This window comes from Doryrhamphus excisus, linkage group LG13 (genome assembly GCF_037039965.1).
Source record: "Doryrhamphus excisus strain RoL-2023G ecotype Guam linkage group LG13, RoL_Dexc_Guam_v1.1, whole genome shotgun sequence".
Lineage (NCBI taxonomy): Eukaryota > Metazoa > Chordata > Actinopteri > Syngnathiformes > Syngnathidae > Doryrhamphus > Doryrhamphus excisus.
The window spans coordinates 13,467,598-13,532,142 of record NC_136369.1 but is presented as its reverse complement, the minus strand read 5'-3'; the positions used below and the strand labels follow the sequence as shown (position 1 = coordinate 13,532,142).

Sequence of the window (64,545 nt, the reverse complement as noted above, 5' to 3'; positions counted from 1 at the left end):
AGTTATTTTGATGACAAATCCAACACCTGGGCACTGGACTCCCAGCAGTTTGCTAAACAGGCAAAGACGGGAGGGTTGGTAGACGGCATCTTGTTCCACCTTGCAACGTGACGGGCATCAGCACCATTCAGCCTGACCTTCTGACAGGCGAGCTGAATATCTGGATTGTGGACTAACTCTCAAGAGGCCACAATATGCATATCGGACACCGTGCATGCTGTTGTGTGCTGTGGAGGCAGCATGAAGGAGAGGGATGCTGCACGGTTGGACAGACTGGACCTGCAGAGGGCTGCATATGTGGCGAGCACAGAGCTGAACTCCGTGTCTGTGAATTTTATATTTCATCATTTGCCTCAATTTCCTCAGGGAAATGTATGCATAAACATATTTCAAATGGTTCTGTTGAGTTCATTTCATGATGTTTCTGTGGTGTTCCGGACTACACCGTGTCAATTGAATTCCATTAAAATCACTGATCTGTTATCACGCAGCTGCCACACCAATCGGATCCCATTTTTAGATGCGCACTGCGAAATGCAGCATCTGCGGAATAGAACGGTTATTAAAGAGCGTGACACGTGACATAAAGTTCATGGCCCAGAAAAGCAAAATACTGAACCAGCAAAATGTGGTCTGAGGTTTTTGATCAGAAGTGTGGTTTGACTTGTAGGAGGTAAGTAGTATGACCAACTAGAGGCCACATATCTTTGAATGCTCTTGAGCAGGGGTGTCAAACTCAATTTACCTGGGGGCCACTGGAGCTAGGGTCTGGGCAAGGCTGGGCCGCATCAGTTTTTCAAAAAAAACAAAAAAACGCATTTATTAAAAACAGAAAAATATACAAACTTTTTCAGTGCTTTGGTTCCGATTTTCTACAATAAAAGCTCTGATAAAACATTCCACTGTTCTCAAATATCTTAATTTTTATTTTTCTGCACAAAATAAGATGAAAAATAAATAAACAAATCAAGAATAAAGAAAATCAATCAATCAGTAATAAATAAATCTAATAATAATAATAAAACGGCAAATAATAAAAACTTAAGAAACCACATATAGTTGGTGGGTAGACAAATTATGTTTTTTAGATTAAAATGAACAAAGCATTATTAGAGCCCTGTAGACATGACAAAACACGACTATAGTCACATATATACTTTTTTTATTTACAACATATTACGCAACTGCAGGGTCTTGAGACACATGCTAACTCGCAAACTGGAGAGCTAGCGACCTAAACGGTAGCCTTCAAGTTATTTTCTTTAAACTTAAATAGCCAAAAACTTACCACTTCCACACGGATAGGGAGGATAACTATTAACAGTTATTTAATCTTTAACATGAACATTAATCAAACGTAATAATTTTTTCTGGGTACATGATACCATACAGCATCCATATCAAACTTGCGCGGGCCGCACTAACATTAAACTTTCATATCAAGGCGGGGGCCTCAAACTAGTGTCCTGCGGGCCACCTATGGCCTGCGGGCCGTGTATTTGAAACCCCTGCTCTTGGGCCAGGATAGTCATTGTTATGCTGATTATCAGCTTTAAAGATGAAGACTTTACCAACCAAGTAGCTGTACGCAGTAATTGGTCTTTTAAATCGACAAGCATTATATTATATCCCCCCAAAGGGCAAGTTATAGAAAAGAAACCAGAGTAGTCAGTGTACAGCTTGTGTAGCAGTATTGATTCACCATCCACTGAAATTAAGTAAACATAAAATAAGGGCGTTGATGATGCTCTGCTTCACAATATCACAATACAGGTTGGAATTCATGTTTCCTTCAATGAACCGCAGATGCTCAGTGGCAAGACACTAGTTGTATAAACTACAATTGTCTTGCTACTCACTTGTGTTGCCGTTTAATATTTACCCCTGCTACTTTATTACCAGGATGAAATTCACCTGATTTGCTTTCGTTCCTGGCTTTATCCCCAGGGAGATTGCTGATTGGTCTCAGGTTCCGCTATTCAACATCTATCTTCTATCTCATTCAGAAATGCATGAGTGCATGTATATGCTCCCCTGAGAGGTTTCTGTTTTTTTCATGCGGAATCAGTGTAGACTTTCTAGGTTTTCCTGCACTACCTACATTTTTTTCTCAATTTTTTTTTTTTTGGCACAAATCATAATATTTTGATGTTTCTCAGATGCAGAGTAGGGAAAAAAAGCATCCTGGCTCCATCTGTTCTGTTTTAGAGAAAATACAGTGTTACAGAACCCAATGAGGCTGTGCATATGCATTTATATATTTGATATATAATTATTATACTACTATTGTAGATTTAGCTTGTAGTTGTTTCCGCAAACACAATGAAACAATATATACTATTTCTCAGATGAAAGGTATCTTCAAATGGTGTGATGTTTTTTTAATAACAAAAATAACAAAATAACACATTATTGATCAAAGTGAGTAAAATTGAAGAAAAAAACACTAAAATTTGTGAAACAGTATTGTACTGTATGTTTTTCACTGGACAACAGCGATATTGTTAAATTACCATCATTATTATTATGGTAAAAATTACCATTTGCCATATTTACTTGTAAGGGCGCCTTTATCAGTGTAAATACTTAGTATGTAAGGGTGGAGCAATAAATGTGTAACTCACCCTCAGAAGTTTCAGCTACTGAGTGATTCTATTCTTCCCAATCAATAATGCAGCGCCGTGAGAAATGGAACTAATTGTTTCCTAATTGAGTTTCCGCACCGTCGCTTTTGAGAGATACACCTGCCTGAAACGTGGCAAAAAATAGTACAGACTGTAAGATTTATCGCTCCATAATGGTAAGGAATCAATGAGGTATTGTGTATTGAGGCACTTTTATAAGGTATGAGCATTGCCGTGATTAAGACCGATCTTTAGTTTGCACTTGTTGCGTAGCTGTAAGATCATGTGTAAGGTTAATTCATTTCGTGAGATATTTTCTACTCCATTCTTTGCAGTCTCGGGGATCTTTTTTTTTGGCCAACTATTTTATTATATTGTTCCGGTATACCAAATGATGTGGGTTTTAGTGAAGAATGTCTTACTTTGGATCCACATAGTAAGAATAAAAATGTGGACAGGTGTCTTAAATGTTCATTTTCTACAAGCACCACACAGTGAAGTCAACTGCAACTCTTGCACGGTCACTGACCAAGATTACTTTTCCGACACTAACCGTGAGAGAGAGTGAGTTGTGGGCGGCATCGTCCATGAATCACAGTGTTACTTTCCATTTACAGTACATGTCAGCCCCCACCTTAGATTAATGGTGTACTAGCAATACAATCCCTAGGCTACCAATCACAGCCTTCTGACTGTGTGGGTGTCACAAATGCTCAGCTCAGTTGAGCATGTCAGCCCGTGGGAATAATCAACTCTCAATCAATTCTCTTTCTGTCTTTGCCTCCATACTTCCATGTGTACATACAACACTGCTACTTCAAGTGCATGTTGCAACCACTAATGTTTGTCCCTGAGGAATAAAGTAGTATTAGGGAATGGAAAACACATCACCTCATTTAAACCGCAAGCACGCACTTGAGTCTCTGAGAGAATTGTTCATTAGCTCTGTTTGTTTCTTATGCAATGACAACAATTAAAAAAAAAATCCAGTTACATGCAAATAACACTTTCTGTTTGTAAACAAGGTCATTAACCCAACAGCTGAATCATTTCCTGTGTAGTAAATGGTTGCCAGTACTAGCAGGATGGGTTTATTTCTGCAAAGTATGACTTCAACCTTCAGAAGGATATAAAAACACCAGCGTCCAAGGTTTGAAACTGGCTGAAACGATATTACCTTAGGTCTGCAACACTATAATAGTTGTTTGGAGATCGAATACTATCCTATTAAAATGGCTTGATGAGGCTATCAATTGATGGTGGTTCCATTTTTACAAGGCTGTGTGTCAAAAATAATGAGGCCGCTAAACCCAACCTGTAAATGTACGTATGTCTCCGTGTTCTTTTACACACATTTATCTCCATTTATTCATTTTGCACTGCTCATCCTGTTTAGTGTCGTGTGTGCTGGAGCCTAACCCAGCCAACTTTGGGTTTTCTGTACATGGAGAAAGCCCATGCAATAAATAAAAAACGCTATAAGTTAATGGGGCTGTTTTTTAACCAACCAGAATTCAGATTCACCTCACAGGGCCAGCTAGCAGGCGTATGGTGACGTCAGTATATTCCCAACCCCTGATTGGTTGATGTCGGAAAGCCTATATGTAAAACTCCAGCACTTACAAGTGGCAGTGTTGTTTTCGTCAACGATGACAAAATTATTTTGTTGACGAATCTTTTTTCATGATGAAAACGAGACGTTGACGAGCTAACACGGTTCTTTGATGACTAAAACGTGATGAGTTGTGAGTTATGAGTTGAGTGAGGTTTTGTTGATGAGACAAGACTGGGCAAAAATGTTAGTGGGTGTTCTAACAGATGTTTAAAATACATAACATTTCCGCCTATTGTGTGTCAAAAACTAAAACTTAGCATGCTTAGCTTAGCATGTGGCGCACTTCCTACTCAACATGCCAGGTGACAGTTAGCAGCGGGAGCACTCGCCTATAATGTTCCCTGGGATAGGCTCTAGCTCATCCATCACTATAATGAGGACATAATGGACTGCTTGACTCACCCTACTGCTAATTCTACAGGTACCAGCCCTGATTAGCTCGATGAGCAGATCAAAGTTGGGTAATTATCTCTTAGCTAGCTGGTAAAAGGTCAATTTTTATCAGTTATTCCACTGCGTTCTCCAACCAAATAGAGCTAATTATCCCCGTCTGATCCAATTATCTCCTTCGCTTTCTGTCTCTCTCATGCATTCTTTGAATTTGGCAATGACCTTTGTGGTGTGTGTGTGTAACAAAAAACAGTGTGATGCTCTGAGGAAAGTGAGTTAGACAGCGGAGCGAACAAAGTGTGTGGTGTTAAAATGTTGCAACAACACCTGAGCTACTGCCTGAGGACCTCATCGCTCACGGGGAGACAAATACATCATGGACTTTCACACTCTGTTAGACACAGTTTATAACCCTCACAACACTTTTTAGCCTGAATTTCAGCTTTAGTCCTTTATTTCAATGATTGATTCAGTGAAATGAATGGGCTGCTGTTATCCTTTTTTTTTATTGAGAACTAATTTCAATACAATTACCATTAAGTCTCCACCAAACATAATGTCCAAATCATTTTGTCAAAAATCAGCATATTTTTGGTTTAATGTAAATTGAAGGCAAAATAATATCAAAGCTGTTTAAAATGTTTGCCTCCCTTATGGAGTAGGAAAAGGCTCATCATTATTATATTAGGATTTTTGGTGCCATCTTCTGATCAATTAGGGCAACTACAAGTCACCTTCTACTGAATAGGTTCTAGCAGGGGTGTCCAAAGTGCGGCCTGGGGTCTACTTTTTGCCCACAGCTATTTGTGTATTGGCCCGTGGCACATTATTAAGTGGAGTAATAGGTAGGATGAATAAGCTGATGAATACATTGGCGAACAGGCCACATAAACATGGTGACCATTATGAAGGATAATGATGGTGTCTTTGAACATGTGAAATGATCTGCTCCTATGAAAGCAACAGTGATAACAGCGCAAGCACAGTAGTTCTCTCATTACTGAGACTTCCTTTTCCCAAAAGGCTTGTTTTTCACCCTCTCAGTGTGCATGACAACCACAGCAAAAAAGTAAGTAAATGTTCTGATTTTTTATGTACGTATTTCATGTGTTCTTTGTGCTGCGTTAGTGACTTAGGAGTTCATTTAGGTATAATTAGGTATAACACTCGAGTGTCGTTTTTGTATCGAAATTACCTGTATAAAAATAATATTCAAATAGTCACAGTGCCAGTCATATCCGCTTTGTACAATATATTTTAATGAAATTTAAAAACATTTCATTGTAAATATAATTTCCGGTCGTTGTTGTGACGTCATTTCCGTTTATCAAAACTCTGGCGCGCTAAGGCAAACTGTAAGCAGCAGATAGCTATGACTCGAGGCTAGCGGTTGTTCGGAAACAACACGTCGATTGTTGTTTGTTTTGTTGTATCGTTGTCACATCATCGCTAACCGTACAAAGATAACGTTAGCGATGCTGGATAATTTAGCGTTTGTATAATCGTGCCTTCCTTATTGCATACATAGCCGGAATCAGCTACTTTTTGCACAAGTCACCATGAAGAGAACCAAGCTGAAGATACCGAAGGTGGGTTCACATCTGTGATTACTACTGCAGTTATGCGACATTTAACACCTCTTCTGCCTTACTGTAGTCGCCTTTTCGTAAAGAAAGGAGACATTGTACTATTCATCGATACTTGCTAAGAGGTGCTAGTATTCATATGGATGTGGAAGTGTCAAATAACTTGGTCTTTTCTTTCTTAGGTGGCAACGGGTGGGCAGATGCACATATCTACTTTCTTTAATTCTCCAATGAAGGTGCATTATATTGCATTTATACTGAAACAACGGACATTACTAATACTTTTGCTAACACTAAGAGTCTTTATTCAGCATGTACTTTTCCCGGAGTTATATAAATAAGATTGCATTTTTTGTTGTATAATATGGTAACTTTTAGGTTGTTTTTAATCAATATTGTCTTTTTTTAATGATTGATTTGTTTGCTTTTAGACTTTGCCCCCTAAGTCACCACTGACCAGCTCGGTGGTCTGTAAAACTGACACGCATGCCAAAGATGATGATGTCTGCACTACCGGATCTTACTCTCCTTTAAAGAGGACCATCCTCCGGGATCTTGAGAACCTTCTTCCCTCCTCACCAGACCTCCTAATGGTTCCTGAGACTCCGAGAAGTCAGATTACGCCTTCATCCCCCAGAAGAGACCACAAAGACCTGAGTCATGAACCCAGGAGAGAAGGATCAACAATGGGGAAACCTGTTCAGGAGTCCCCCATCTGTCAAAGTCCTCACTACAAAGGACAGAGCGTCACTGTCACAACCGAAAGGGATTCATTGAAAAGACTCTTGAGCCCTTCAGAGGACCTCCATGATGCTAAGAGACAAAGAACCAGACCCGAGAAAGACGGCGACAAAAATGAGTCTGTTTTTACTTCCATAACAGAGCAGAAGGGGACAGAAGGCAGCATTGTAACAGCCCATGTACACATGCCAGGCGATGACGCTATTAATTCTGCAGCACAACAGCAGGTCGTTGACAAAATACTCGAATCAGCGGTGGAAGAACCTCAAAAAACAGCCGGGGATGAGCATCAAATGAAAAAAACATCAGATGAGAAGCAAAGTGGAGGTAATGTTATGGAGCTAATATTCTTGTCATTAATACAAACAGTTGGTTGTTTAATGGCCCTAACTTAGATCGTGGTGATGTCATTCTCTAAAATAAGGTGAAACAGGGACCATGTCAGAATTTCCTTTGGAAGACGTGTTGGATGACAGTTGGTTCACAGAGCAGATGGGGCTGAGTGAAAGTCTTCTGTCTAAGGAAAAACCCCGGTAAGAAACACACACAAGATACTGCGAATGGGTGTCTACTGTACATTGTGTTATTAGTATTTCAAACTCCTTGTTTGTTTTTGGTTGATGATGTTTGCTCTCTCTGCAGTAAGTTACCAGATCATGTGATTCTCTGCGGAGGTCCCAACAACCGCTACTGGGTTTTAAATGTGGAGGAGAATCCTGGTCAAAAACTCCTGACCATAACACATTTCAGATCACTGCATCCCATTGAGACGTGTCTTCTGAAAGATGGATGGTAGCCCCTCGGTTAATTTTCATGTCTCATACATGATGGTGAATGTTGTAACCTCTGTTTTTATCCCAGGGAGATGACGCCCATCAGTTGCGGCGATGTGGTCCATCTGGAGGGCCACTGTGATGCTGGATGCTGGCTGGTGGACAGAGAACAAGGCCTGCTAGTTTTACATCCTGATAGTCTTGTTTCAGGCACCAGCATCTCCAGCTCTATACGTTGTATGAGGAGGGCAGTGTTGGGGGAGATGTTTAAGGTACAATGTTGAAATGCTTCCCTTTCACTGCAAATATAATCGATTGTCTTCATTTGGTGCAAGAACGCAAATAGACATGTTAGAAGCATTATTTTCGTCGTGTCTGATGCTGAAGATAAGCCATCACTGCTTTTTGATTGTTTTGTTTTCAACTATTTTATATCTTCATGCATCACACCATGTACACTCACACAATTGGAGCAAATCATAGATACTCCGTAGACATAGATACTTTATTTATCTCCAAGACACATGCCGGAAACATAAACCATTACTCGCTCTCATTTCCAAAATATTGCACAAACATACCGAGAGGTTGAAACCCAGTAATATAGTATCTTTACTATAAGTATCTTATTGTATTAAATGTGAATGAGGTCACAATATGCCAGAATATAAATGAGGAGGACCAATTGATGTTCTCTCCCGTTTACTGTGGTACAGAGTTTTGACGGCGGCTCCAAGCAGATGCTGAACGGCACTATCGTCCACCAAGTGTTCCAGACAGCAGCCACAGCTAAAGACTTCTCTCTGGACACTTTATCCAAAATGGCTGACAAGGCTCTGCATAGTGCCCAACATCTTGGGGACATGTAAGTGTTGTACACCCACCCCCCCCATCCCACCCCCGGCAGCAATGTTGGTTGTGTATTTCAGGTGTGTGTGTGTGTGTGTATGTGTGTATGTAGGTACAGTTTGGGTGTCACTCAAGACGAGATGAAGCAAGAGCTACATGATTATCTGCCCTCACTGGAGCATTGGGCAAAGGAATACCTCAACACACCAACGCCAAAGGCCATCACCCTTAAAATGTGTGAACATGCAACTGACAAACATTCACATCTATTTAAAAGTCATTATTCAGATATTTAATAAATCTCTTTATTTTTAATTGTCAGACCAAATAACAGTGGGGCTGCAGGCAGGTTGCAGGATTCTGCCACCGCTACCATTACAGAGCTGGTAGACATCGAAGAGAATGTGTGGTCACCGCGATTCGGTTTGAAAGGAAAGATTGATCTGACGGCACAGGTTCGAATCCAAAGAGCAAGGAACGTCAGCTCCAAATCCTCTGAAATGAAGACTATTCCCTTGGAGCTGAAAACTGGAAAGGAGTCCAACTCCATAGAACATCGCAGTCAGGTTGGTAGGAAGCCATTTTCTCAATTGTTTCATTGAGATTCAAAATGGGGTCATCATGTGTTGTCTTTTTCCAGGTGATTCTATACACCCTGATGACCTTGCATAGATACAGTCCTCCAGCTGGATTTTTGCTTTACCTGAAGACAGCAAACCTACATCCTGTTGTGGCCAGCCACATGGACCACAGAGGTCTGTAACACTCCACCAAGCTTCCCATGTTGAATAAAATGTCAAAATGCGAGCTTGTAGGTCACATAATTGCAACCTTTTTGTTCGCATTAGAGTTGCTGAAGCTGAGGAACACCATGGTTCATTATGTCCAAAACCGCGTGCAGAAAGGAGTGGAGAGAAGTCGCCTTACCAGACTTCCAGACATGGTGACAGACAAAAAGACATGCCACTATTGCCCCCAAAGGCGAAACTGCGCACTATATGAAAGGTAACCTCTTTTCTTGTAGTTGCACAATTTTGACTGAATTGGTCAGACTCATTAACTCCCTCCATCCTTTCTCACCAGAGTGTTGGAAGGTGCCTCCACAGACGTCAGTGATGACTTTCTGGAGCAGGAGACAAGTCACTTAACCGCCACGCATTTCAATTATTTTGCCCACTGGTTGCTGCTCTGTAATCTTGAGGCCGTCAGCATGGAGGCCAAAAATGGCCGGAAGCGGTTGTGGCTCCAGACTCCCGAGGAGAGGTAACTGATCTTATGTTAATGACAATGGCGATCAGGCTTGCTTCATTCATGCTCTGCAACAATAGCAGTCTGTTGCTGACATTCTGTTTGTCTTTTGTCAGTTTTATGTCGCCGGACCTGCTAAAAGTTTTCTTTATCCAACGTGTAATCATACAGATCCATGGAGTTCATAAAAACAATGATAGCAGTAGGTTGCTCACAACCATAACTGTTAATGCTCATGTTTTTGACTTGGCACTAATTGGCTTCACTCTATCACAATTTTTTCAAAATAAAGTAATAAATTATTGCTGTTCTATTAGCCAAAAATAAGGAATATATAAGGAAGAAATCCTATGTGGTGGAAATTAACACAATAAATAATGGATTTGAATCAAGTTATTACAAAGGGAGAAAACGCCACCATCTGATGGATCAGCCATATTTAAAAGTGGATTGAAGCGGATTAAATCAGTGTTCTGCTTCTAGCGAGAAGAATGGGACTTGTGTCGGGAACCTTCAGCTGAGTGGCCATGTGAGTGTCCAGTCAGAGGGAGTTTTCCTTCATCGTTTCCAGCAAGCTAACAAGACGTGCAGTACAAGCAGCTGCGGCCTATCCAGTGGGGATCGCGTTGTCCTCAGCGACCAGGGTGGTCGTTTTATTGCTCTAGCAACAGGCTACTTGTGTGACGTCGGCACGACATTGATCACTTGCACCCTGGACAGGTGAGATCTCAAACAGTGTGTGTCACCTGATTTCCTGTGTGGTCTCCAGTCTATGACAGTTGAATGTCTGTTGCAGAGACGTGTCTAAGCTCAGCAATGAGGTGTTTCGTCTTGATGCAGATGATGGCGTCGTGGGCCTCAGCACTCACCTCACCAATCTCTCTAGACTGATGGAGAGCAGCCAATACAGGTTGCTGTTACACTGTGCAACATTGGCATCAATATTAACAAATTCTACTTTTTAACCTTTTGATTTTTTTTTCATGTAGTAATCGTTTGAGGGAGTTGGTTGTGGATCATCGTATTCCGGAGTTTATTTCCAATCTCAGTTCAGTTCTGCCCAGAGAGGCAAAGGACACTGTGGCAAACATACTTAAAGGTGTTTTTTGAAGTTTTTACCCTGTTGGGGTATGTGTACCCCACTTTGGCAACCTAGGTCATACAGCATGCTTCAGCAACATTCTAATATTTTACACCATGCAAGAAGTATTGATTGATAAATACAAGTAACACATTCGTATGCATGTGTTTGCAGGTCTCAACAAGCCCCAAAAGCAGGCCATGAAGAAAGTGTTGTTATCAAAAGACTACACACTGATAGTTGGCATGCCGGGCACAGGCAAAACCACCACCATCTGCACCCTGGTACACTGATGAACCTCATTCATATTCATGACGCACCCTGCCACGGTTCCTTCATTGTCTATGACTACCTTCCTCGCAGGTTCGCATTCTTCATGCATGTGGTTTCAGTGTGTTACTGACCAGCTACACACACTCCGCAGTGGACAACATCCTGTTGAAGCTCAAACGCTTCAAAGTTGGCTTCCTGCGTCTTGGGCAAGGGCAAAAGGTTTGTTTTGCAAGAGAACATTTTTGATACAACTATTGGTACTCCTAAGGTCATGAAGATGTACCTAATAAAACGGAACGCTTTGTGTGGTTCTCTGTAGGTCCACCCAGACATCCTGCCGTACACAGAGGAAAGTATCCGTAAGAAGGGCGTTCATACACTGTCAGATCTTGAGCAGCTTTACAGCCAAGAAGTGAGGAGGCACCACTGCCATTTTGAATTGAATTTGCTTAGCTTCTTTTGTCTTAATATCTTTTGTTTTCCCAACAAGCTGGTCGTGGGGACCACCTGCATGGGCATCAGACATCCCATTTTCTCACGACGGAGATTTGATATCTGCATCGTGGACGAAGCATCTCAAATCAGCCAGCCCATCTGTCTGGGCCCTCTCTTCTACGCCAACAGATTCGTCCTGGTAGGAGACCACCAACAGCTGCCCCCTATTGTGCAAAACCAGGAAGCGAGGTACCATTTCAGAAATAGTGGGTCTCGAGCCGGCCATCTTCCACTCTTTTAGTGCGTCTACTGTATGCTCTTATGACTACTTTTGACAGATCGCTAGGGATGGATGAGAGTCTGTTTAAGCGACTAGAATGTCACAGTGAAGCTGTGGTCCATCTCAATGTCCAGTATCGCATGAACAGGTACACATACGAGCTGCAAACCAAAGTTTTTACCTTCTTTTAATCCAGCAATTCTATACCAGACTTCTTTATAATTATATGAAAATGTATTGAATTAAATTAAATAATAATTAAATTAAATAATTATTATTTAATTATTATTTAATTATTATTTAATAATAATTAAATTAAATAATAATTAAATAATTATGTAATATAATTATTTAATTAAATTATTATTCAATAATAATTATTTAATATTTAATAATTTGTTCATAATTTATTAATATTTAAAAATTTATTAATGAATTTAAATGCTATAAATGTGTGCGTTTGCAGGCAGATCATGTCTCTCAGCAACTGTCTGATGTATGACGGACGCTTGGAGTGCGGCTCTGAGAGAACGGCTTCGGCCCTCCTCTCTCTGCCCACCCTACCGTCTGTTCAGTCGGCACTCGATTCCCTCTCCGGGACACAGCCCCAGCAGGATCTGGCGTGGATCCAAGCCACGCTTTTACCTAGCAACCCTGTTTGCTTCCTGGATTGCTCAATGGTAAACTGAAACTCTGCTTATATAGCTTTTATCTTGAATCAATTTTCTTGCTGGTGTTTATGGTTTGAAATAAGTGTTTTAACAAGACAGCTGTTAGATGCAAGTTTTCATGTTTCTTGTACATTAAATTTAGGGCGCCTGTATTATGTTATTTGGATCACATTCAAATTTAGCGTTTGTAACGGTACTTAAACTCTTGAGCCAAAAGTCTTACTTCCATTTAGATTAATTGACAGTTAATAATTATTTTCTCGCCTTTTAGGTGCCAGCTTTGGAGTCGGTGGAGCAAGGAGGTATAAGCAATCGCACCGAAGCCATCGTCATCCATCTTCTGCTGTCTCTCTTGTTAAAGGTACGCCTCTTTAACACGTACTATAAGAAAATAGCAATGTGTTTCTTTCCCAAAATTTACATTTCCCGATTTTTAGGCAGGCTGTAAGCCCAGCGATGTAGGCGTCATCGCCCCCTACAGGCAACAACTGAAGACCATATCATCAGTGCTTCAGTCGTCTGCTTTCAGCAGCGTGGAGGTGAACACGGTGGACAGATACCAAGGGCGGGACAAGAGCGTCATCGTGCTCTCGTTTGTCAGGAGCACTACAGAAGAAGAAAATGTAAATTGCTGTGGTTGTCTCCCTTGCATGGTGGGCAAATAGACAGTAAGTTGACCCGTGTCTTTGAATCGCAGCTAGGAGAGCTGTTGAAGGACTGGCGCCGCCTGAATGTCGCCATCACCAGGGCCAAACATAAACTGCTGATGGTGGGCTCTGCCTCCACGCTCAGACGATACGCCCCCGTGGAGAAACTACTCAATCATCTGGAGAAGGAGAAGATGATATCCTTTGTGCTGACATCTTAGATTTTGTCTTGAACAATTTAGATTTTCTTTTCACCTCTTAAACCCTGGGCTTGACAGGCTTGCTAGAAAAAGAAATATCCAACATAGATAACACATCTGCATCTACAAGGTGTACATCAGGGGTTTGGCCCATAAATTCTACAATGAATGTATATTATATGTATTATTTATGTAATAATAGATCCTACTCTACCTTAACGTTGATGTCACATTATTCAGCTACCTCCATCCGGCCACAAAGCCTTACCCATGATGCTCCTGTGATAGAAGCAGTCCAGATGTCGTCGCAGTACCTCACACCCTCAATGCTATATTTCTTCACAGTACCCCAATTACATATTTTTGTATTTGCTTAATCAGTCAGACACTGATTTAGCTGTTATATTTATGATCTCTGAAACACAGTGTTTTTTTTTAAGCTAACTAAATTAAATCCATGGTAATGTGATGATTTTTATGTTAAAAACAACCTAATTCAGAGTGAAGGAGAGCCTTATTGGTAGTTGACATTGTTGTGTTTTATTCAATGGATCATCTGCTAAAAGTCATAATTGAATACATTTGAGGGAGCGTACATGCTAGGGTAGCCACAAAATGCTTTGCTGTGAAGATTAATGTAAAACTCTGCCTCCTATTGTGACAATGTGAGTCTTGGATATATATATGAAATAACAATTACGTAAAATATCCAATCTAATGGTGAGAAACTAAGCTGACTCTCATTTCTTGGATCAAATGTGATTCCTCAAACTTATTTATTAACGCCTGTTTTTTCATTTTAAGTGTTGCATTTTTATTTTTGTATGTGTGACCTTTGCAGCTAATAAAACTTGTGATGAATATGTGAACTTCTCTCTTTTTTCAGTGGTGACTACAGTGTGATTGTTCCCCGCAGCACAGTGAAGCTCTTTCCCGCTATGTTGAGCCTTCCGTCATCTCTCACCTCCAGCTCCAGCTCTCCACCTCGACTGGAGCACTGGAACGCTGCACACATGAGGATGGAGAGAAAGACTAAATATCAGCATGGTGAGGTAACAGTGACCTTTTAAGTTACTGACCTCGCATTTTCCTCTTTCCTAGTTCCTTTGACCAGTAGCTACCTAGAACAGTGTGTGCAGAACCTGTAAGACAAAATGTCCATAAATAAGTCGGTTACATTGAATAAGTTAAGTGTTTTTGAGGCTACCACAACATTTTTGTTGTAAGAATCCTCACCACAGACAGGATCCTCTGGTATTCCGTTCCATGGGGAATAATATCTGGAGTAGAAGTCGTATGCTGGCTGACCGTCTGGAGATCCTTGAGCCAAACATAGAGTACAAGCATTTAAAAGAGTGCAGTGCACGGCAATTCAACACCACACCACAGCAATTTAAAAAAACATACTGTTGAAAAACTGACTGTATTGGATCTGCACAATTAACATTAGCAAGCTGCCCAGTCAGGTTTAGGTATGTAGACTTACCTTTCAGGGTGACTATGAGACCTTTGACTCTCCCGCTGGTGTCGCTGCTTAGAAGGGCTGCAGGGTTGACTGTCAGACTTGTGAGCACTGACCTAGAGACACAAAAATCGAATTAAAAAAACAACGTGCAGTTTTTTTTACAAGAATAAAGTCAAAATACTGGGAAAAAATGTCAGAATTTAAACTTTTAAATGTCATTTTATTACTGTAATATATGAAATCTATATATGTTTTTGTCATAGTATGACAAAAAATGATGTTCTAATTTTTGGCAAATTAGATTGAGGAAAAGCTATGACAATAAAGTCAAAATTATGAGAAGAAAATGTACAAGATGAAAGTTGAAGCATATTGTAATAAGAAAATTTTTACACACAATTTTATAGCAATATTCCCACATTCCAAAAACATGAATGTGAGTGTGAGTGGTTGTTTGTCTATATGTGCCCTGTGAGATTGGCTGGCGACCAGTCCAGGGTGTACCCCGCCTTTCTCCCGAAGACAGCTGGGATAGGCTCCAGCACCCCCGCGACCCTCGTGAGGATAAGCAGTAGGAAATGAATGAATGCCCCTGTTCAAGTTGGTAGAATTTTTGCTAGAAGTTGAAAATGAATTGAACTATGGCCCATTTTTTACAGGACCGCGTTATAGTTAGTTAAGGTTACAAAAAAATGCATCCCATCTTTCATGAACTGAACTCAAAGATGTAAAATATTTTTATATGTACACAAAAGACCTATTGCTTTCAAATGTTCACATATCGGTCTCAATCTGTGTGAATGAGCATGAAGTCAGTTCACTTGAGTTGATTGTGTTTTGCTTAGTGTTAGCAGTGTGGAGTGGTGGCCGACAGAGGCCACCATTCGTATTATTAAATAATAATACGAGCATTCGTGAATATGTCTATTTGATTGTAACCTGTCACAAGTATCAGCCAGTCGAAGTAGCAGTTTCTTAGTGGTAGAACTCAGATAAACATCCTTGACTGGGTGGTCTCCTACTGCAACCTGTAGGTCACACATCACATGAACACATCATGAAAGAACACACACCGAGAGGCGGGAAATCGCCAGTCATTGCGTGTGTTCCACTCACCTTGATCAGGTGTCGAAAATCATCTGGATCCTAAGTGAAGAAAATAAGCATTTTTAGCAGCATTAGTCTGAGTATCTATGAAAAATACTGCTGTTGCATCATTTAAGTTGGTTCTTAATGTGACTGGGGAATCTCTCATTGAATGTTCTGAACTTCTCTTTCCATACCTCCATACCAGTGTCGTAGCGCGAGGTCCAGTAGCAGACGTTACGTTATCCATAGTGTAGACTTTATCATAAGGGATAATAAACCGGAAAGATACCTGTTTAGTGGGTGGGTTGAGAGGAAAATCCATCACCAAGTCCTCCCCCTGCTGGACAACAGACAGATCTCCACTCTTGGTCTCAAACACCACAGCAGAATTCACATTTTCTCAACAGAAGAACAAAAACAAAAAAAATCAGGTTTAGCATGTCAAGTTTAATGAACAATGTTTCAAAAGTCACTTACTTTTATGGTGGAAGAGCACAGCAGCAGAGGCCAAGGTCGCGTGACCACACAGGTTGACCTCATTGGTGGGTGTGAACCAACGAAGGCGGAACCTCGACCCTGGCCAAAATGTATCATTTAGAAATATAAACATTAAACTATTACATGTTTTTATTCAATAAATTCCACTCTATCATGCAGATTATATGAATTACTCATGAGACATCATTTGTTTGCATGTATCCAGGCTGTATAATATGCTAGTTTACTGCTGCTTTTTTATACATTCATATTCATGTTATGTCCTTGACTTTGCATTTACATGTCACTTCATAACTTTTGTGAATGTTTGAAACTGAGGATGCGCTGATCAGAGTTGTATGCCACCGATACCGATACTGATCGTCCGATACCGATCACATGGTTTCACTCTACATTACATCTATTTATTTATGATGAGTGCTATTGGCTGGGGACCCCACTGGACAATTTTAAGGGCCCTTGGCACATAGGTAATTATGTTGTTGTTTTTTTGCCTTTATTTGTATGAAACGATTTCTGTACTATTTGACTCTGACCTTTTGTTGAGCTACTCAAAAAATAATTTGTTGCCTACGGCGAGCACATGTCAGTCGATACATATTAATCGGTGCCCGATGGACTGGACCATCCCTATTTGAAACCTTTTGTGAAATCCTCAGAATTGATTGCAGTGACGAAGACGGTTTCTGACAAGTTCATCTCAGCCGCTATCGTCTGATACAATTCATCACTCAGCTCCTGGTACAAAGCACAGGAATGTCAATTGTTGCACAACATGCAAATTTGAATGATAGATTTGGGCTGGGCAGTGTAACCATGTTTCATTTTAGGATTGTTACTCACATGTTTTAAAAGACAAACAGCAGCCGGGTTCCCCTTGAATGGCAAACTGGTGAAGGCGTCAACTATAAAGACTGGAATCTCCATGGTAAATATGGTCAACTGACTTCAAATGGAACTCTCTATGCTTCTTTCAGTGTTGCTTTTTGGACTTTAACACAGGCTGTTTGGTTTCACTACTGAAGTCCAAGTCAGGGATACCACATGGCCCTTGCTATTAATAATTAGCTTCAAGCTTCTTTTCCTTGAATGTTCAATTGCAGGTTAGGCAGACACATAATGATAAGACATTGTTCATAAACTATGTCTCATGTGGAAATAAATTCACATACACGTGTAAAATGTGATAGGCTCACATATTCTGCATGAATACATGGGGATATACAGTTTTCTTACTTTATAATGCAAATATTGACAGGTATGGACAAAGGTAGTTAACATATATGTCTAAAATATTAGTCATTGTGTTCATTATGATTATAAACATAATCAACAAATTAAATGCAAAAGCACTGAAGGAAGGATTTTTATTTTATTCGTTTTTTTTAATAGACAGTATATAATTGTGGTCCTGTATGTGTTTGTAAAAAAATTGAAGTACACCCTGATATCAGGCACGTCGTAATCGCATGCTCGATATCTTAATCTCGCGAGAGCAGTGTGCGGGATTACAGGCCGTGTCATCTGAGGCTCGAGACACCGGTGGAGAAGAGGCGAATGTGAGATAATTTCGTTAAATTTAAACTACTTGGCGGTCTAGTGTTTATATTTACATTTACTGACACATTATGGTGTACAGTGGCGAGGCCTTACTGTGAGTAAACGTAGCTAGCTCGCGTTATACATTTGACCGAAGACGAGGTAGCCAAGGCTAACTGCTAATGCTATCAAGCTATCGTGAGCATGTCGGAGGAAGGTTAGCATACTATGCGAACCTCGCCCAGGCTGTCTATAATGTTTATTTTGTGTGTTAATCAAAGACGAATTAACACTTGTCAAAGTGACGTCTTGTTTGGGCTATTAGGGCTTTCTTTAAAACGTCAACCATATGACATAGTGAATTAACTGCTGTAAAGTTTGCGAGTTATTTCCTTCAGGATTGTTATTGCCAAGGTTTCCATTGGACTTGTTCGTGTTGCTGTTTAATTGTTAGTAGAGAGCATATGCTAGTCTAACAGTTATTCACTTTTGCTTAAAGTTCGTAATAATTTAAATGACTCGTTGGCAAAGCCTGGCATATACAACATTAGTTAATATTGGCACTCCAACTTGGTAGCAACTGAACCTTTAGCTTTTGGTATTAGACGACTCAATAAGTGACTACTGTTAACGTTTGCTTAACTTCTTACGAAGAGTTTTAGTAAGATTAAAGTCCTATAACTTGCTACTGCTGTAGTTCCAGTGTGTCAGTGAGGATGTCTAGCGAAGAGGGTTATGTGGTCAGGATCAGAGGACTTCCATGGTCTTGCACCCAGGAGGAGGTGGCTGGTTTCTTCTCTGGTGAGAACAAGCATATGCATCTTCACATCCAGGGGCTGAAAAGTACATCACATTTGGCTATTCATCATTTTATAAAATGTATCACAAACTGTACATAATAGTTGGGGCTTTTTTCAAGTGTCTCAATGTTGTTTTTTAAATGTTGTTAGCACATAACATGTTGGGTTTTTTCCTAAATGTAACAACTACTACATTTTCTCTGCAGACTGTGACATCATGGGGAAAATCAATGGAGTATGTTTCACTTACTCCAAAGAAGGCCGCCCCAGCGGAGAGGCATTTATTGAGCTAAAAACATCAGATGATTTTAAGAATGCTCTTTCTAAAGATCGTAAATACATGGGACATCGATATATTGAGGGTAAGAAACTATTTTAAACATTAGATAATTGTTCATAGTCGACTACAAAACAGCACTCTTTTTTTTTTTTTTTAAACAATGTTTGAACCATGATGCAGCAATGGCTGCATGTACAAGCAGAACAATACTAGCTTTTATAAGCCATAATGCATGCTAGGTATCTTTTTGTTGGTGTAGTGTATGAATGGGCTTCCCAGCATGCTTTGCAGGTTATAAATGCTGGTATTGTGTGGATGGGTGTTAGTGTGTACATGTTTATTTCGAAACCTGCATAGTCCATGCGGCTAGTTTTACAGTTTGTGTTCTTGTCTCATATGTACTGTTGTTGAATCAAAGTGTGACAATAGTCTGTTGTGTGTTTGTAAATCAGTATTCAAGTCAAACCGTAGCGAGATGGACTGGGTGCTGAAGCGTAGCGGCCCTGCTGACTATGACAGCTCCAGTGGCTGCATGCTGAGACTCCGAGGCCTGCCCTTCGGCTGTAGCAAGGAAGAAATAGTTCAGTTCTTTTCAGGTATGCACTGTGTGTTTATATATGGGTGTGCACTCTGTTAATTTTTTAAAAACCATACACTAAACCTGCCCCTATATTATACAGGTCATGCCACACATGATTTAATGAAAAAACTCTTTTCAGCCCAACATGCCTGTATGTCTACAATGCAAAACCTCCATACGTGAGATTCATATGTGATACAAGGTCACAGTACCAGTCACGCCCTATAAGTAAGACATTAGTCATACCCTGTCCTAGGGAGGATGCATGCGTTAATGTCTCATCTGTTTTTGTATGTTGACTATTTATAACCTTGTTATATGTTAGTACGTTAATGCAAATGATTTAACATGTTTTTTTGTATGAACTACACAATGTTTGTGAAACAGTAGAATAGGCTGGGCTGTTTGGATCAGTGGAAACAAATGATGCACATCACTGACCTGGGGTCAGCTCCATTGCCATCCAAAAGAAATGTAGCATTATTAACTGTTGAGAGAAGAATGGCTAGATCTTTTGAGTTGGATACAAAATTTCACACCAGAAAAGACACCCCCGGTCTAGTGCGCGGGATCACTAGACTAGGGGTCTCAAACTTGCGCCATCAAGGGCCGAGGCACTGCAGGTTTCTTTCCAGCCAGTCACTAAAGCAGGTGATTGTAATGATCAACACCTCTTTCAATTTGAGGGGAGAAGCTCAACAGTTAAATGACCTGCTGGAGAAACCGGTTGGAAAGAATAAGATGGACTCAATTGTGGCGATAATGTTGTGGCCAGTGTATCCCAATTGGTCACATGAAGCAAGAATTACCTGATTCCAGGCCAGTGCTTGTGTCATCCTCTATATCCTCTGTCCTCTATTATTCCATGAAGTAGTCATGTCAGATACTTAGTTTGAATGTGGTTCTAATAAAGACACTGTAATGGAGCTCCTATGTCATGTCCTCCACCTGAACGCTCCAGTGGGTGTTGTCTGCCTACCGACTTATGTATTTATGTGTGCTTGGGTTGAAGGGTTGAGAATCGTGCCAAATGGGATTACTCTGCCAGTGGACTACCAGGGGAGGAGCACAGGGGAAGCCTTCGTGCAGTTTGCCTCAAAGGAGATAGCAGAAAAGGCTCGGGGGAAACACAAGGAAAGAATAGGGCACAGGTGGGACAGACGGCAAGGGGGACGGGCTCCTTCTATTCTAGTCTATACTGGGGGATGTGTTATGTTGGAGCACAGTAATGAGTTTGATTGATCAGCATGGGAGGGTCTGCTAGAATTACAAATTCTATGTGTTTTCATTCAAGTTTTCTTTGCATTTATTGGTAAAACCTGTAACAATTTATTGTTTTAGAACAAACTAGTCATACATTTGGGGTACTTTATGGGGGTGGAGGGGAAGATTAACAGGGCATAGTCAAGGCAGTTGGGTGAGTTTGAGGTAGAAAAAGTTTACGCATCCCCAATTGTGCAGGTATATTTGTCTTTTTGTGTTTATCTCTTCTTCTGTGTATTTATGTTGTCCACGATGAGCCATTTCTTTCTCTAAACCCTCTTGCCTGCACCCCAACCCCTCACCTTGCAGGTACATAGAGATATTTAAGAGTAGCCGTGTTGAGATCCGATCCTACTACGAAGAGCCCCGGCGGGGCATGGGGGCCCAGAGACCCGGTCCCTATGACAGACCCATTATGGATGGCTCCAGGGGTGGATATTTTAGCTCCGGACTCAGTCGTGGTGGCTCCCTGATGGACAACATGAGGGGGGGAGGCGGCTACGGAGGAGGTAAGGACGTTGTCTTGGAATGTGATGAACAGTACGGCATAGTCATTTTATTCACACGGTACGACCTCCTGCAGGATGCTGGTTGACGTCCTCATTCATTCACATTTCTGAAAATCTTTCCTCCATAAGAAGTAATGGACATAGAAATAATGTGTTGTCCATGTTGCTAATTAGAGGCCAGCAATATCCTCCATTACAGCATTTCAGCACTCTTTCTTCTTAGTTAGAAATATATTCAAAACATTTATTCCCCCCTGACGCATGACCCCTTGTCGTGTGTGTCCAGGTTATGGCCATAGCTTTGATGGCTACAACGGACTAAACAGCTACGGCTTTGGAAACTGTATGTTTGACGAGCGAATGAAAGAAGAGCGAGGATCAAGAGGTAATATCTCTCCTGACAAGTGTTTAGTCTTTTAGTACATGGGCTTGACCTCCTATGGACTAAAGCACCAGTATTGTTCGTATATCGATATAGATGGGATAGGATGCGCTCTCATGTTTCCACATGGCGCTTCCCAAGTGCAAGCAAGTTTTGGTAGCTCTGTATCTTTCAGTGTTTAATAGTGCTTTAATTATGACTTAGTTTTTGGTGCCGTACCGACCCCTTAAGCAAGTGTGCAGCTATAGGCTTGGAGCTTGCCACTTGCTGCTTGATCCATTGTTTACACTGGAGAGCATAGCGGGAGCACTAGAAGCGCTAACCCCTACAGAGAGACTACCGTGAGTGCAGTATGATTGCACTGAAGATTGAATTATATTGAACTTTTTTAGACTTCTTTCAAAAAGTAAATACACCCTTTTACTTGGTGGATATTTTTCTATATGATTTTTTTTTATGATATGATTTTTATTTTTTATTTGACTTATGTCTAAACTAAGTTTGTGGACAAAAATATTGGTGTAAATATATTGTTATCGCAAACTAAATCTATCGGGATATGAGTTTTGGTCCATATCCATATCGCCCAGCCCTATATTATACAAATGCGTCATATTGAACGAAGGTAGATTCATGTTAAAAATCACACAATAAGGGTACATTGCTAACTGCATTGCTAAGTGCATTAAGTGTGTGTTTGCTTCTGGGATGGGAGGCCACAGTTACAGTCGTCAGGTGGATGGAGGCTCAGCTTTCCATGGTGGCCATTTTGTCCATATGAGGGGTTTGCCTTTCCGGGCCAATGAGGGAGACGTTGCTAAAGTAAGACCCCAATGACCAATGACACACGTTCTTGTCCTGCCAGATGCCAAATGCTCCGAACTCTGCTGACACACTTTGGTTTCCTTTGCAGTTCTTCTCGCCTTTGAACCCAATGAGGGTCCACATTGACGTCGCTCCAAACGGCAAGTTGACAGGAGAGGCAGATGTGGAGTTTCGCTCCCATGAGGATGCAGTGGCCGCCATGTCCAAAGACAAGAACCACATGCGTATGTAGTGTCATGTTCTTATGGAGAAGATCCCTGTTTTCTCTGTTGAGTCATTATTATTGACTATTTTGTCTACAGAGCACCGCTATATCGAGTTATTCCTCAACTCAACAGCCAGCGGAGCCGACATGAGTAAGTTATTAATAACCGTCCATCTTGTTTATCTTCTGTCTGTTAATAATTGAGATTTCTCTTGGCATGTCTTAGGTCGTGGTAGTTACTATGGTAACTCGGGCTCACGAAGCAGCGGGCTGCGAGGCTCATACTGATGATGTCATCACCCCCGTTCCTTTTGCCCCCATCCCCAACAGGGCAGCCCACCAATATATTTTCCCCAACAAGGAGAGCTGATCTGACTTCTTTTCACCTCCAATACTGAAACAGTTGCACTTTTTTTTGTAAGATTTGTACCTTGTTAGTGACAAGACTGAATGAGCTGATATGTTTATGGTATGGTTTTTATAGGAATCTTCTGTTTTTCCAAATGTGGGAGATGGGAAGTAAACCCCACGCAAACCAAAAGAGATTAATTTAATGCTGTCAGGACCAGTCACTGTCACCTTGGATCACAGCTCCTGCTGTATAATCCTTATGTTTCATTTCTTTAACAAGACGTGTGAGCCTTTGTTAGGCTGCCCTGTTCCTGCTTTTATTTGCTCCTCAGATTTAACATTGAGCTGTTCTTTTTTTTTTAATTAATCTTTTTCCAGTTGTTGGAGGACTCTTAATTTGAGTATCGTGTTCTGATCTCCTAGAGTTAAAGTCTATACTTCAACTGCAAAATATCCCTTGCAGCTGTTGTACATTTTGCGTAATAAATTTTATATTTAATGATCCTAACGTTATGTTTCTTGTGTAGAATTTCAATTATCAGAGGCCACTTTTGTGTTTTTAACTCAATTTAATCAAAACTGTCAAGGCAGTGTAATTAACAAAAATGAACATCCACTTTAACAAAACACAGCCCAGATCCCATTGAGAGCTGGGACTAACCAAGAGAGACTTTATAAAATAAAATGAGGCCTGGGTGTCGTTCAGAATCATTTGATTAGAATAGCTGTGACCAGACTTTGGACACAAAATAAGTTGCTAAAAAAACAAAACTATATGGCAACAATACAATGTCATTAACTTTCAACTTCCAGTATGTCAATGTAGTGCTAATGTTATTTTAAAACTGGCAAAAAATAAATACTTACAAAAATAGCAGAGATGTTTGCAACACATGGTGGTCTTACTGGTCCTTGAAGCAGCATTCAGGTCTCAAAGATACCGTAGCTGATAGGCTGTCATTCATATTTTTAAATACATGACTCCTTTTGGCACCATGAGATGAGCACACAAGCCCAAGTGGCACCAAGACTGTTCATTGAAGGAATAAGTTGCTTTGACAGCAGCAAACCGTAAACTTTCTGAAATTTTAGTTGCTTACTTTAGTTTCAGTGCATGTGTTAATTCAGATGACAATATGTTGACACTCAACTTCTGTCAAGCACAGGCACAATGTGGCACGCTTGTGATCTGACAGTTCTACAGAACTAATATGGGACAAGTCCATCAGCTCCATCAACTGTGAAAGCACAATACTTTCACATTCAGCAACATCAAACAATGTGACATCAATTAAAAGGATCAAGCCAGACTACCAGAATGATTCCATTCAATATTGTGGATTTTCTCATGCACTCTTATTCCATGTCAATACAAGCCCAATGTGTAAAAAGCAATGTGCAGTATTTCCTCATACATACAGTATACAGGGAGGCCTGTAATTGTACAAATGCATTTTTATATTAATATTAAATCATATATTGATTTTATTTTTAATACTGAAATATATGTATTATTGTCAATTAATTGATACAAGTCATTTGTGTCCCATGTGACGATGTCAAGTACTGTTCCAAATGCACTCATAATACATATTCCAAAAGTGTGCCTTGTGGGGAAGAGTCATTAAGGAGTTGGTCCGCTTCAAGTGGGATTGGAGGAGCATCTCTGGAGAAGCAGGGCATGACAGGTGTCGCACACTCGTACCGGTTTCGGAGATGCGGGCAGGGGAAGTTCGTTGTCTGAGCAGCTATTGCAGAAGATCTCACCGCAGTTCCTGCAGTGGTGCTGGACATGCAACATTCAAAAACTAAGTGAAGCTCCACCAGTGACCATTGGGGACCAATGGGGAACAATGGGGCTCTTCTCACCTTGCGTCTGGAGATGGAAAACTCCTTCTCACACAGCTTGCAGCGGCTGGCTTCCTTGTCCTTCAACCACACCTGACCTCCCTGCAACAGCATCATAGCTTCTGTATTCAGCACACTTCAACATTGACATCATGAATGAGGGCCGTTTACTTGAAGTGCTTTGTTTGCTTCTTTGATGTCCTCGATCTTCATTTTGGATCTGTTTAACGGAATGACATAATAAAGCCATCTTACTGGAGCTTTAGCTCTCAACATATCAAACGTACTCGCTAAGTTTAGAGCCCAGTTCCTCAAGGGCTTGTTCTTGGTCCTCACAGATGCTCTTCAACTGGAAGTTCTCATCCTGGAGGCGGTGGAACTCCTAAAAAGCATAAAAAAAACACACACACGGGTCACATTCATTGTCTATATGTGCCCTGTGATTGGCTGGCGACCAGTCCAGGGTGTACCCTGCCAACTGGGATAGGCTCCAGCACCCTCTATGTTTAAAGTTCATGCAGACGTTTGTTACCATCTTGAGGCCGTTTATCTGCAGTGCTTGTGTCCTGAGCTGAGACACCGTCTCTTTCTCTCGATGCAGATCGTTTTGCAGCGTTTGCCTCCACTCCCGCTCGATCTTCAGGTCGGTCTCCAGCTGCAGGCTGTGAGGACAAAGGTCGCCAGCACACACGATCATAAGCACAAAGCAATTTCAGCATTTCAAGGTTGTTTCTGTTTGGCTTACAGTTGCTTCTCTCTGTGGTCGATCTGCCGCTGCAGGCTGTCGGCCTTGTTGGCAAAGTCCATCTTGAAGCGCCTGGTTCCTTCCTCGGCAGAGGTGCGGTGGCTCTCGGCCTCCTGTAATCTGCGCCATTATAACCAGGGACAAACTCAGGACCATGGAGAGAAAATAACTGGTGCAGGAGTGAGGAGGAGGAGGAGTAGGATGGTAAAAGGAGAAAAGAACCAGGAGAGATGTGACAGACGTGGACAGACGATGGCAAGGAAGGATGAAGACGCTACAAACACGCCAGAAAGATAAATGTGCAACTCAAGCAAAAAAAACCCAAAAAATTATCAAGACACCAAATAATACCAGCACTTTCAAAACACCAAACTTTATTGATCAAGGTGGTAAAAGACAGTGGCATTATGGGATGTTTTTTATGAACATGTATTTAGTGTATGCGCCATTATTAGGCTTTCTTCTATCACTACAGTCAATATTAAGCTGAGATGTGACATTCAAGGTCCTTAGACAAGCTTGGGAGATTTACAGCAGTGTGACCCAGTGCCATGGAAGCAAGTGGAGCCACCTGATCCAGCAGATGGAGCTGCGGTCAAGTCCACATCTACTTATATTTACCACAGAAAAGTCAAACTCAATCACAGAGGGGGTCAAAGGTCACGGCCAACTACGTTGAGATGTGTACCCCACAAGAGTTAGCATCATTACAGCTTTCCATCATATTGTTTTTACTGTCTTATGCCTATTGAAGGAGTTATTTTGTACAGTGTAATAGTGGCCTGCAAGGTGGCCTAGTGGTGAGCATGTCGGCCACACAGTCCCGGGATATGTACAAATATATCGTACTGGATTTTAGATCGGATGTGCGTGCGTGGGTTTTCTTCGGGGGCTCTGGCTTCCTCCCACATTACAAAAATATGCATGAAAAATGTAACTGTCCACAGGTATGAATGGTTGGTTGTCCATATGTACCCGGAGTGTGTGTACCCCACCTCTCGCCCCAAGTCAGCTGGGCTAGACTCCTGCATTGGTGTAATTCACGCTATGTCATTCTTGTAATGTCGGAGGAGTTGTTGAAGCTGGAACAATTACCCGAGTAAGCACTTTGTTTGTGGAGGTCTACTCAATGCTATTTTCCAATACACATATGTACTAGGCTTTCCAAGGCTCTACTAGTATGCATAGAAATGCTTTCCCAGGTACTATTATTAGCATCAGTTAAGCCGAGACTAGATGAATAACGTAAATCACTGCTGGTCACTCATAGGTTGACTTGTCATTTGCCACAACATTGTAAAAATGGAGGATAAATGACTAAAAATGGTAAAAATAAACACAAATGCTAACAGGAAGCTACTCTGTTGATAACCAAATAAAGCCGAGCCTCAGTCCCCTCCATTCTTATTGCTCCAACTGATGTGTTCAATGTGGCATGTTTTTCCCAGTTTCCTGTTTTACCTAGTTTCCTTACTATTTTTGAAGTGTGAAACCAACTACAACCCGAAGTGAGGCTAGTCGTGCTCCCCTGAGCCAAGGAGGCACCGTGCAGTGGAAAAAACTGAATTTGTTTTCCGGCTGATGTTTTTCTGTTGTGTGGGGTAGCAGGACCCCCTGATACAAGTTATAGCTGCAATTTAAAAAAAACAACCACCACGAGGCTGTTTGAGATTAATCAGATTAATTAATCAAATGCATGTAAAGTAACTACTATGAGTTTTACACATTCCACTAAAAATTGTAACCGATTTCAAGAGAAAATGAGAAAGGGTGCAGGTGACGATGAGATAAAATGAGAGATTTCACGACACTGATGATATTTTGGTTACAAACAGCACAATCCACTGCAGCCCCACAAAAAAACGGTGCGGGCAAAGGATAAAAACAGGAATATTGTTAAAGTTGACTTAATTCATCCAGTCCGTCCCCGTGTGTGTTTGTGCTCAGAAGGAGATGTCCTTGACTAGCTTGTACTGGTGTTCCGTGTCTGTACTGGCACACTTGACAAATGACATGGCCAGCGTTCTGGTCTGACTTAACAGATCTTTGTCGCTGCACGCAGGAACAGGAACCGATTGCAAAGCAATGTGGGTAAAAATGGATTGATGGGTGAATTCATGGTATAAAAAGAAAAAAAGGGTGAGAGGAAGGAGAAAGGGGGGAAAAAAGAAAATGAATAAAAAGGAAGGAAGGAAGAAAGGATGTCAATACATCAGTATTCTAATGTCATCTAATCTAGCTCTCAGTAAAAAGACGCGTGACATTATTTTGAATATTACTTCATCATATTAATGAACTTTTGGTTGTCTTTACTCGGAGCTGGGCAGAAACCCGAGGGGTCACATGGGGCTGGGTACTATGCTGCAGCAGAGGAAAACATTCTAAACTGTTCACAAACAAGATGAAGCAGATTTCAACTGATGGGTGGGTGACTGGGGGAGGAGGAAGGAGGTATGGAGCGTGCCTTCTAAGGATGCATTGAGGAGTAATCCTCACGAAGCACAAGAAAGTGCCACATGTTGCAACTAAATTGATCATGCAGTAGCAGACATTCTCTAAATTAGCTCACATAAACCAATCACTGGATTTCTCCCAGGACATCACTCAAGAGTTTCCAAGAAGCCACAGAACATAAAGGGATGGAACATAAGTGGCACCGTGCTACACGTAATACCACCTGACCTCATCATTAGGTACACCCGCACAATCAAATGGCATATTATACAATAACTCTTACAGAATGATGCCTTCACATATAGATCTAGGGGCAACAAAAAGTCATAAAAATAGAAACCCCAGTGAGCGTTTTCACATAACAAAGTCCATATAGAGTATTTAATCATTAACTGGTGTTAACGTTTAAACTGTTTCTGCCGCGCAATGAGATGACAAAATACTTGACGGCCTTCCTTTGCTGCATTACTCTATCGTGTTTTTTTAAACTGTATTAATTAATAAATTAACACTGTTTTGTGGTTGAATATGCTCTATTATTTGTAAAAAAAATTATATATCTGTTTTTAATGTCTAACTTTTTTATATCTGACTGCTGTGCCCCGCCCCGCTTTTACTCATGTTTTAACTGTGTATTAACCAATGAATGTTGTATTTTGGTGTGTCTTCTACTCTATTTACTTGCTTTATTCAACTCCATTCTTCTGTAAAGTGTCTTTGAGTATTTTGAAAAGCGCTATAAAATAAAATGTATTATTATTATTATTTATTTTATCTATATATAGATGCATATTTAAGTAAATTAGACATATTAATGGCCTAAATTGAATATTTTCAAGCATAAAAATGGCTAAATAAATACAAATACAAATATAAGGCATTATATATCCCAGACTGTGAGGAGCCTGTGAATTGAGTGGCGTAGACATTGGCCGACAGCAACTCCGGTGAATGTTCACGGCACATTACATGGAGGAGACAAGGAAGTATGCTCTCACTGCTAACATGTGAGTCTACCTTATTGTATTGTTGTCTGAGATGGCTTATTTTCTCTGATGTCTATTATATTGGATAACACAAGTGTACAGGTGACTATAGGGGTGTTATTTCATGTCTACAAGGCTCTAATAATGGTAAAATCGTATTTTAAAAAGGTCCTGAACAGATTTTCTATGCTCTAGGTACAAAAATATTTAATTTATTGATAGTGAATCCTACTTTGCGGAAATTCACTCATTGTGGTCGGGTCTGGAACCAATTAACCACAATAAATGAGTGACAACTTTATTACACCTCTATGTGTTCAGTTTTGTGTTTCCATCACAACTGATAAGAGGCTTGTGATGGATTTCGACAGGAGAAACCCTGAGACTCGTGACTTGAGTGAAGACCCAAAAAACTTTCTTCTGGCTCTCCTCTACAAGATTATAGTCCAGACCGCCTGATGATAAACTAGCAAGACCTTACTACTGTCAAAAAAGTTATTGTATAAACACATTTGTTACAAATGTTATTTCTTGACTTTACAAGCTCAAACGATACAGGAGGAATTGGAGACGGGAGAGGATGAATGATTTTCCTGTGCTGGTTATCTTGTGCTTAATTAGGACAGCCCATGTTGCTCACCTCTGCTCCAGTTGCTTCATAGTGGCAGTGATCTGATTGGTCTTCTCCTCCAGACGGCTGATCATGTTGTTCTTCTTCTTCATCTCCTCATCGGATGACTACGACACAGGAATGCTACGCTCAAAAGTCTGGCAGAAGACCAACAATTGTCTTTATCTAGCTTTCCATCCACCCATACGTGTACCTGCATCTTCTGGTACATCTCTACATTGATAGCTTTGACTTCGTCCAGTTGGTGTCTCAGCCCAATCAGCGTGTCCTGTTCATGGAGAATAAACCTTTCATAAATGTATCCAAATTTCCAACTCTGTAATTGTGATCTGAAGTTTGATATAGTAGAGGATATTGTGTACTGTGATGAATGAACACGGCACAGATTGAGATTGTGATTGGATACTGTACCTGCTTCTCATGAATATCTTTCTCAAGAAGTTTCATAGCCAACTCCATTTCCTGCTTCATTGACACCTGGACCACCAGCTCGTTCTCCACGTCCTCAACATAAAGCACAGAAGAACTCATGTGAGCCGTCATTGCCACAACTCACATGATACACGTACAACTTGGATGGCACGGAGGTGTGGTCTTACCTGTCTTAGCTGACATTCCTCCTTCAGCTGTCTTTGTGCCTCGTTGTACATTTCATCCAAACCCTGACGAGATTGTTTGTAGGTGTCTCGCTCCACAGATACATCACCTTGAGATACCTGTGTGGGAAACCAGGAAAACGAAAATCAGCCTGTTCTGTATTGTACCCATTAACAATGGAATTACTTATACCATTAATACAGCTCAAACAGCTGTGATTTAATTTGCGTTTTGGTGTAAGTTGGCTCTTATACCTCAATCATAGCTAATTTAACTCCAGAGGCACTCACATTGTACACACGACACATGAAGGTTTTATACATATACATACAATACACTAGTAAAACACTAAATAGAAGAATAGAACAGTAATTAAAAACAGTTGTGTCAATAACAAGACCACTTCACTGCTTGGTTATTAGTCGCTTCCAGAGGTACGGTTAAAGAGTTTTGTGATTTCCAAGTGTCTGTGAACGTGTGAACTATGTGTGCGGGATGAAGATGGCTGTGTGCTGAATGGGTTTATCCAATAGTTTAGCTGTTTTGTTTCAGCAATAAAGAAACTATTGATGGACCCCCTGCTTGTCATCCTTACTACATCCAGGTACAAGTTACAATACAATGTTTACAATCGAGAGTGAGCACCTCTAAATGTTGTTGTGCCTTCAGAAGAATGAGGCTGTTTTCACTCCTCAGTTGCTGGTTTTCTTCTTGCAGTTTGATGATGTTGTTTTTGGCAATAGCTAACTGTACGCAAACACAAAGTGGACAAAAACTGACAATGAAGTCAATCTGTGACTTCCATCTTCATTATTAACGCCAAACATGCTAAGAGTGAGTCTCACCTCCTCTATGAGTTTAGAGTTGGACTTTTCCAGAGAGTCCACTCTGCCCTGAAGTCCATGAACTGTAGAACTGGACATTGTTTAAAAGAGAGAATTATTCTCTTTAATATTTATGAAATTTCATACCTTATAAAGTCTGTTTTCCATGTAAAAAATGTCTTACTTTAGTTGTCGATTGAGCTCCTCTACATAGTTCTTCTGATCAAGGATGGTTGCGATCTGACTGTTCCTGTTGGCATGGAAACAGACATTACAATTTGATTTACACAGAGTGCATAGAAGAGGGACATAAACCACATGAGAATGTACCTCTCCTCACTCCTGTAATCATCAATGTCGTTCTTTAAGTACATGGAGAAGTCAATCACCCCGACCTAAAAATAAACAATGAATTCATGAAGGTGGGTAGAACAAACTGAGATGCACTTCATTAACAAAAAAAGGCTAGAATTAACCCTTGAAATTAAAAAGTCATAAACAAACATAGGTAGACAATATGCTCTTAGCATATACTACAGTACGCTCTTTCCACAGTAAAAATACCATTAGTCCGCTCACCCCATCTGACAAACCCAAAATTCTTGCTTCTTGAAACTCAGGTGAGTAAAAATAAAGCTTTTAATCTCGATTGACCAGATGGAGGAAGTGGAACTACTTTCATTTCTTGATGGTTTCACATTTGTTTACCTGAAGGCTTTGAGCAAATTCATCCTCTGAGGAAGACAGTCAAGTGTGTGTTTACCTGAGAGTCCAGGTCTTCACCTTTCACACACAGATTGGCATCAATGACGTTCAAGCCCACCAGCAGACCCACAATGACAGCCCCCTCCTCCTCCAACATCAGCGCTGAATTCTCATAGAAGTCACTGCAGCGGAACAACAACTTGACAACTCGCTCTACTTCGCTACACTCACATTATGCTGAAAATTAAAAAGACTCACTGTTAATGTTTGTGTGTTATAGTGTGTGTGTTTGCAAGTACCAGAGGAGGTCTTTTCTGGTAATCAGTAGTCGCAGATAGTCGGCCAGCCGTTTCTGCATGAGAGCCAGTCTCAACCATGCCCTAGCACGTCCTAAGGGAGTCCTGAGTGCAAAGAAATTGTTCATTTTCAGGTTTTGATATAGTACTCCATGTCTGACTAAACACAAGCAAAAATACCCTACATAGACTACATACACTCATGTGGTTATTCCTTACTTGAGTCCTGGCAGATCTCGTACAGAGGCTGAGATCTCAGCTGCTTCAGGACACAATTTTTCCACCAGCTCCAGAGGACCCCACAAAGACTTATTAAATCCCAGAAAGGACTTTTTCACTGGAAAAATATGAGAGCAAAATAAAAGTCTTCAGACACATGGCCTCTACTTTGAAAGGTGTGTACCATACACACTGAGCGACAGCGGCACGACTAACAGCCTTACCTCGCAGACCGTGCTTGAGGCAGTGCTCCATGACGACAAAGAACTGCTGCAGAGGTGGGTAGTCCGAGTCCAGTGTTCTTCCAAAGCTCAGAGCGGACTCGATTAGACCTTTAATACTCAGCTTGGCCATGTTGAGCAGGTTGGCTCGCTCCATGGCCATGGGGTCCCGCAAGTCTGAGACACAAACAACAAAAGATTATCACTAAAAACATACTCTTCATTTATGGATACAGTTGACAAACTGGTTGCTGGTTGAAGATTGTTGAAAATGTGGGTTCATGGCTGGTGCAGCAGAGTATTCTCTGCGTCTACAATTAGCAGTAACAATGACGTAACACACATTAAAGACATTACATATGTTGTAGACAGTGATGGTGCATTATAAATCTGGAAAATTATTGGCGTCATTCAGAGAATCAGAAAAATGCAAACCTGTTTGTGGGGAACTGCACACTCTGCCTTGTATCTAATCAGGAAATTCGCAAATTCTGTTTTTTTAATGATTGGAATCATACAGAAAATATACTGCATATTTTACACATTAATAATATAAATTTGCCTCCCCTGCCTGCAAGTCTAACATTTCTTCTCCCAAAAGCTATAATAACTGGGCAATTGTATCATTGTGTTTCAAGTTTCTAAAAGTCAATCTTGGCTCTTTGTGTCTCTAAAAAAACAGCTAAGAGAATTAAGCAGTCCGTTTATGCTGAAATCTGCTGGTACAATTAACTGAATATGGACAAAAATCCACTATGACAGACAACCATAATGTACCCCACTGGACATGTTCTGGATTTATCATGTAGCTCCAAAGAGCAAAAGATGCACACTGCATTTAAAAACCTCATTAACAACAATACCATTGCTATAAAAGGTGCAACACAACAGCAAACGTTTCCTTCCTTAGCATCAATAAAGCATGTGATGATTCAGGATTCAGTCAGAGACAGTGACAGTACAGACTAAACGGCGACAGCACTCAGATGTGAACAATCAATTGGCTGCACACATGATCATATGAGGTAATGTTAGCACTCCTCATCATCATCATCATCATAGTGTCATGCTTGTTCCTGGTCTATATACAAATACCTATGTTAGCAATGTGATAATTCCTGCATCTTTCAGTAGTGTTATCATTAATACAATCCTTTAGGAACATCATGAATCTTTACCTTGGACGGTCCATTCTCCTGATATAGATGCTCTGTTCTCCGACACTTTAGGCAGGACATGAATGCTCCCTGAAATGGTTTCGGATGCTTTCCTGGCTAAAGCGAAGATGGGAGCCTGCCATCGTCCATCTCCTCCCCCGCCGCCCCTCACAGTGCCGCTTATATTCGGTTTATCCCCGCTACTAGATTTCTCCTCCTGTAACCTCAATATCCCAAACACCTGCGCTTTGTCTTTGCTGCTGTCGCCTTCAGATAGAGCCAGGTCGTGCTCGGCGGGAGTTGCCATGTTTGGCTCTCTCTCTCCAGATATGCTAGTCGATGGTCAAGTGCCACCCTAGCGTGATTTAAAGCTCACCCTCTGCGGGTTAGCTCGACGCTTAGCTCACCTGGCGACCGCGATGACAACCGTATCTTAGAAATAGCGGCGATAGCATCGGCTAATTAATGACAGATGAGTAGCTAGCCGTCGGTCGTCTACATGGTGAACGTCCGTCCAGGTGGCGGCAAAGCACAATGCTTCTGTGTCTTCCCCTTCTCCTGAGGGACGCTTTCTATTCCGCACATGTTGTTGCTGTGGAGACGTGTTAATACCAGGCAAATGTGACCGTCAGACGGCTAGCGACGGTGGCCGCTGCTGCTGCTGCTGCTGCTGCTGCTGCACCCTCCGGAGGGGCGGTGTCAACAACACACTCACGAGACACACAATAGGAAACACGACGTCATGGTTGTTATTACCGCTCTATCGCCCTCTGCTGTTTCAAGCGAAAACTGCACGGCGTGGATAGCCTGTTCTCGCGACACCTCTAAAAAAAACAAAGCTACCACAAAATTGCTTTCTGTGTGATTTCAATAATTGTGGCACGTTAAGAATTTCCGCTGCCGGGGCAAAAAGGAGAAAAGTCCTCCAACGGTCAAAATGACTAAATTTGCACATTTCCTGTTCCAACACTGGAACATCAACTGGAAACATTGTCTCAAACTGTGCTGTCTTACACACACTGCATGCAGTTAGTGTGTTTTCGTTGCTATCACTGGTTAATGTGGTTAATATATAAGGAATGTTTAATATATTTAGTCTGCTCACTGGACATACAACCTGGTAAATAATAACACTCATCTACAAGCAAAATCCTTCCAGTACAATAGTAGTGAAATTATTATTGGTTTGGGTCACTAAAAGAAAGAATAAGTCAGAAATGCAGATTGTCTATCGTTTCCAAGATACAGTATTGGGTCAAAATAGGAAATTCATGCAAAATGAGGCAAGACGGTAGTTTATCAGAAGGTAATTAAGGTACAGCGTGTCTACAAGCAAGGAGTTCTATCTTAAAGCATGTCTGCACATTCCCATACATTCATTGTTCTCTCTCTTGGAAGTGGATAAAATGCATGCATGTAGAGAAATTTCATTAATTTCATTTTTTAAGCAGCTAATTATAAGCAACTGGTGGCAAACCTCTTGAAGTCCTACAAAGCCTTTATTGCAATACTGTATGTCACTGAAGATACACTTTTTGCATTCATATCTAGATTTCTTTCCATTGAACTGTGGAGAAGTAAGAAGTGATGAGCATTTGGGAACGATTCCACAAATTGCTTGTGTGTCGAACTTGCCCAATAAAGACAATTCTGGTTATGAGCAATGTGAATATAGTGATTGTGGATCAATTCTTGGTGCATAAATGAATTGATACAATTAAGAATGTATTGCTGTTGCTGTCTTATGTCAGACAATAGTGAGTTAACATTATAGTGAGAGCTTACCTTGGCTGTAGGCTAAGCGCTCCATGCTCTCGCTGTGAGTGATGCCCCAGCGATGGAGGCTCTGGGGGGAGTACATGGCCAGTGACAGCCTCGTTGACCTGGCGTCCCGGTGCCAATTTGATAGCGAGTCAGGCTGATTCTTGAGTCTCTAAATTGCTCACGGTGGTGTGCTTGAGAAGAAGAATGTGTATATCAGTGTTCTTAGCTCTGCGTTGCCACACACACACTATGCATACATTACACTGAACCTTTTGCACTCATACAGTATTCTTTATCAAACCAATGTTTACCTTTATGCTGCAGCTTTGGAAATAGACGTCCATTCACCTCATTTTATGAAAGTTAACCCATCGAGCAAAGGCATGAAGCCTCCATTACAACGCACACTATGGTTGGAAGCAACAGGAAACAATGAGATGCTCTTTTCCCCCTTGTTTGCATTTTCCTGTCTTTCCTTACTGTGCAGCTAAGCTCTCTCTTCCATTCTGCCTCTTTCTCATGCTAATAGCTTATGGCTGACCGGGGATCATATGACTGGTTTACTTGCAGATTCTTGCTGACTGTGTTAAGTCCCTGCAGAAAAAAAAACATGGCTCATGACTTAATGTTGACGCCCATATAGTTGTTTGCCCACTTCTGCTTCACATTTGGATTTCATTCATCTGCTGGTTTGGATTATCTATGTTGTGTCTTTACTGTAAGACAATATTCAGTAGTACATGAGCAGTCAAGTTTATCAAAGAAATGACTTGTGTGTTAGGCCTTAAAAGCATTAACGTTAGTGCGTCAAGCCATGCAAAAACAAAATGTTCCAAAAGTTCAACGGTTGTCTCGTCAGACAACAGTATTTTCCAAAGGTCTTGGGCAAACTTGAGACTTTAAAGTGGACCTATTATGCTTTTTCGACTTTTCTGACCCATAAATGTAGTTAGAATGTTGCATTATCGGGGTTAAACACTGCCAAAGTTTCAGATAATGAGGTTTGCACGTTTGGAAGTGAGCCCTGAAAGAAGTTTGGGGTGGCTTGGTTTCAAAAGGCGTGGTAAAAACTGCCCCTTCGTGATGTCACAGAGGAGCGGACTTCCTTATATGGTTCATACCTAGGAAGCACTTTGGCCGTGTGACCAATCACAGCAGAGTGGGCATACCCGCAGGCGGGCTGTGGGTGGAATAAATTAAAACAGAACATTTTGTCAGGAAGCACAAAGCTGGAATAGGTGCAGATTCTGCAAAATCTAAAATGTTTTCTGTGCGGGTTATTGTGTGTAGTTGCTCTATAGGAGTCCACAACTCAATACAAAGGGTCAAAAATGAGTATAATATGTTCCCTTTAACTGAGGCAAGTGAGGTCTGCAGTTTTTTAGATGTTGTTGTGGGTCTTTTGTGACCTCTTGGATGAGTCGTTGTTGAGCTCTTCGGGTGATTTTCCCTGGAGGGAGACTCCTGGGAAAGTTCACCACTGTTCCATGCCGCAATGCTGTTTGTGGATAATGGCTCTCACTGTGGTTGGCTGGAGTCCCAAAGCTTAAGAAATGTCTTTCTAACCTTTCCCAGACTGGTAGATCTGAATTTACGTATATCAGGGAGCAATAAGTTTTTCACACAGGGCCATGTAGGTTTGGATGTTTTTCTCCCTTAATAATAAAAGTTAATTTAAAAACTGCATTTTGTGTTCAGTTGTGTTGTCATTGACTACTATTTAAATGTGTGATGAGCTGCAACATTTAAGTGTGACAAACATGCAAAAATAAAAATAAAAATAAATCAGGGAGGGGCAAACACCTTTTCACACCAGTGTATATGCACACCATACGAGCATGACACAGCCGGCCACCACACATGGCTCAACCAATGCTCAGTGAAAGCTGTTTCAATGCTGTATAAGTTTGCCATACTCTGTGGTGCTTAGGTAGAATGCTACTTAGTAAATATTACAAGATAGAAAAGCACCGCGCCATCACCATGAAAACATTGATTACTTTCTCTCACCTTAGAATGTCAGCGATGGACGTTGATGGTCTGTTCCACTCCAGCAATGACAGTGTAAAAACTGTCCAAGTGGATGGATCTACTTCCTGGAACCACAAAGCAACATCTATCACTCATATGATCAATCTACATAGCTATATACCTATCTACCGACCTATCTATCAAGCTATCTACTGTATCTACCTAGCTATCTGCTCACAGCAGCAAGATGCAGTTGTTTTGAAGCAGTAAGCCGGTACACGCTGTGGAGACATCACAGACAGAAACCACAAGCATCACCCCACACAGCACCCAATGAGCGAGAGAGGGGGAAGGGGACATCCAGGGAGGGAAGCGAGGGATGAGAGAGGAGGGATACTGAAAGGTCTATCTACACAGGAAGGCATGAAGCTGAGAGGTGGTATAGGTTTACTGATTGTGGGCTATAAATAAATGAAGATGTGAATGAGTGCAAATGGTTTGTACTTCCTGAAGAGGCTACCCAAGACTGATAATTTGACAAAGAGGAAGGAGCTTGTAGGAATGAAGGATCTACATGTGATTAATGGATATACCCCCAGTGAAGAACAGTATGCTAACTGCACCATAAGATGTGTTTGGAATATTGGTTACTTCAAGCTACATGAAAAGACAAATGCAACAAAATTAACGTATTACATATTAAACATTTGTATTTCTAGACGATTGTGTTTGTTTGAGGTTAGCATTAATGCACATGTCAAATGGTTCTGTTATCGTTTTACTTCCGGATTTGCTTTTACTTTGGAAAGAGGCACGAGCCAATCGGACCGTCAATGGCGGCTAACGTAATCAAGCTATTGGGTTTAGCAGTGCAGTACTACATGTAGGTATGTGAAAAACTTTCGTTTTCACATTCGTGTATCAAAGTAAGACTTAGCATGTATGTAGTCATTCTCTTTCGTTTTACGTCGGTCTTATTAAAGTGCTGTACCAAAGTACAAGAACAAATCTTATCTTCAAATGTTGTGTGCTGTGTTTCTGTCAAGTATACGCTAGAGGGCGCACTCACTCTATTTTTTTTAACACGTCATACTTCAGAGGTCATTAAAACTCATGCACATACACTGGTAAAACTTTTTTTAGGTGTATGCATGCCAAACAAGCTAATAACTCATATGAGTAGCATGCATATGTATAGTAATTCAGAGGATATACATATTTAGATATAACTTGTGTTTAAAAGTAGCCTACAAATACTTTCTCAGTATGCGACATTTTGCACTAATGTCTAAAACTCCTAGGTCAGGGTTTACATGATCAAAGGCTGGAATTTCAATGAAGGCTGATTTGAATAGTTTTAAAATGGTAACCACATAAAGACTCCAGGTGAGTGTGAAGAGTGTTTTAACGTCCCAGCATTAAATTTCATTTACATGTGAAGGCCGAGTGCCGACACATCAAACGTTGTCTGTGCCGGAGGGAGCCGCGTCGACGCACCCCCGCCCGGGACAAGATGCACTCTTGAGGACGGACGAGGACAACTAATAGCAGTTATTATCATAGCAATGTAATGTGTGACTTGCAGATGCGGCTACTATTAAATGATTAGTGTGCTCCACTAGACTGCGATTAGTGGCGTGCAGAGGCTTAGGAGAGGCATCATTAGAAGGGACGACGCAAACTGTGCAGACAGACACTAGCGATGGTTAGCAGGCATGTGAAGGAAACATTCAAGAAGATACTGATGGTAGCAAGAAAATGGACAAAGTGGAGACTGTGAATTACAATACATGGTGGAACTGCACCGCTGTTGCTCTGGGTTTTGGGGCTACATTTCATGTACAGATGACAGGATTGTCTCATTCGTAGGGCGTACTCATACTAAGCCTATAAGTACTATGCCCGGGCCCACTTCACACCTCAAGTCGGGGTACGTTTGGCGAGTGTGAGAGCTCTAAATTGTGGCCAGGTTTTGGTACGCTTGGAGGGAGTGGTCTAGGGCCCGTACATACATATGCCGAATGGTTAGCCAGGAGATCGAGAAGACCTGGGTTCGATTCTCCGCTTGGGCATAGTTTGTCTGTTCCTCCCACGTTCCAAAAGCATGCATGTTAGGTTAATTGGTGACTCCAAATGGTCCATAGGTATGAATGGTTGTTGTGTTGTGTCTGTATGTGCCCTTATCAAAAGTGGCGGCACGGCGGACGAGTGGTTAGCGCTCAGACCTCACAGCTCGGAGACCTGAGTTCAATTCCACCCTCGGGCATCTCTGTGTGGAGTTTGCATGTTCTCCCTGTGCATGCGTGGGTTTTCTCCGGGTACTCCGGTTTCCTCCCACATTCCAAAAACATGCTAGGTTAATTGGCGACTCCAAATTGTCCATAGGTATGAATGTGAGTGTGAATGGTTGTTTGTCTATATGTGTCCTGTGATTGGCTGGCGACCAGTCCAGGGTGTACCCCGCCTCTCGCCCAAAGACAGCTGGGATAGGCTCCAGCACCCCCGCGACCCTCATGAGGAAAAAGCGGTAGAAAATGAATGAATGAATGAATGAATGTTTAGTTTGGTCAGCTGTCATGTGAACAAACAGTCAAAACAACACAATGTGGGATAAAAATGGCTATGCTGCCCATAAAATTCAGAAATACTGGGGTCTTGGTGCAAAAGTTGTCTCTTAGTAGGTGACTCCACATCTGATATTGTCTCCACACACACACACACACACACACACTGCAACCTGAGTGACATATTTATCTGTAAAGGGAAAGGAGGAGGACGCACAGGGCAAGACATGCTTCCTCAAAACAGCCAGCCATCAGATACTCCCAGATAAATGGCCAGTGAATGTTTCAATCACAGATCAGAGCAGCTACAAGACTTATCAGTCTATTAGTGAGTGCTAAAAGCCAATATGTGTTAATACTCGTGTAGTTTGCTCTTGTTGTGAACTGATACCAATATGGGAGACGTTTTCCATGTCTCTGGTATGTGTGTCTTTCCCAGACCAGTGAAAAGTGTCACCTCAGTGGGGGCTTTGACACCTGGACTGGTGTAAAAAGGGTAGAGGGGGGGAGGCGGACATGAGACATCCAGGCTTCACACTTCATTGACGGTAGGAGATGGTCCTCTAACTAACCTCCTAATACACACGCAAACACGCCGTCTCATTTGGGACTCCTTCAAGGGAAATGGCGGCTGCTTTGTCTCTTTTAGGCTGCTGTACTCATTAACATGTTTGATCCCTATTGAAGCATACAAGTCACATGCATTCCACGGATAGCGACTGTAAATTGGGATGTGTTTCCGACAATAATGACATTTTGAAATATACACCTTTTTCAGATTCCCACATTTTAGCCTGTATTGTTATCATTCTTCAGGAGAGGTCACATGGTTCTACTGCCTGATTGTCAGGCTCGTGGTCTCCAGTTCCACTAAAGTAACTAAATATGGTTCCTTGCCATATTAAGGACTAAAATCTGCTTTTTAATATTTTATGATGCCAAACATTTCACGTCTTTTGTTTGTTTTGCCAAATATATATTTTCTTCAGATTAAAACCATTAAAAAAGTGACTAAAGACACATGATTAACAACACTGTATATTAATAGCAATAGTGAAACAGAAAATATGAATAGAAAGCTATTTACTAAGTAAATGTGTACTGTCAACTGGTGACCCAATAAAAATGGACCTACATTAAAATATTAGGAAACAAAATATTTCTGAATAATATGGAAATGTAAAAACTGAAATTTTCAGGTTTTTTGTATGAAAGTCAATTTTATAAAATATTTTCAGTCAATAAAGATAACAATTATTATTATTATTATTATTATTATTGATAGATAAAAGGTAATAATTAATAAAAGGTAATAATTAATGGTTTTAGGCTCCAGCACCCCCCGCGACCCTCGTGAGGAAAAGCGGTAGAAAATAAATGAATGAATGAATGAATGGTTTTATTTAATGAAACCATATATAAATAGCAGATATGCATTTATTTTGAAAGTACATTATTAAGTTAGGTAGTCTGACAAATAAGATAAGTATGGCAAAACCAGACACTGCAGCGTGCTCTCCTTTTTTGACATCCTGTTCCTTTTTTGACAGTGACATGCTAAATAGAGATTGGGACTCATTTGTACTATTTAAGGCTTCTGCGTCAAGTCCTGCTTCCCCCTGTGAGCATCTTCATACATTGAGGAGGCTTACGCCACTACAAATTGTCAACAGTACATACTCTGTGAAGGCAGAGCCCAAACTAATACGAAAATGATTTCACGTTTAGAAAACACCAGCATCCCAAGTGGCATTTCATTCACAATATTTCAGGCATCACTTGCTACAAATACATGCAAAGGTTATTTTGTGGAACACACCAAAGGGAGTGTGGTTTTGTGAGTATGTGTGTGTATTTGTCAGTCCCATGCTAAAGGGAAGTGTCTGTGCAAATCAAAGAGCAGGATGAGGTGACATATACCTGCTGAAGCACTCTCAGGTCTTTTACTGGCCTGTGACATGCTACCTTGCACTAATGTGTGTGTGTGTGTGTGTGTGTGTGTGTGTGTGTGTGTGTGTGTGTGTGTGTGTGTGTGTGTGTGTGTGTGTAGGTCAAATATCTTACCAGGCTCTGCACAAATCCCCCTCCTCAAGGTGGAGGCCTGTTTAAGGTTGCAAAAAGAATATGTTAGTTTTCTGTTTACATACTTGATAAACGCCTACACCTAGCCGCTAATACCTCTATTATGTAATAAAACAGATAGTTATGATACAGTGCATGTTTGCACCACTAATAAACATATTATTATGGTAACAGTAACAGTGTCAAAACATGTACACTAATTCCAATGTGTATGTGAATTTCAGCATAGAATAAATGGAATATTTTCATTTACAGCATAGAGAACCTGTTTACAACCATCTAAATACGTTTTTTTTTAAACATTATAAGGGTAAATAAGTCATTTAAGACATAAACAAGACACTTGCTCATATGTGTAATCATAAATGTGTCCAGGGGAAAAGAGAGGAAGTATGTCATCACCTCTTTTTACCTCTTGTTAAAAAAAACATATCGTATAAATACGTTGTTAGGATCAGGCAGTCAGGGTTATAAAAATGTATAACTACATCTTTGGTATTAAATCGGTTAATTATGGAAAACAATAGATACACTTTGCTTAAATATGCATGTTTTGACTAACAACAGGCCATATTCAACCATAAAACAGAATAATTCCTTAATTAATATATATTTTTAATCAAATGAAGCTGCAAAATTCAAACTGCCAAGTGGCGAGGGACGACTGTATTACTACCCTGGTATCAGACCTCATTGGACTGTACAGTAAGGCTACATTTATACCAAAAGTTCTGGTCACAGTGAAGCATTGGTGGTTGTAATGTAAAAAGTCTGCGGTCAATTAGATGGCAAATCCAGTTGGAAAAAGATGTCCACCCTACAAGTGCTCCTCATAAATGAAATGTCAACATCCCCTCTGTTTGGTTTTTTGTCCTCTCTGATCAAAGTGTTTCCAGTCAAGACGTTAATAGCCATGACAGTGATTTATGAACAAGCAGGAGAAGAACAAGAACAAGTCACTGTTGTGTGAAGAACTAACAGAGACCACTTTCTTCAAAGTGATGTCTGAAGGCCAGTCTTACAATACAACATCTGACATTAACATCAAGACATATTTCAAATGTGGGGTCCGTATTTGGGGGATGTTGGTCAAATCTATATTACATGATGTTTAAATAATGACTAAATTAATACAAATATAATAATTTGGAATAATAAATGTACGATTGTTGGTTGCAAATACAACAAATAAAGCAGACATGATGGCTAGATCTCTTAAAGGGTCAAGATACAGCACTGTTAAGATATGACTTCATGAGTCCCACAAGGGGAAATTTCAGAAAACTCTTGCTGTCAGAAGTGGGATTCGAACCCACGCCTACAGAGTAGACTACGACCTGAACGTAGCGCCTTAGACCGCTCGGCCATCCTGACATGTTGACACATACCATACTGTACCTACCAACAGTACTACTACAGTTTTACTATAGTTTCAGTATACGATCAGGTGTATGGCATGTACAGAACCGAGCATCTATTAAAACTCATTTTTACAGTTATAGTTTTACAAGCAACACTATTGAATAAAAAAATAACTCAGGCAAAACAGAAAGATAGTGTCCGTGTTGCTCTCACGTCAAGAATTCTATCTTCAACGAAGGTACAAGTAACATTAAGGGCTCTATTTTCGTAGACAAGGCGTACGATTAATTGAGATATGGTTTCTGTTTAGACTGGAGGTCACTTTTTGAGGTATATTAAAGGAAGCAGATCTTCTTAAAGTCACCTGACAAGGAGGATGATTGGCCCAATGCAGCCACCTCTGGGATTTCCCTGTTATGCCGACCTTTGACCATGACCCTCTTTACCCACCTCCCCAATCTGCCTGTTTGTTAACCTGGATCTTCATGCATGTGACCCATGGCGCACTTCAGAGGAAGACGCAGCAGAAAGACATCTGTGCAGCTTTAAAGCATTACCAGAGGTTAGACAGAAGTGAGAAAGACAAAGACAAGAACAGGAGCTTGGGGGGGGGGTGTCATGATTCATGCATTAACACAGGAATGCCATGGAAAGGTGGCACGCTACAGTGTGTGCATGCTACTGACCATTTGGTTAAAGGGAAGAATCCAGAAAGAAACCAGATCCACGTGCGTCATTGCTCTGATGATCTTGGCATCAGTCTATAAGGTGACGCCACAAAACTGCCCATTTGGAATTTGCACGAAAGCACCAAACATGGTACAGTGAAAGGTGAAATAAAGTTTTATTCTCTGATGAGAAATCTTGACGATGACATCTTGATAGCGTCCAACGTTACTGGGCTGACGAGAGGATCCCACTTGAGATGCTTTCCACATGGACAGTGGAGGGGTTGTCATCAAGAATTGGTGTGCTTTTTCCTTCATTGGAACAATGGAGCTTTAAGTTGTGCAGGGGCGTCAAACAGCAAATGAAGTTTACAGAAATGGACATCAATTCCAAACAGTGCATGCCCTATGTGAAACCATCGTCACCACCTGGAGCAATATTCCAACTAGCCTCCGGGAGGTTCTGGCATCAAGCATTCCAAAACTAATTTTTGAGGTGATTAATAAGAACGGTACAACAACTCATTACTGAGTTGGGAGTTAAAATGTATCATGGTTTCTATTATTATGACTGTATTTGTATTACAATTTCCAACAATGCTGCTAGAGCAGAATTCAGAGAATCTGTGTGCGCTTAACTTCAAAAGACATCTGTGAGGATGCCAGTGGATGGTTGTTTGTTTTCTAAGGGAGCAGTACAAAACTGCTGCAAATGGCAAATGTTTGTATGCATGCAGGCTGTGATTCTCTGTTTACAGAGCATCCCCAAAAACAAAGAGAAAGTAACTGCTTAAGTGAAGTTAAAGGTGTGGAAAGAATGAGGATTAGTGAAAGTGATGCCATGTGGGATCTGGCCCTCACGGTGTTGTTGTCTACTAGCAAAACACATGGATTTAAAGAATTGCATGCTTACAACCTTGTGGGGAGCAGTCTTTCTGTTCCCTAGGGTCAAACTAAGGTCCATAAAAACATACTTGGATGTGTTTGGTGCGGAAGAAGCCCATCAAAGAGCTTTGGAACAAGCTAGAAGAGATATTGTGAGCCAGCAGGTCTTCGCTCAGATCCTTCCTCTGATCAAATGTTGTGATCACACTGACTGGCGATGTTGCATGGGTGGAATACAGTCAACAAAATGTCACCAAAATGACAAAATAAGTGCAATTTTCGGCTACATAAAAGCACATACACACTGCCAGATAGTGGAGACAGTGGCTGACAAGATGGGGAAGAATTTAGCTTGGTTAACCCTAAAAACCGACATTGTAATAGGACTTGGAAACAAAAAACAACATGGAATGGGCCTCAGTCTATGTTTAAATGTTTAAATCTTTTTTAGTCATGGACATGGAGGAGGCAAGAGGAGGTAAGGTGAAGGGGCACCTAATCAATGACGTCCCTTTATGATTGATCATATCATTTACATGCACAAAACATCTGTTAAACAGAAAAATGCAGACTCAATTTCCTCCCCATTTCTTCGATGTCCCCTGTAGCGCTGCACCCCATATCGTGCAAGGCCACTTTTTGCGCCACTGATTTTTATTATCCAATCAGATTTTAGCTTTAATGTGCTGCCATGCCAATGTAATCTACACAGGGCCTTCAGAATCAGTAGTGCTGGCGGATGTCACTTAAACATTATTAGCAATGGAGAGAATTCTTCCAGATTTCAGACTGGCCTCAGGGCCAACGAGCTAGCTCACAATAACGTCAGTATTTTTCCTATCCTCTCTTTAGTTGGTCAGAACAAAAGAAAACGGAGCAGGAGGAAAAACCCTGAAGCTAGTTAGCTTGTCTCAACCCAGAAAAGGTTTGTACGACACTTCCAGTGCTTACGAGCACTCATATTATTATTCATAGATAAAGTGTAATAATAGTATTCAAGTCCAATACCAATATGTCAGTCTCTCTCTGCAATACCACATGTTTTAACACTGTGTTTTTGTAGTATATCATTGTAGATTAAGTAAGGCCCCACTGAAGGCCCGGGGTCCCAAATGCACAATTAAAATGTAAGTGTATTATTTAATAATATTGGATTCTATTTCCATTGTACTGGAACAGATTGTATTCCACTTTAGAGGTTCTACTGTAATCCATTATGTACTGCAGGTTATAACACTGTCTCATGGACCCAGGGGGTTCAAGTCCAAATACACATTTACTGGAAAATAGTGTTTATCCCCCAGCAATTAGACAAGTATTGAATCCATGCAGATGTGCACTCAAAACACTTGCTAGATGACAGCGGTTTAGAGATGGCTTGTGAGCGAAGATGGCAAACACATTAGCGCACACATGCACGCACACATGCGCGCACACAAAAGAGGGCTCAGGGTCTCAGGAGAGGTGTCTCACAAGAGATGGGCTGACATATGGCCAGCAGACCCCGGACCATTGGGTGGAGTAGGGTGTGTGTAGTGTGTAATGGGTAAATGGGGCTTGTGCTCGGTGTGTGTGTGTGTGTGTGTGTGTGTGTGTAAGGGTGGGGCTGCTGAGAGTGCAGATGAATAGCCCAGTGGTTTGAGACAGTTGAAACTCAATATTCATTTTCACTGTTGCCCTGCTGCTGTGTGTGTGTGTGTGTGTGTGCACGTGCGTTCATGACTGTTCCATTTATTGTTGATGAATGCAGATATCATTGAAAATAATCTTAACCCCTCAAATTAACCAACTAAATTAAATTTACATGCAATTTCTGCTGCTCTATTTCAAAAGTACACAATCCTTACATGGTTCAAACCATAAGGAGATGGAACGACAGTGACTATAGAAAGGAGACAACCTTGCCAAAATACCTTGTAATGCCACATTATGTAATAATGTTTCAATACGTAATGTCGTAAATTTTCCCATCATTATGTAATATTGCCAGATTGTGTGATAAATATTGCTGCATTGTCAATATGTAAGTTATTAAAATGTAATACAAAATGCATTAAAGAATCTTATCACTCAATCCGGTGTTATAATATGATGACATGAAAAGGTATTACATGACATATTACACCATTATTACATAATGTGGCATTACAAGGTTTTACACATATCTGCTGGTATTAAAAAAAATGATCACCACCAACACCATGATCAATTGATTTAAAATGATAATAAAACATTGACCAGTGTTCTTTGCAAAAGTGCTTCAAATGAGTCAGATTGCTGGGGCATCACCGGTGTACGTGCCCCCTTGGGCCACCCCACACATTTTCTATTAGATTTAGGTCTTGGTCATTCTAAAAAACTTAATTTTCTTCTGTTAAAGCCATATGTTTATTGTACAAATCACATTAATATGTCAGATCAATGACATCACTTCTCTTTTGAAATGCATATTTAAATGATTAGTTTCCTGTAAAAAAAAAAAAATCTTCTAAACACATTGTCAGCCCGCTTTCATCAACATGTGGGAATTCCTCCACTCTGCCAGTCAATTCCTGAACATAAACATAAACACACACACACACAAACAGCCAGGGGTGGTTTGATGGGCTATTTGACTGAATGGACCATTGCCATGGTTACAGCAGTACTCCATCAGTCCATTCAAGGAACAGATGGCCGATGTGCAACAGGAGGCACATGTTTCAATGAACACACACACACACATGCACGCGCACACACACAAAGACAGACACACAAACACACCCACGACAATCATTCACACAAACACACTCTCTCTTGCTCTCTCTCTCTCTCTCTCTCTCTCTCTCTCACAGACACACACACATTGACACACATGCATGGATGTGCCCCCGCTCAGAGGGAGGGTATTGAACAACCAGCAGCATATGTTCCACTAGTCAAAGTGCATTCATTCACGGACACAGGCAGGAGAGGAAGGAGGAGGAGGGGTCTGTGAAAGTGGGAAGAATGGACACAGGTAACAACAATCCATCAAAGGCTAACTTTAAAGTAATGGTTGATTTTGTATGATGACGTAGTAGTCAAATAACATTACAGCGTGGTTATATGGCGGAGCTACAGCCATCCCAACCCACAGGTGGCGGAGCTACATGGAGGTATAAACTTATTGGTAAACTAACTGGTATAAACTTATTGCCACCCCTATGTCAGTAATGGTCTCACCTTGCCCCCTCCAATGAAAAATGTCTTTCTTTCATGTCACATAAAGCATCATAAAGCACAAACATCCCAAAAGGTGTCAAACCTTTGCAATGAATTGTTTCATGATGCCAGTGCGGGCAACCACACACACACACACGCACGCACGCACGCACGCACACAACATACAGTAGTTGTTCCCTGTTTTTTTTTTGCCCGAGTTAAAGCGAGCCCTTTGTATTTTTAGACATCCTGTAAATACAGAAGGGTTATATTTGCCCGCTTAATCTCATGTCTGGATGCCTGTATCACGGTTGTGCGTGCGTCTGTAAAATAACCCAAAAAAGAGAGGGAGAGCTTCTGTTGCCAGGTCAGATGCTTTGTGTGAGGACACACAGGTGAAGAAAAAAAAAGTTCACTCCTGATTGACAACGTCAAGACGTATTATTGTGTATATAAATGCTTATTATTGTGCTTGTTATTTGCAGTGGTGTACAATTACTCCACATCAGTTATTTCAAATGTTTTGTAACCAATTCAGTTCAAACTTCGTCAAGTGGGAATTTATACTTTTCATTCAGAAGGCGGTTGTCTGAAAAAGGACCCCAAAAAGCTTTAGAATGTTTATACAACATAGACATGTAAAAACATGTAACATGTAAAAAGAAATGTGACAACCTGTTGAATGACCACCAATGGAAGGGAAAGAGCTAATCAGCCAATCCTTGAAATGGAGGACTTGAAATGGGCTTGATTGTGTGTTTGTGCCCCTGCTGCTGGAGGGACCACACCCACCAGTAGAGTGAGCGGAAGCTTAGTTAGTTTCCTGCGGTGTAAGCAACATAACAAGACCATTGACTCAAAACCGGTCTTCCCTTTTGCTCTCTTCTCAAACTTCACCTCCTCATCCTGTTTTTGTTGCCTAGTCTATTCTTAGTCCTCCATTACCTTCTGCTGCTTCTCTGCTCATATTCCTTAATGTTTACATGTCTTGCCGCCAACATGCTTCAATTCCCTCCTTCCAACAGTCTATTTTCTTCTTCTAATCTACATGTTGCCATTACGGATGGGCTGATTGATCTGCCACTGATCAGTATCGGCTGATTGTTATTAAAAATGACATGCCGATAAAGGCCTTTCGAAGGTGATCACAAAAATCGATCACCTATGGCTGGCATATAGCAGCCTGCAGAGAACCGTGTTAAGTGTAGGGCCCATTTCTCATTTATGCGTACAAAATCAATTGTTAAACGCAAAGTCTCACAGAATTTAACAAAAATATGAAATAAATGCTGTCATTGTGAAAAGGAGAAATGCTTATGTCGGGAAAGATTTCCCCGGCAGAGTGCTCAATCGTGGTGGAATCTCCTCACAAACACTATCATGCCCCCTGCCAAACTAAACATGCAGAAACAATGACCTGAAACACCGGCAAAAGTAAATAAAAAAACAACAACTTTGAAACTCATCTCACCTCAGAGCATGAGTGGAAGCTTGCGAGGTTAGCTTAGTTTAGCAAAGCATGCTAGTGTGGCTGTGTGTGTGCAACTCGGGCTGTATGAGTGTGTTTACACTGTGTTGTGTTTGAATGTTAGTAATGCAAATAAGGATTTTAGGATACCTGCTTACATCTTCTAAGAGTGAAAAAATGGACGAAAGCCACGGGATCAGGACACACTTTTAAATCTGCACGTCCAAGCTTGTTTCACTAGTCAAGAGACATAACATACTTCTGGATTTGGAGTAAGTATGCAATGTACTGTAATCACCGTACGCATCATCCTGTTTAATTGTAAATTAGAGGTGTTATAAAAAATACCTTACATTAATAACGCAATTGGAATTACATCTGTGACTGTGTTCCTAAACCACAAACACAGTCATCACAATTTGATGAGGATTTTGTAGCAGGTTTCTGAAATACTGGGCAAAATTGTCCAATGATATATTGAATCAACAACACAACTGTAACAGTCTTTTTTCCTTCTCATAAGTGGAGATTAAAGAACACAAAGGGGGAAATTAAATTGGTTTGTTAGGGTGAGGGAAAAAAATCATTTGCAACAGAGACTATTGGTTGAGATAAGTGTATAAATCAACAGCATAGTAGTGAGCGTAAGATGGGAGAAGTGTGTACAGGAGAAACAGAATATTGGAGGAATTGTGGTAATAACAGCACATCTTCTATGTTTTCTTTTTACTCTAACTAAGAAATTAAGAAACAGGCTAGGAGATTGTTTATCATCTTCTAAGTGTGCGTTTGAAGTGGCTTGTTTATGTTTGTTGGTACTTATTGGTCTATTTTCTGTCAGCAGTCTGCTGACTAACTTGAGATACCACACAAGACTTTTTCTAAAGAAAAAAAAGTTCAAATTAACCAATGTTGGTTGGTTTCCACATTCTTAATCTCTTCTCAATCCTCTTATTTTCACTTACCACATCCTTTCGACAAACATTCTCGACTGCTAATTCGCTAATCAGTTTGTTCAGAGAAACTTGATTCCATCAGTCCTTTTATCAATTCTTTCCTACCCTCTTAACTCCTCAAGTCCTGCACTCTAATCCTCTGCTCCTCTGTGCTCTCTGTTGGGGTGGGCTTGTGCTCCATGACCGGGAGGCTGACCCCATCTGAGAGGAGGAATGACACATGAAGGAACAGGAAATAAGAATGGGGTGATTCTTCTGATGTTTACCTGGGAGCCAGCTGGTATCTCCCTCTGCTGGGATGGCGTCGGCTGTGAGGCTGATCTGGCTGAGAGCTCATCTTAACATCGATGGCAGGTGGACGAGAGTGAGAGTGGAAATATAGACCTCTTTCTCCTCTTCTGTGTCCTTGCATCTGCTGCGCTGCTTCTCTGCCGTTTCCACCACTTGATTGTCCCCTCTCACGCCATCCTCCTGCTGTCGCCGCTCCTCGCGCTCGCCAGTTGTCATCAACACCTGAAATACGAGCTGAAAGTAATTCATTCTTTCTGTTACATGTTCACCACAGTTTAACCAATTCATGGAATTAAATGCTGAGCTAGAACAGTGCTCCCTCTGAATCCTGCATCCTCCTCAGATGTTTGGGGGCCACTGGAAATCTTGGGGCCCAAGACAATTGCCTGTTTGTCTAATGGTAAATCCACCCGTACACGTCACTATACATCTAATATATCACTATTGATTATCTAATTGCCCAAAATGAACAACAGTCGTTTTTTTTCCCTTTTTTAAACTCCATTCCTGCAGATGAAATTTTTTTTAAAAACACAAGAGCGGCACAGTGCATTTTCATGTCCTGAAACAGACGCTCTCTCTTGATGACCTCTGAGCTTCTCAAAGTTGTTAGAGCATCTAATATTTTCACTTTCTGGAACGTCTAGGTCAGGGGTCACCAACCTTTTTGAAACTGAGAGCTACTTCACGGTTACTGAATCATACGAAGGGCTACCAGTTTGATACGCTCTTCTGAAATAACAAATTTGCTCAGTTTGCCTTTAGTTATACATTATTTATAATGATTAGTAATACTCACCTATGTAAAGACACTGATCATGTTAATGATTTCTAACAATGATTATCAAAAATGACAACAAGGTGGGAAACAGATATCAATATTCAACACTTTATCTCTATTAATCACAGTATTTGTTACATTTTCAGATGATCACTTACATCACTACATTTTAGCAAAAAATATCCCATTTGCACAAGCCACTGACATGCCCTGTTAACAAATCATGAACTATGTTGCAACATGTTTCAAAAAGTTAACAATTATGTAATGTTAAACAAAATCAACTTACATATTTTTAAATATGTAATACATTTTTTATTTCACATTTTGAACTAGTGGCCAAGTCTGTGTTATGTTTAACAAAATTATAACTTTTAAATGTCATGAACACACTTTTAAATTGAACACAATTCTTCAATATTTTAATTCAACTTTGCCATGGCACTACCATGTTGTCACTGACTACATCTGGTATCCGTCCTTGGTTAGTGGGAAGACTGGCATTGCATGCTGTTCACCAGTGTGTTGTAATCTGGTGTGTAACTTGACACTGCAACTGTGAGTGAGTCTCTCAGATGTGCATCAGTGAGGCGTGTTCTGTGTTTGTTTTTGATGAAGTTCATGTCAGAAAATGCTGATTCACAGAGATAGGTTGAGCCAAACAGGCTGGCAACCTTCATGGCTGCTGTGCATACTCCACTGTACTTCTCTGTGTCAACAAGGCGCCAAAAGTTTGGTGCAGCCTGGTAGGCTTTGAGATGGAGATCATTTTGCAATGTTATAATTTCAATCTCCACCTGTCCAGCATCCAAGTTGAACGTTGCACTTAACTGCTCAGCAAAGCATGCTGTGTCCCCATTCATGAAAGGGTTGGAAATGAAGAACACACATGGTTCAAGCTGATGAAGGTCACAAAACCTATTCTCAAACTCTTGCCCAAGTCTGTTTATTACTTCAATGTACTTTTCTGCCACTTTTTCAAATGTCTCAGATGCAGAAGCATTGTCTTTCAGCACTGACTGCACAGAGGGAAAGTGCAGAACTTTTTTTCTCTGTAAATCTGCAGAGAATGCATTCATTTTGGCTTTAAATGCATTTAAAGCACTTATCATATCGACAACAGTCTTACCTTTGCCTTGCAGCTGGCAGTTCAGGAGGTTTAGTTTCCCAGTAATGTCCACCAAAAATGCAAGGTCAAGTGTCCACTCTGTGTCCTCTAGCAGTGAGACATCTTCGCCTTTGGACTGCATGAACTCTTTGATTTCACGCAAAAGAGACAAAAAACGATGCAAAACTCGTCCTCTGCTGAGCCATCTGATTTCTGTGTGTAGCAGTAGGTCCCCATATTCTGCTGACATCTCCTCTAATAGTACCTTGAAAATCCTGTGCTGCTTTGCTTTGGAGCGGATGTTGTTTATGATTTTCACAACGAGAGTCATCACGTGCCCAAAGCCGATCACTTTCGCACACAACGCCTGCTGGTGAATGATGCAATGGTAATGCAGAAATTTGGGGAAGTCTGGGTCACGTTTACAGTGAGCGATGAAACCTGTCTGTCGGCCGACCATAGCAGGAGCCCCGTCTGTTGTCACCGCTACCAGCTTTTCCAATGGCACCTTTTTCTGCACGAAAAACTCCTTCACCGTGTTATAAATGTCAACTCCTCTCGTAGTTGTCTTTAAGGGCAGTAGTGTCAGGAGTTCTTCTTTTGTGGAGAAATCATTAAACACCATCCGGATAAAAACCAATAACTGCGCTGTACTGCTGCTGTCCACGGACTCATCGCACTGGAGGCTAAACCACTTGCACTTCGCCAGATCCTGCTCCAACTGATCGACCAAGTTACTGGACATAGCTGATACTCGTCTTGCCATCGTAGATGCCCCCAGTTGGACGTCGGAAAGAGTGGAGATTAGGTCGCTTCCATTTTTCTCGTCTTTAAATACAGTGTTAGCAATTAATAACATCGCTTCTTTGACAACTTCTCCATCTGTAAATGCCTTTTTTTTCTTGATCAGAAAATGTGTAGCTCTAAACGAGGCTTCGGTTGCTTTTTGTGAGTTTTTGGCCGGCCTCGTAAAAAAAGACTGTTGCTTACCCAGAGCGGTCTTTAGCTCACGGGCTTTTTCTGCCCGTAGGGCGCTTGCAGGTGGATATTTATCATGGTAGCTTTTGTGACACGTATTGAAATGTCTCTCCACATTGTGCCGTTTTGCTGTCGCCACGGTCGTCCCGCAAATCAGACACACGCAGGTTTCTTTTACAGTCGTAAAAAAGAACTCCTCTTCCCATTCACTGTGAAAGAGATACGTTTTCTTTCTTTTTTCTGCCATGTTTTTGGGGTACGAAAGTGCATACAGCGCCCGCTAGCTTACTCTCCACATCCCACAAGCTCTACTTTACTGCCCATAGGTAAATATTGTGCGCGTTAACCTTAAAGTATTTTTAAGATAGTATTTTTTAAATCTATATACATACAAGTGTGATTAAAAAAATAATAGCAACAGAACAAAATTAATTTTTAGACGCAGCTCTCTATGAGATGTGCTATTTTTGGAAACGGCCCGCGGGCGACTCATGTGGTCCTTGCGGGCGACCGGGTGCCCGCGGGCACCGTGTTGGTGACACCTGGTCTAGGTGTTCCAATCCTTTTAAGCTGAAGGCAAGGCGGGGACAAATTCAAAGAGTTAAGAGTAAGAGTGAAGGCATGTGAATGTAAAATGCAATGCTTGGCAGTGTATCCGTTTCAGTCACTTTAAAATGAGGTTGTTTTCACTGATATGGTGGCTACTGTTAATTTCTGGACAGAAGGAAGAGGAGAGGTAACAGTGGCAGTAAATTCACAAAGCAATTGTGAATACATAGAGATATTTTTTGAGGGAAATAAACATCAAATTTGATTCCAAACACAAGCCAAGCAACGTCCTTAATGACACCACAAAGCGCCAACCCGGCTCTCGCACCCACTTACACACACACACACACACAGTAGTAATGATGGAAATAGTGAGGGCAAAGCCTTCCATCTTCCATCAGCAGAAACATCCTCCTGAGACCCAACAAGCTCGAGTGAAGAGCAGACAGTTTGGGGTAAACCAACTTGGCACACACTGGTGCTTTAAGAAAAACATTCACCAAAAGTGTGTGTGTGCGTTGGGGGTGTGTGCAAGAAAAATGTCAAGTTCGTATTTCATGAGGCGGCTGTTGACTCATGCTTGCTGACTGACCACAAAGAGGTTTTAATATCTATAACTAATATTTTGCATTTTGGAAAACAGCCTGTAGTTGAACGCCATCAATGATTTGACTGCAGGACTGAGGAGCTGAGGAACAGAACAATCAAATCTGCAAAATACCCTTTGAGTCTTAAATCATGTTGTTTGTAAACTCCCTTTCGCAAAACAATGACTTAAAACAAGGCTCTTGTTAAGTATTAATACTGTTAAAACCACTATAACTCATTAATATGAGTTAATAACTCTTATGGTACATCTCTTACAGTACTACAAGGTGCCAGTGGAATACACAGTGGTCATTTAGGAGCATGTATTTCTTTGGAACATTTACACCAATTCTTGTTTTCGTGCATTCCACAACACAGTTGTCATGTAAAAGAGTGGCAAAGACAATACTAATTTAATAAAATTTTAGTTAAAGATTACATTTAAAATAACATTTTATAAATGACGTGACCGAAAGTGGAAGACAGTTATAGTGTGAAAATTTTGGGAGAAAAGTATAAGAGGAGGAACAGAGAAGATGATGTGGAAAATAAAAAGATGAAGCGTATGGGAACAAGAGAGGTAAAGGGGTCCCCAGGGCTGAGGGGGATACATGAGGGGTTGGAGGCGGAGAGAGAAGCCTATAATCGTTGTTGTGAGTCCTAAAATAGAGCGCTCCCAACCTATAAACAGAAACCTGCTATTACTAGCACACTGACAAAGCAAGTGTTGGATCCAGGCATGCACATGTGCACACAAGCAGTGTGTGTGTGTGTGTGTGTGTGTGTGTGTGTGTGTGTGTAAGACCACAACACACATGGAGCTGGTTACAGCGCAGCCCTCTGGGTAATGTGGTTCATTGAGGGGTAGCAGAGAACTACAACCACAGATCAACGGTCAGATTAAAATACTGCTCCTCCATTTGTCTGCTGGAGTATTTTCAGCTGGAGCGCTCATCGCTCAGGCAACCCTCAAACTTGAGGTCACCTCAAAATAAAGTAGACACAATTAACCTGGCAGAGGGAGGAAAATATAACAGGAAGATACGGGAAAAAGATTAGTCGGCATATGTCTCACCTCTGTGTCCATCTCTGTATTGTGTTCTATGACTTTGATCAAGCCGGTTGGGTCTGGGTCGGGACTGCAAGACTCTGTTTCTCGTCTTGCAAACTTCTAGGAGCTTCTTCCTCAGTTGGATAAACAAGGACAAACTGGGCTGCTGGAAGGGAAGCAGACAATAACAATAAGATTGCACATTGCTGATGATACCACCATTTGACGCACCCTGTTCCACAAAAATCACCGACCAACATTCAGTATATTTCATTTTGTTGTTTGACCTGAAAAGGGGGAGTGATGTTAATGGCTGTCACTCACTAACGGCTTTCATTTTGACCAAATAAGTGCTTTGAAAAGTCACTATAAAGTACAATAGGTTGTAGTGGCCAAAGATTTTTGCACAGCATCATATATCTATGTGTCAATCAAAAACCTTAAAAAGAAGACAGAAAGGGATCAGAATTTTGATAGAGCTGGTGAGTGTGAGCGTCTTGCCGCTATTAGTCTTCCCGTGTCCACTTACATGATTGTCCAGCAGCACATTTTCCTCCGTGGCGCTATGTGCCAGCAGGTATTTGGAGTGAAAGAGCCGTCCATCAAAGCTGTGCCAAGGCATGAAAGCAGTGCTGGGCAGCGGGCAACCACTGGCACAGTTAGCCCCCAGCAGGTGGCTCAGTCCTCGGACGTAGAGAGAGCCCAGTTGGACCGCTCGAGTACAGAGGAATGGCAGCTGAGAGTAAAGAGAAAAAAAGAGGTTGGAATTATATTTGCTTGGTTACACACGCATGCACGCACGCACACACACGGCTGATGTTTTGTTTGATCTGTCGCAATATTGCGTGACAGGTGCCACATGTCACGTTTCATCTCTGCAACAACCAATGTGCACTTTTCTAAAAACTGATTTTGCTTTATCACCATAAAACAGTATCACTATTGTTTTTGTTGATAGCAGATGGAGTAAAAATTAAAGGAAATTACAATTGCCATGCACATTTTTTTTAATCATCCAAAGTTAAACATTAAAAAAATACCTGGTATTTAATATATTGGCTTGGCTGTATACATTTACCAAACAGGTACACTGTGCTCTTAAATGACTACAGTTGTTCCATAAAATCTGTAAAAACATTTAGTCATGTTTGGTTATTTATTAGTGACTGCCCACAATGACATACAATCATGGAAAAAAATATTAGATCACCATTGTTTATTCAGTTTCTTCTTCATTATAATGCATATATAACAAATATAATGACAACATAAATAGCTCATAAGAATAACATTTTTATCAGTGCAATAGCATAGCTATTGATGTAAGAACTTAAGCCAGTCATTATTATCAAAAAACATGAAAATGGCTTGGTAATACTTTTTAAATGGAATTGTTGTTGAACTTTGTTGTTGTTAAAACATATGTACCCATAATTGTACTAGGCATTAAAACGAACAAAAAACTAAAGAAACAAAGTGGTCTACCATTTTTTTACTGTACTATAATGAGACTATAAAGAGTACTGCACTTTAGTAGTTTTTATGTTTACATGGTGAGAATGACAATAATCCATCTTGATTCAGCTAAAAGGCAAACTATCCTGTTTTTATGGCACATAACACTCATCGGGACTACTTTATCCTCAAATGTTATAAGTGAAATTCCTATTTTTATTATATTTGGCAACCGCATAGGCCACAATTATGCTGTTATTTTACATTGATACAGCTAAGATTAATATCAAGGAATTAATACATTTGTACTTAGGGGGGAAATATATTGATTCAGTTAATTAATGTGACTCTCTGCAGTTTCATGTGAGTTGATAAAGACTATGTTGCATTACATTGTAAATGAACATTAATGAGGCAAAGTGCAAAATAACGGCAGTGTCAAAAGTCAGTGACGGTAGGCAGATGTTCGCACTGTGCCTGTGTGTGCGTGCGCACGCGCACTTTATGCTCTCACCTGTCCCTTTGGATGATAGCACTGATAACTCTGATAGCATACACACGCATTCTCACAGCCCTGCCTGTCACCTGCTTCCAGTCAAACACAGCTTCACACACTGAAAACAATGAAGCACTGCACAGACGCACAAAACAGCCTTAAGCGCTCACAAACAAACAGACACAAAGAGGCGAAAGGAGACTGAAAGAGAAAAAGAATACGAATATGAGAACACACAAAAGGACAGAATGCGTGTGTGTGTGTGTGTGCACACACGTGTGTGTTAAGAGTTCAGTGGGGCGATGTGTGTTTGATGTAAATAGCTCCATGTGGTGAGCGCCAACCAAGGCAGACGGGCGACTCTCCGTCTCTCATACACACACGCGCACACACACACACACACACACACACACACACATACCCACAGGCACATAGCCCCATGGAGAGGAATGCGGCAACCAAACCACGGCATCCCAAAACCTACCCACAACCCCTTTCCCTTAAAAACAAACACAGGCAAATGGTTCGTCTCATTTTACATTAAGGTGAATACACAGTGACAGTGATTTGAATGAATGTACATTTACACAGTAACAATCACACGTCTGCCACAATGGACAGCCTTTCCAAGTCTATTTCTATTATTGTGTTGTGTTTCAGCTCCGCCTTATCGAAGAGCAGCAAACCACTATACTGTGGACTGCACTGCATCAGTCGTACATTAGTTATTAATTATTTTGATCGTCTCATGTTGCTGAATAAATAAGGTAGTTAATATATGATATGGGGATAAACTACTGCAAACTAGAACCAAAAAAACCTGACTAAATATTTGATGAAAACCGGTTAATACAGCTTTTGTTGAAGCTAAGTATTTAATAGAGCTCATTATACTATGTCTAATGTTCTGACCACCGCATATTATTTATGTTTATCTTATCACTTTATAAATTTTAAGAAAATAGTCCATCCATCCTTTTTCTATGCCGCTTGTCCTCATTAGGGTCACGGGGGTATGCTGGAGCCTATCTAAAGAAAATAGTGCAACAGTAAATCCAAATATTTGAAATGTATACAACAACGCAAATAACATAATTTACATAACAAGCCTACTCCTAATTGTTTTGTTTGTTTTCTCGAACAGATCCCCATTCAGGACCTTATCTGTGTTTTCGCTACATGCTTTTTTTCTTTTCATTTTCCCTAACTGGAAACCTTTTGGCAGCTGTTTGCTAAAAGAGGTTGCATGTTTACAGTCAAGCGCACAGAGCCACTGTGCTCATGCATTGCGAAACTCAACACGGACTGGGCTAGTTGTAATAAGCCTGCATGTGTCTGACCTTGATCTGTTGAAGCTCCTGTGGAGATTTGAGGCTCAGACACACAGCCTGACTCAGGTACGCATTCACATCCTCTGAACATAAAGACGGTACCTGCACAAAGACAGCGAGACATATCATTTGATTTAGTATGTGGTTTTCCAATTCAAACATACCTTTGTGTGCCTTCCATGATGGTCTGTTTGGTCTGTCCTCAACAGGGGAAAGTAACAATGCTGAATGCAGCAAAGAAGGCAGCCAGTGTGTGTGTATGTGTGTGGCGTGTTCAAAACAAACAAACCCTCCAGCTATTTAAACAGACAAGTGACGAGCGAATGTGAATGCAGTGGCCGTCAGACAACAGCAGCCACTGTTGTCTGACGGCCCGTCCGCTCATCTTTGCTTGTCTACTTGTCTTACTGATCCTCTCACAGGCTATTAAATTAAATTGCAGTTACAAAGTAAGAAGATGAACGTGTGGTAAATTAAGAAATAAAGTATTTGGGTGTTTATCAGTGCATTTGTTGACGTGTCTGAGGCTAAACTGGTCACTCTGGGTGATAATGGCAGTTATCAAGCCAGACAAATGTTTAACATCACATGTTGACAAAAGATGGGAACAACTGTAATATGTTTGTCACAGATGTCAGTCCCAAACTAAACCCTCACTAAAGTGTCAGCAAATACATTTGGTGTTTTCATAGTTCGTTCACATCAATCACTCAAATTCCACTTTAAACACAACCATTATATTGGCCAACACTAAAAACCAACAACACTGTTATTCAATTATTTATAAGAGATAAAGTAAAACAGGTGCATCTGTCAGTGAGAATATTGTGTAGTGATATTGTGATTTTTTTCCACTAAAACAAAGTTCAATAAGCGCTATGTAACCGTTTCTGTGCACAAAGCACTGGTTTGAATATTAAGAGGTAGTACAAGGGACACATATGTCGAAAATGAACAAGTTATCCACAAGCTCAAACCATTGAACTATGAAAGATGCTCATCCTTTTCATTCACCTTACAAAACTGGTAAATATAGAAAGTGAACAAGTATAAGTTACTATATTTTCCTTGCAGCATTGCCCTAATGTTTCATATTACAATACCACGTTGATGATTTGATGTAAAGTACCTTAGTAGAAAGGATATTAAAAACACTTCTCTAATCCCTTCAAAGGAATGAGAGCAGGTGGCCAAAGGCAGGGAAGTCTGGTCATCCCTACTCAGACTGCTGCTCTTATGACCCAAAAGAGCAAGAAAATGGATGGATAAAGGGATGATATTAACAATCATTACGGTTTTTTACATTTCTGCAAAATTAAAGTCAGTACTACCTGGAGGACAATGTGGGTAACCAGACAAAGAGCAGCAAGGAGAGAGTCTTCAACAACTCCATACCACTCTGCAAACTCCTGACAGTCGAATATCGAAAAGAAGCTCGTCAGACGAAGAGTGGAAACGTCAGGTCCAGAACCAAACCACAAAACATGTAGACTCGGGCGTTCACCTACAGATAAACAGATAAGATTTGGGTGTTTGGTTCTGAACCCAGAAACAATGAATGCATGGAGCGTGTTTGGCATAAACAGCTGTGGACACTCACAAATCAGTGGTCAAGCAACTACAAAGTTCTATTTTTCTCTGAGCATTCATTCGGTAAGGACACAACAACTGTTTTCAAGATTAAAATAGGTACAGTACATGGGAAGTTCACGGGGACAGGCTGGACCATGTGGGGTTCCTTCAGTGGGTTGCCTGGATAGACAAACCATTCTCTGATAGCTGGAGGTTCCTCAGCTCCATTGTCTAGAAACATATCAAGTTTACAGAATGACTTCAAGGTGAACGTGCGTGGGAGTGCAAATGTGCATTAGTGTGAGCAATCTTACCATCATCTCCGTTAAGCAGCAGCAGACCATAAATGTGTTGTCTGCAGGGCTTATAGATGACAGCCTGAGGTGGCAGTTCATCCTCTTCCTCATCCTCCAGACTGTTACTACATTCAAGCAGTCCCTCACACACAACATTGTAAACCATGAAACCCTCGGCAGACACATGTTGTTCTTTACAAGCCTATAAAAGGTCAAAAAGTGAAACATGGTTGGTACTGTGCACACCATACCAATACATACACATGTAAATCATGTTTACATTGTCATGTTTTGTTTACAATAAAATAATTTCTTACAGGAATGATTGATTGAGTTTTTGTCTGACCCTACTGGACTGCTGTCAAAACTGTACAGTTATCCCTTGAGACGATATACTAACATTATTGCTAAAATGTGATGGGTGGAATCACTTCAAGATACTGTATCAGCGTATGTATGTATTGTATAATACAAACCTTTAATATTTCTGGACTGACGTATTTCTCAAAGCCAAGGCCAGAGGTGGGAGGAGGTGTGTCATCCTGCTGAAGAGTGTCCTGCCCAGGAAGCAAATAGGAGCGAATCCCTTTTTCCAGGAGGAATCTGTCTGCAGCAGGCAGGTTCAGGGACTGAGGGATAAGCCCAGTGTCTTTCTCCTCTCTGCCGCACAAAGAGCTGATGAACTCGGATAGAGCAAACACCATCAGCTCCTGGGGTGCTCCAACATTTTTTTTTCTGACAAAAAAAAAAGTTTTTGTGTATTGAATACTTTAGTGTTGCGATCATAAGTGTCAAAGTGCCACAGACCTGTATACAGCCATAGCATTGTTCCTGATAGTGTGCATCCGTTCCTTTGGTACCACATCGTTACCCAGGAGACAGGCCAGCAGTGGTAACTGGCTAACATACAACCCAATGGCTCGGCAAAGTCTCTGTTGGTCGTATACGACCGTGGTGAGGTGGTCTAAGTGCAGTTTCGCCACCGACAAGTAAGGAGAACTGTAAAAAGAACAAAAATTATACATTAAATCTGTCTGCAAATCTGCATATACTGAATTTTTCCAATTACTGCTACGTTTGTATATTTTCTGTGTGTTTGACAGCAGAGGGCTGATTTTTTCTGATTTTATATGATGAATGATTACATTTTATATAGTGCTTTTGGTACCCAAAACGCTTCACATTGAAGTGAACACATTATTATTCACTCCTCAGTCACACAGTGGTGGTGGTCCTGTACACCTGTAGTCACAGCTGCCTTGGGGTAACCTGACAGAAACGTGGCTACCAATTTGTGCCGACCAACAGGTTGGAGACCGAGTGACTGGGTGGCGGGATCGAACCGCCAACTTTCTGGTTTCTGGACCACCTGCTCTACCTCCTGAGCCCTAACCCTAACATAACACAATAAAATCAACAATTCTATTCATGTCCATTTATGTTTCGCCACAATGCATTTATTTTCTACTCCTTATCCTTTTTCAGGGTTGTGGATGAGCTGGAGCCTATCCTAGTTGACTTTGTTGAAATAAGAAAAAACAACCTGTCATAGATGATGAAGTCTGAGTCTTGTCCCAAAATGCCCATGCAGCCATGCCGACGAGCATAACAGGCAATTTCATAGTCAGCCTCCTGCACTGAGCAAAACACTTTCTGATCTAACGACCTGCCAAAAAAAAAAGTATAAACGTTAAACTTGTAAAAACCATAACAACCAATAACTTGTGAGTAATGTTGAGAGCATTAAACTTGAAATTAAACAATTATTCTATAAAATATAAAGAATACATTTGCTTACATAAGCACCCCCCCCAAAAAAAATAGGCTGAATTCAACCACAAAACAGCATGATTTATTTAATATATTTTTGAAAAACCGTTATGGAGTGAAGCTGTGAAATTCGAACCATGAAGTGGCGAGGGACGTTTGTACAGTGAGTTTACTGAAAGCAAACCTGAGGGCAAAGCACGTGAATGTTGCCAAGCCAGAAGGCAGACAGAAGAGATGTTTTCCCGGTTGTTCTCCGTGTAACTTAATGTAACGAAATACCTCAGACACCTCCCCGTTCACTCGCCGTCTCCGCTTCACCTGCAAAGAGGGAATCAAACAATGGTTCTATACACACAGTTGGAACAGGTGGCGTATTGCCGAGTGTATCAAGCAGGCACCACCCATTACAGGTACAATAGTAACAGACACTGTTGATGTAAACACTACCAAAAAGCTCACACTTAAAGTTTCTTCCCCTACCCATTCAGCTCTCTTCTTCTCTTCAACCACACCATCAAAGAAGAAGACAAGTTTGATTCCTGCAGAAGTAAACCTCTCTATCCAGCGACTCAGGATGCTCATGTACTCCTTCCACTGACCCCCACACACCCAGTCTTTACAGGTGTACCAGTGGCGTAGGCAGGCCATTCCATCCACAACGAGTGTGGGGCCTGCCAGAGAAGGAAATATACTGTAAATGAACGTTGAATGAATCATTATTGTACCTTCTTAATGCTGCATAACATCTCTTATCACATACTACAGTATTAATTGGCCCTGTACCCTAGAAACCGCCCATGAATGATACGGGAAAAAGGGTGAAATGATACTGTGTCAAAGCCCAGGGCAGTGATACTGATAAAATATAGTTTAACCATGTTCAGTATCAGCCCCCGTAGCTGTCCACTCAGAGCACGCTGCTCTGGTATCGTGCCCGTGAAACAACCAATCAGAAAACAGCGCACGAGCGTGAACACACAGCGTTTGTTTTGCTGCCGTCTGTGCTCTGTCAACATGTCAGCACATGTGACAGGAAATGTCACTGTAACTATAAATATTCATAGTGCTTCTCCAGTCACCAAAAAACCCAAACTTGATTAATGGAACTTTAATTGTCAGACATTGAAAAGAGAAGGCTGTTGATAAAATATTATTGTTGAAATATTTTTGCAATTATTGTGTTTACACTGTTTAGATATAATACATGTAATAAACTTTTTCTGGAAACAAAATGGTCTTTTGATTAAATAGTACGTGATAATATGTGATAACCCATAAATATCAGACTCATATCATATGCTGCAATGGTTGAGAATATATTCCACAACATGATGTGATGATGAGAGGCCAGTTCTACATGAACCAGACTTATAAATACACTCAACTGGTCGTGTTGTCAGAAGAAAGATGTCGTCTGGCCATGTCTCTCAGGTTGACAGTCACGCAAGATTCTGGACAGCAGTGCTCCATAAAATACTGAAGACCTTTTACTCC

General features: G+C 40.9%; 5 protein-coding genes and 1 non-coding gene across 10 annotated transcripts in view; 2 read left to right on the top strand and 4 right to left on the bottom strand.

Annotated features, from left to right (window-relative positions):
• The first annotated feature begins 6,070 nt into the window (after positions 1 to 6,070).
• dna2 (DNA replication helicase/nuclease 2) lies at positions 6,071 to 14,280 on the top strand. The gene is made up of 25 exons (XM_078795789.1): positions 6,071 to 6,218; positions 6,398 to 6,451; positions 6,647 to 7,283; positions 7,381 to 7,489; positions 7,599 to 7,748; positions 7,818 to 8,001; positions 8,446 to 8,594; positions 8,691 to 8,813; positions 8,901 to 9,144; positions 9,219 to 9,333; positions 9,427 to 9,583; positions 9,662 to 9,841; positions 10,310 to 10,546; positions 10,623 to 10,736; positions 10,816 to 10,925; positions 11,082 to 11,191; positions 11,271 to 11,399; positions 11,500 to 11,592; positions 11,671 to 11,864; positions 11,954 to 12,043; positions 12,362 to 12,575; positions 12,838 to 12,927; positions 13,004 to 13,189; positions 13,264 to 13,410; positions 13,645 to 14,280. Exons 1-25 carry the CDS (start codon positions 6,189 to 6,191, stop codon positions 13,696 to 13,698), a joined length of 3,900 nt encoding a protein of 1,299 aa, XP_078651915.1. The 5' UTR covers positions 6,071 to 6,188; the 3' UTR covers positions 13,699 to 14,280.
• Positions 14,201 to 17,449, bottom strand: LOC131139771 (phenazine biosynthesis-like domain-containing protein). 2 transcript variants are annotated; one of them, XM_058089653.2, is made up of 10 exons: positions 17,309 to 17,449; positions 17,107 to 17,203; positions 16,445 to 16,543; positions 16,257 to 16,366; positions 15,995 to 16,024; positions 15,818 to 15,906; positions 14,900 to 14,991; positions 14,650 to 14,733; positions 14,493 to 14,555; positions 14,201 to 14,418 (listed from the first exon to the last, which is right to left on the bottom strand). In XM_058089653.2, exons 1-10 carry the CDS (start codon positions 17,390 to 17,392, stop codon positions 14,306 to 14,308), a joined length of 861 nt encoding a protein of 286 aa, XP_057945636.2. In that variant the 5' UTR covers positions 17,393 to 17,449; the 3' UTR covers positions 14,201 to 14,305. The 2 variants fall into 2 exon arrangements, with proteins under 2 accessions (XP_057945636.2, XP_078651914.1); XM_078795788.1 differs by lacking the exon at positions 17,107 to 17,203 and having other exon boundaries at positions 16,257 to 16,307.
• Positions 17,450 to 17,943: 494 nt separating this feature from the next.
• Positions 17,944 to 23,707, top strand: hnrnph3 (heterogeneous nuclear ribonucleoprotein H3 (2H9)). The gene is made up of 11 exons (XM_058089048.2): positions 17,944 to 18,024; positions 18,702 to 18,805; positions 19,011 to 19,166; positions 19,537 to 19,680; positions 20,677 to 20,815; positions 21,237 to 21,436; positions 21,723 to 21,821; positions 22,534 to 22,640; positions 22,732 to 22,867; positions 22,946 to 22,999; positions 23,075 to 23,707. The coding sequence occupies exons 2-11, from the start codon at positions 18,721 to 18,723 to the stop codon at positions 23,134 to 23,136; spliced, it is 1,182 nt and encodes a 393-aa protein (XP_057945031.2). The 5' UTR covers positions 17,944 to 18,024; positions 18,702 to 18,720; the 3' UTR covers positions 23,137 to 23,707.
• A 51-nt stretch (positions 23,708 to 23,758) lies between these two features.
• On the bottom strand, positions 23,759 to 37,748 carry rufy2 (RUN and FYVE domain containing 2). 4 transcript variants are annotated; one of them, XM_058089044.2, is made up of 20 exons: positions 37,657 to 37,748; positions 35,668 to 35,837; positions 32,729 to 32,902; positions 32,505 to 32,622; positions 32,289 to 32,390; positions 32,048 to 32,171; positions 31,615 to 31,679; positions 31,469 to 31,534; positions 31,306 to 31,375; positions 31,106 to 31,207; positions 30,463 to 30,579; positions 30,275 to 30,367; positions 30,057 to 30,131; positions 29,873 to 29,970; positions 25,793 to 25,912; positions 25,580 to 25,709; positions 25,335 to 25,429; positions 25,219 to 25,267; positions 25,069 to 25,149; positions 23,759 to 24,985 (listed from the first exon to the last, which is right to left on the bottom strand). In XM_058089044.2, exons 2-20 carry the CDS (start codon positions 35,741 to 35,743, stop codon positions 24,842 to 24,844), a joined length of 1,899 nt encoding a protein of 632 aa, XP_057945027.2. In that variant the 5' UTR covers positions 35,744 to 35,837; positions 37,657 to 37,748; the 3' UTR covers positions 23,759 to 24,841. The 4 variants fall into 4 exon arrangements, with proteins under 4 accessions (XP_057945027.2, XP_057945029.2, XP_057945025.2 ...); XM_058089046.2 differs by lacking the exon at positions 37,657 to 37,748 and adding an exon at positions 35,958 to 36,160; XM_058089042.2 differs by lacking the exons at positions 35,668 to 35,837; positions 37,657 to 37,748 and adding an exon at positions 33,904 to 34,552.
• Positions 37,749 to 43,554: 5,806 nt separating this feature from the next.
• trnal-cag (transfer RNA leucine (anticodon CAG)) lies at positions 43,555 to 43,637 on the bottom strand. Its single transcript has one exon. It is a non-coding gene; the product is annotated as a tRNA-Leu (tRNA).
• A 5,006-nt stretch (positions 43,638 to 48,643) lies between these two features.
• Positions 48,644 to 64,545, bottom strand: part of fam120b (family with sequence similarity 120 member B) — a 16,216-nt gene continuing 314 nt past the window's right edge. The window contains exons 2-15 of the mRNA XM_058089631.2: positions 64,437 to 64,545; positions 63,532 to 63,722; positions 63,236 to 63,369; positions 62,825 to 62,947; positions 62,089 to 62,280; positions 61,758 to 62,016; positions 61,300 to 61,483; positions 61,112 to 61,216; positions 60,745 to 60,917; positions 59,423 to 59,515; positions 56,661 to 56,867; positions 56,156 to 56,297; positions 51,052 to 51,310; positions 48,644 to 50,986 (exon numbers count right to left, since the gene is read on the bottom strand). The exon at positions 64,437 to 64,545 is cut by the window's right edge and continues 5 nt beyond it. Of these exons, the coding sequence (XP_057945614.2) occupies positions 50,917 to 50,986; positions 51,052 to 51,310; positions 56,156 to 56,297; positions 56,661 to 56,867; positions 59,423 to 59,515; positions 60,745 to 60,917; positions 61,112 to 61,216; positions 61,300 to 61,483; positions 61,758 to 62,016; positions 62,089 to 62,280; positions 62,825 to 62,947; positions 63,236 to 63,369; positions 63,532 to 63,722; positions 64,437 to 64,545 (2,241 nt within the window). The 3' untranslated portion in view covers positions 48,644 to 50,916. The remainder of the gene's footprint in view (positions 50,987 to 51,051; positions 51,311 to 56,155; positions 56,298 to 56,660; positions 56,868 to 59,422; positions 59,516 to 60,744; positions 60,918 to 61,111; positions 61,217 to 61,299; positions 61,484 to 61,757; positions 62,017 to 62,088; positions 62,281 to 62,824; positions 62,948 to 63,235; positions 63,370 to 63,531; positions 63,723 to 64,436) is intronic.

Coding starts and splice junctions, on each gene's coding strand:
- dna2 (XM_078795789.1), top strand. CDS start 6,189: ATGAAGAGAACCAAGCTGAAGATACCGAAG. Junction 7,490..7,598: donor CTGTCTAAGGAAAAACCCCG/GTAAGAAACACA, acceptor CTCTCTCTGCAG/TAAGTTACCAGATCATGTGA. Junction 9,842..10,309: donor CTCCAGACTCCCGAGGAGAG/GTAACTGATCTT, acceptor TTCTGCTTCTAG/CGAGAAGAATGGGACTTGTG.
- LOC131139771 (XM_058089653.2), bottom strand. CDS start 17,392: ATGGAGATTCCAGTCTTTATAGTTGACGCCTTCACCAGTTTGCCATTC. Junction 16,025..16,256: donor TCAACCCACCCACTAAACAG/GTATCTTTCCGG, acceptor TTCTTCACTTAG/GATCCAGATGATTTTCGACA. Junction 14,734..14,899: donor TCTCATAGTCACCCTGAAAG/GTAAGTCTACAT, acceptor GTTTGGCTCAAG/GATCTCCAGACGGTCAGCCA.
- hnrnph3 (XM_058089048.2), top strand. CDS start 18,721: ATGTCTAGCGAAGAGGGTTATGTGGTCAGGATCAGAGGACTTCCATGG. Junction 19,167..19,536: donor GGGACATCGATATATTGAGG/GTAAGAAACTAT, acceptor TTTGTAAATCAG/TATTCAAGTCAAACCGTAGC. Junction 22,868..22,945: donor CAAAGACAAGAACCACATGC/GTATGTAGTGTC, acceptor TTTTGTCTACAG/AGCACCGCTATATCGAGTTA.
- rufy2 (XM_058089042.2), bottom strand. CDS start 34,189: ATGGCAACTCCCGCCGAGCACGACCTGGCTCTATCTGAAGGCGACAGC. Junction 25,268..25,334: donor CTGGGCTCTAAACTTAGCGA/GTACGTTTGATA, acceptor TCCGTTAAACAG/ATCCAAAATGAAGATCGAGG. Junction 25,150..25,218: donor AAGCAAACAAAGCACTTCAA/GTAAACGGCCCT, acceptor ATGCTGTTGCAG/GGAGGTCAGGTGTGGTTGAA.